The sequence below is a fragment of the Aethalodelphis obliquidens genome, unplaced genomic scaffold (assembly GCF_003676395.1).
Source record: "Aethalodelphis obliquidens isolate GAN/ISIS:26980383/991018 unplaced genomic scaffold, ASM367639v1 scaffold39, whole genome shotgun sequence".
Lineage (NCBI taxonomy): Eukaryota > Metazoa > Chordata > Mammalia > Artiodactyla > Delphinidae > Aethalodelphis > Aethalodelphis obliquidens.
The window spans coordinates 11176633-11248009 of record NW_020837983.1 but is presented as its reverse complement, the minus strand read 5'-3'; the positions used below and the strand labels follow the sequence as shown (position 1 = coordinate 11248009).

General features: G+C 43.3%; 1 protein-coding gene and 2 long non-coding RNA genes across 8 annotated transcripts; all 3 read left to right on the top strand.

The window, feature by feature from the left end:
- Nucleotides 1-9496: 9496 nt before the first annotated feature.
- On the top strand, nt 9497-19122 carry ZNF706 (zinc finger protein 706). 3 transcript variants are annotated; one of them, XM_027131536.1, is made up of 4 exons: nt 9497-9569; nt 12912-13048; nt 15182-15289; nt 16099-19122. In XM_027131536.1, the coding sequence occupies exons 2-3, from the start codon at nt 12914-12916 to the stop codon at nt 15275-15277; spliced, it is 231 nt and encodes a 76-aa protein (XP_026987337.1). In that variant the 5' UTR covers nt 9497-9569; nt 12912-12913; the 3' UTR covers nt 15278-15289; nt 16099-19122. The 3 variants fall into 3 exon arrangements, with proteins under 3 accessions (XP_026987337.1, XP_026987336.1, XP_026987335.1); XM_027131535.1 differs by lacking the exon at nt 9497-9569 and adding an exon at nt 9604-10168; XM_027131534.1 differs by lacking the exon at nt 9497-9569 and adding an exon at nt 9606-9792 and having other exon boundaries at nt 16099-18573.
- A 7015-nt stretch (nt 19123-26137) lies between these two features.
- Nucleotides 26138-38262, top strand: LOC113633390 (uncharacterized). The gene is made up of 2 exons (XR_003438177.1): nt 26138-27532; nt 37456-38262. It is a non-coding gene; the product is annotated as an uncharacterized LOC113633390 (long non-coding RNA).
- Nucleotides 38263-38736: 474 nt separating this feature from the next.
- On the top strand, nt 38737-55610 carry LOC113633389 (uncharacterized). Of its 4 annotated transcripts, none has more exons than XR_003438176.1 (4): nt 38737-42163; nt 46316-46518; nt 51576-51669; nt 53973-55610. It is a non-coding gene; the product is annotated as an uncharacterized LOC113633389 (long non-coding RNA). The 4 variants fall into 4 exon arrangements; XR_003438175.1 differs by having other exon boundaries at nt 53411-55610; XR_003438173.1 differs by having other exon boundaries at nt 51576-54206; nt 55497-55610.
- The last annotated feature ends 15767 nt before the right edge of the window (nt 55611-71377 follow it).

Below are 71377 nucleotides of genomic sequence, written 5' to 3'. Positions count from 1 at the left end.
GAAGCAATGATGCATTAAGAAAATGTCAACAGTTGCCTAAATTCTTTTTTTTTTTGGAAGGAAGAAGAGGATGAATAAGAAAGTAAAAATCAAATTTATGGAGCCAGAATTCTGTTTAGCAAATAGACCAATCATCTTTTTGGATGATGGAAAATGACTCCCTGTTGGTAATTCTGCAGATGAATCATGATACTGGGATGCTCAAGAGATTTTTGGCATAAAGGAGTCAGTGACATGGCCTGTGGAGTATTGAGCTATAAGATGAAAAACGTCAACCAACTGCTCTCAGAAACTAACTGCACTGATAATCCAAAAGTCCACTTTAACATTAAAATCCTAAAGTCTGTTTTATGTTTAGTTGAAAGTACATTGCATGGCAATTTTTTCTTTTTTTTAACCTGACAAATGCTATCCTATGGGAACAGAACGTGAGAACAGTCTCACAATTTCAGGGCTTCGAGTTAGTCTCTGCTCAACTCGTCTAGCAAGTCTACTCATCCCTTTCCTAACTAGGCAGGAACCAGATATATTGGTGTTATTTAGAATCACACCCTGCTTCAAATGCTTATTCAGCTGCATTTCCAATATTTTGGACCTGCTACCGTCAGTCACATTTCAATACGTGTTTATGATCTGTAGTTTTAACTCTGCCACTTCTTGGTCACAATTCAGGCTTAGCCTTTATGTTATGAAAAAAGAAATGCTGTGTCAGCTGAAAAATACACTCTAATTACAATAATAATATAACAGCAAAAGACAGTTTGTCTCACAGTTAAAGAACTCAGAATCATCATGTTATAGCAAATTTTATTGAACAGCAAGAAAAGTCAGGGGTTAGAATATGCAGATTTCCTCAAAAACTTTTGATCCCCAAAATAAAAAATTATCTTCCTATTTCTCTCAATTTCTTTCTCTTTCTTTTCCCCGTATCTTTTCCCCCCAAATTTAAAACATTCTTTAAAAAAAAAAAAAGCCGGGCTTCCCTGGTGGCGCAGTGGTTGAGCGTCCGTCTGCCGATGCAGGGGACTCGGGTTCGTGCCCCGGTCTCGGAGGGTCCCGCATGCCGCGGAGCGGCTGGGCCCGTGGGCCGTGGCCGCTGAGCTTGCGCGTCCGGAGCCTGTGCTCTGCGGCGGGAGAGACCACAGCAGTGGGAGGCCCGCGTACCGCAAAAGAAAAAAAAGAAAAAAAAAAAGCCAATTTTCAACTTAGTTTTAATTAGGTTTTAGTCCATAAAACTGCTTTTAACATTGTACACTATCTTTCCCTCCAGTTAATTGGATGATTTTATAAACCATTCAACTACTTGCAGTGAACATATACCATCAGGCAAAATATTGGCTTCCATTAAGTATCACAGAATATGATTCCTGTGAAAAAATGTAGTAACTAAGGCATAATGAGGTAGCATCACTTGCCCAGCTGATGCATAAAATTCACATCTCCTGAACGGAATGATAGGTAAAGATAGCTGACTGGATTCTAAGGCTAATGGGACTAGGCCCCTGGAGGGTCAGATAATCATGCACTATTATGATCACAGTTTCTAGTGAGCCAAACATCTGACACAAGTAAGCCATAAATCAAAAGATGGATCAGGGAAGAGAAGGTTCCAACCCCACTGACAGAAAGACAGCTGAAAGCACAAGCCCTACTGAGGCCAATCAGTGGTGAAATTACACACTAAGTAAGGTTGACATGAACACACATGTACCTTGGAAATTTTAACTATGCCAAGTATGATGAAGTATCCTGATGACTGTGTTGGACGAACCCACACATCATATTACATTTGTCCCAAATGACACATCATTTGTTTATTAAAGACATCCTTCTCTTATTTGTACTTTAAATTCCGAGGCACTAAAGATAGTTCTCTTTAATGTTAACCAATTCATGTTCCCTGTTGACTTTCTGAAACTATAAGAAAGAAAAAAAGTTAAAATGTCAGCTAAATAAAACTGACACTTGGGTATTTAGGTACTCCAAATCTACTTTGGGAATAAGAAGTGTATAAAATATAAATTTTTTCATACATCATAATTAAAGTTACAATCATATTTTAAAAATCCAAATTGTTATCATAAAAGACACCTGCTCCAAGTCCCTCACTCTTTTTCAGATTAAGAAACAAGAGCCAGAAATGATAAGCAATTTCTCTGTGCAACCCAGATGAGTAGAAGAGCATGGTCGTGACAACAGAAAGAACAATGGTGCCCACGTTAGCCATTGTAAGTCTGGCACCAGCGGTTCTCAGCCAAAAGGAAGAGGAACTCTCCGCACTGGAATTCATTCCTGAGGCTGTGTGGTGTGGGGGAAGGAAGGTCAGGTTTGGAATCAGATAGATTTGGATTCTCAATCCTAGCTCTTTTACTTACTAGTTCTCCTTCTGTGTGATGATAAGAAAATTAATATCTTGGAGTCTTAGTTTCTTCATCAGTAAATTGGGACAATGAGATGTATTGTGAAGGTCCGACGTGAGGATTAGAGTAACACAGCATGGGCCCAAATTATAGCTGTTATTATTATCATTAGGAGGCTTTGAGCAATAATGAATTCAATTTTATATGGGAAGATTATACTGGGGACCCAGCTTCAGTAGGGCATGTTCTATGGCTAACTGTTCCAGAAAAAACAAGTCATAGCTGCAGTGATGATCTGTCATTCTCTTCCCTATCTCCAAATGCCTTTGTCACCCTGTGGGGTGGGAGGGCGGAGCGGGAGAAGTTCTCCACTTCCTGGTAAGTTCATGCCCCAGACAAACCAGATGAAAGATGGTGATTTGGATTAGAATAATGGCAGTGGAGGTGGTGAACAGTGGACAGAGTCAATGTATATTTTAGAGTTGAATCAACATGACTTGGCAATAGATTGGAAGTGCCGGCTCAGGGACTGATAAGTACCAGGACTAACAATGAGGCTTTTGAAATGATTATCCCAGTGGATAGCAGTGCCTTTACTGAGATAGGATAGATTGATGAAAAGGAGATTTGGGCATGGCAATGGAGAGAATATTGGACATTATGCTCTTTATTATTCTAAAGCAAGTGGTTTTTTCAATATGTAACAGTTTACTGAGCTATAATTCACATACAAACCACTCAAAGTGTACAATTCAATGGTTTTCAGTATATTCACAGAGTTGTGCAATCATCACCACAATCAATTTTAAGACATTTTCATCATCCCCAAAAGATAATCCCTACTTGTTTATACCTATTACCAGTCACTTCCATTTTCCCCCCCCGCAATTCTCCCAGCCCTAGGCAACCACTAATCTACTTTGTTTCTATAGACTTACCTACTCTGGGCATTTCATATAAATCCAATCACTCAATATCTAATCTTTTGTGACTGGTTTCTTTCACGTAGCATAATGTTTTCAAGATTCATCCATTTTGTAGCAGGTGTTAGAACTCCGTTCTTTTTTATGGCTGAATAATACTCTTTTACAGATATGCTACATTTTATTCATCAATATGTCAGCTGCTGAACATTTGAGTTATTTCTATGTGGCATCTATTATGAATAGCCAAAATGCTGCTTTGAACATTCATGTACAAGTTTCAGTGTAGATGTATGTCTCATTTCTCTTGGATATAGACCTACTATTGGAATTGCTGCATCATATGGTCACTCTGTGTTTGACTTTCTGAGGAGCTGCCAGAAAGTTTTCCAAAGGACTCGCTATTTTACACTGCCACCAACAGTGTGTGAGGGTTCTGCTTTCTCCATATTCCGTTCACCACTTATTATCTGCTTTTTTATTTTATTTTATTAATTTATTGATTTTGGCCACACCGTGCGGCTTGCAGAATTTTAGTTCCCTGACCAGGGATCGAACCCAGGCCCACGGCAGTAAAAGCACCAAGTCCTAACTGAGGCAGGAGATAGATGGGCCCCAAGCTGAGCAGCTGGAGTCTGTCCCCTGTGGACAGATATTCCAAGATAGAGATAATGGCAAAAGCAAAGAGGAGTTGAGCCTGTCCAGATAAAAGATAGAGACCACATATCCCTAATTCTCGAAGTCGAGGAGACCTTCCCAACTACATACGTGCAGAAAGGCTTCTTGGGGGCCTAAAAGGGAGGCAGCACCACCCCATAGTAAGTGATGTCAACCTACCCATAAGCCTCTTCACTAGAATCCATCTTGGCTAAGAGATGCGTGCGCACACAGGGGAGGACCCTGAGATAAACCAAATACGGACTCAGAACCAGGCAAAGCAAGATGATTGGCCAGAGGAAATGTGGAAGAAATGTCCCATATAAGTGATTCAAACTACCACGAGGGCACGACCCTTTCTCTGAGTCTGCCCACGTGTGCCTATTCACACGTACTCTTTTAGGTCCTAATAAACACTTTACTTGTTTCAGTACTTTCTGTCTCTTTGTGGAAATTCATTTCTACAAAGCTGATGGGCCAGGGCCCTTGTCACTGGCCACTGGCCCTCATGGTCTAGTGGCTAGGATTCAGCACTCTCACTGCCGCAGCCTGACGTCAATCTCTGGCTGGGGAACTGAGATCCTGCCTCAAGTCGCTGCAGGCTGAGGCCACCCTGGACCACCAGGGAATTCGCAATCATAGCCATTTTAGTAGGTGTGAAGTACACTCTCAATGTTTTGATTTTGCTTTTGGCTAATGATGGAGAGCATCTTTTCTTGTACATATTGGCCATTTGTATATCTTCTTTGCAGAAATATCTAATCAGATCTGTTGCCCATTTTTTAACTGGGTTATGTCTTTTGTCATCAATGCTTTAAGTGTCATATCTAAGAAGGTTTTGCTTAACCCAAGATCATGCAGGTTTACTCCTATATTTTCTTCTAAGAATTTTATAGTTTTAGCATATACAGTTAGGTTTGTGATCCATTTTTGATTAATTTTTGTATATGGTGCAAGGTAGGGGTCCAATTTCATTATAGGCATTTGAATATCCAGTGGTCCCAGCACCGTTTATTGAAAGGACTGTCCTTTCTTCATTGAATTTTCTTGGCCCCTATTTTGAAATCAATGTGAAGATTTACTTCCGGATTTTCAATTCTATCCCATTGATCTATATGTGTATTCTTATGCCTGTACCACAGTCTTGATTACTGTAGCTTTGTAGCAGTTTTGAAATTGGAAAGTGTAAGCCCTCCAACTTTGTTCTTCTTTTCAACATTGTTTTGGCTCTTCTGGTGTGAGGAAGAACGCTCCTGTGTGTGTCTCCTCTACTCTCAATACCTACTTCACTACACTACTTCACTGCTGATACCAGATATGTAGGCTGTCCAAACATCAAGAAATTTTGCAGCACCAGGTAGGTGTCCTACAATGTTACTCAACTCTGCCACTATCTACCTACAGATAGCACCCTATCCCACAGGTTAAGGATTTAGTCTTACAAGGTTTTAGTCTTACAAGACTGCCCTCACTTCCACTTCAGATGCCTATTGCATGTCCAGGTTGTTACCTGCACTTCTGACTGATGGGCTATAAATCAGAGGTTCCCACAGTCTACTCTGTAGCTTTGATTTAATTTGCTAGAGCAGCTCACAGAATTCAAAGAAACATTTACTTATGTTTAAACTGTTATTATAAAAGATGTTATATAGGACAGAGGGTGAGGTCTAGAAGGGCTCTAGACACAGGAACCTCTGTCCCCATGGAACTGGGATGTGCTACCCTCCCAGCATGTGAAGGCCCCATTCACCAACCGGAAGGATCATCAAATCTTGTTCAAGAGATTTCATAGAGCTTGATCTCCAGCCCTCTCCCCTTTACCTTCCCTGAGGTCAGTGTGTGGGGCTGAAAGTTCTAATCATTTAATAACTGGGTTTTTCTGGTGACCAGCCCCATCCTGAGGCCATCTATGGCCCCCAACCTAAATCACCTTATTAGCATAAATTCAGGTATGCTCAAAAGGAGCTTCTTATAAATTACAAAAAACACTCCTATCATTCAAACATTCTGGGGGTTTTAGAAACTTTTTAGGAATGGGACAGGAACAAAGACCAAATACGTTTCTTACTATACCACATCTGGGGTCCTTAGAACTTCCAGATGAACTTCAGAATAACCTTGGTGATTTATGCAAAGACATCAGTTGAGATTTTGATAGGGAAGTGTGTTGAATCTGCAGAGCATTTGGGGGACTATTGCCACCTTTATAATAAGTTTTTTGATCCGTGAACACGGAATGCCTTTCCATTTATTTATATCTTCTTTAATATCTTTCAACAATGTTTTTTAGTGTTCGGAATGTAGGTTTTGCACTTCTTTTGGTAAGTTTACTTCTAAGTATTTTGTTCTTCTTGATGCTATTCTAATACATCACATTATTTTTAAACCTACTTTAACATCTCTGAAATTGTGATGTCTTACAATCAAGAGTATTTTAGTATAATGCCTTCAACTGGAAGCAATTTTTTTATCTTGGTGGACATAAATGTGACTTACAATCAATAGCTTCTTAGATTCAATACCATATAGCACCAAATGTGAAATGTCTGTGAAACGTTGAAGTGGAAATGAAAAATAAGCATTTGGGTATATTAATTTGGAATCAGAAGAGAGGTCTGAACTGGCGATAGAAATGTGGGGTCATATGAAGTTCATTATTTAAAGCCACAACTTTTCCCTTTGGGCTAAGCGGGTAGAGAAGACAAGAGAATCCACCTCGCAGCCCTGAGAAATCTCAACAAGTAGAAGTTGAGCAGAGGAAGAAGAGCCAGCAAAGGTAACATTTTTGTTTTGAGTCTATCATTGTCATTATTGCTGTTGTTATTATTTGTCACTAGATGCAAGGACCTATAGGGGCAGGAAATCGCCTCCTTTGCCTCCTTTGTTCTCCAATGAACCCTTGAGCTAAGCACTGCACTACTTTTTTTTTTTTTTTCCACACCGCGTGGCTTGTGGAATCTTAGTGCCCCGACCAAGGACTGAACCCAGGCTGGGCCCTCGGCAGTGAAAGCACCTAAACGCTGGACCACCAGGGAATTCCCAGCACTTCACTACATTTAGATATTAACCTACATGCCACAGATAAATCCATGTTTATCTGAGAAAGAATATATTGACTAACCACCAGCTCTTTCACCCCTGAAAATCTGACATGAATACAAATAAATAAATAAGTCTTTCAGGTCTTCAGAGCAGCATTATAATCTGATTGGGATTGGGATAGAAAATAGGCACAAGCTTACTGCATATTAACCTAGAGTAACTGTCTCAGGCAGAAGAGGAAAAACAGTCAGTAGAAGTACTGTAGCATTCACGATTAAAAACATAACTATGTATAAAAATTTTCCCAAGGAGTTCATATCCCATTCGCTGTCACATTTCTATAACATAAGTAGGACACCAGCTGGTAGTTATGCGAATTCATCTGCCTTTCATTTACTGTTTGTCACTTCACAGGTGTTGAATCTTATTCATTCCTTCTTTCATTTTTTTCCCTTTGTATTTTAAATGCCCTAACCATCATATAAAGTTACCATAATACCATATCCTCTATTGTGGTTCTCTACCAGGGGAGATTTTGACCCAAGAGGACATTGGGCAATGTCTGGAGACATTTTCAGTTGTCACAACTGGAGATGAAGTGCTACTGACATCAAGAGGGTAGAAGGACAGGGATGTTGCTAAACATCTTACAGTCCCTAGGACAGCCCCCATAACAAAGAATTATCCAGCCCAAAATGTGATTAGTACCAAGGTTCAGAAATTTTACCAATGGGGATAAGTTTATATGTACATGAAATTTTTAGGGGCAAAGTCCATAGCATTTACCAATTTCTTGAAAGTGGTATAACTCAAAAATTTAAGAAACACTGGTTTTAATGAATATTTCATCTAGGCCTTGGTATGAATGAATATTTCATCTAGGCCTTGGTAACAAGTGACATATTAACCCTATTTCACAACAGAAATCACCTTTCTAGTTAAAAAGACTTACCTTTGCCAATCAGATTTCCCTACCCCTTTCTGTTGTCCAATCTCATTCATGGCTAGACACAGATTTCCTGTCTTTAGGTTTTCCAAGTACCACATCCACCTCCTATTAGCCAGGTTAATATAGTTATTATGGTTATGGTGACTACTAATAATTAAGCTATGGTTTCATGAAATGTCACTATAAGTCCTGCTTTCTTTTCAATCCCTGCCATGTTTCAATTCCTGCTTTCTTTTCAAGTCCTGCTTTCTTTTCAATTCCTACCATGTTTCATACGCTGCTAAGCACTGGGTATATAGTGGTGAAAATGAGCTTACAATTGAATACTGGAGAGATATTAATAAAATTTGAACATGTAACTTAAAACTGCAATACAGAAGGGAGGGCGTGAAAAGTGAAGGCGAGAGGAACTGAAATGAGGTTGAAAAGGAAGGACTGAACAACCAGATCGTTGTCGTATGCCACCCAAATGCAATAAGCAGTTAACCCCTTCCTGGCTATTTTAAACAATTTGGCGATACACATATACCAGTCCAGAAAACTTGCGATGTACTTACGTTCAACTAACATTTCCTGGGGCACTGACAGGCAAATTTGGGAGAGCGGAGGCTATGGGTCAAGGTGGGACAGTCAAATGCAAGACCCTCCTTTGTTGTTTCATCTGTAGTTCTAATTACAAACCAATGTGTGCTGGGGGGCGGGGGGGGGGGGAAGGTTAAGAAAAAGCCAACGTCTAAACATGCTGCCCTTTCCAGATAAACATTTAATAATCGTTACAATCGCAATCACTCTTGATTCTGATATTGGAAATTAGCTGTCGTGGCCTACGAATCAAGACCAAAAAACCCACAACTTAACCATTTCCCTAAGTATTAACAACTCTATATTGTTGAGTAGTCAGCCTGAAACGGTCAGGGGGCCCTAGGCGGCAATTTTCAGTAAGACAGTCAGGCGTGAATCTTGAACTCACTAAAACCCCCAGAATGGTCAAATAACTGAGGTTTCCATGGGAATGAGGTAAAAGGTAGGTGGTGAGAGAACAAAGGCCGCGCGTCCCAGTTCAGGGCCTCCCGGCCCGCCGGCCGCACTAGGGGCGGAAGCGGCGGTGTGCCAGGGTGTCGGGCTCCGGGGTCGGTGACCCACACCGCCGCGGCGCTGGCGCCCCTCTCCGGGATCCTCCCCAGGCCGGGGCACAGGAGGACGCCGCCGAGACTGGAAGCTCGTGAGAGGGGACGCAGGGGTCGAAGCCTGGCCGCCGCCCCAGTGAGTGAGCAAGCGACTTGTGAATCACACTGCGAGCCGTCACCCGCCAGGACCGAGATCACGCGGCTCCTAGGGCCGGCTGAAGCCGCCCAGATGGAGCACGCAAGAGAACGGGGAGGCGGTGCGCCGGGGACAGAGCGCGACGTCCCCTGCTGTTCCAGTCTCTGAGGGGCCACCGTCCCCGCCAGGCCCCGCCCCCTCTCGCTTATGTAATAGGGGCGCGCTGCCATTGGCCCGCGCGACCGGAAGAGGCGCAGGCGCGCGAGCGGGTGGGGGCGGAGGGAGGCCGCGGCAGGAAGGCCGGTGGGCGGGGGCTGCGCTGAGCAGGCTACGCTGGGGCGACTGGGAGAGCTGTGCGGCGTGCGCGAGCACGAGGTGTAGTGGCCTCCCCCTAGGCTGAGGCGGCGGCGGGCGCGCGCGGCGGCGGGTGCGAGGCGCGGGCTGTTGTGCTCCCGGCTCTCCCCTTTCCCCTCCTTGGCGGGTGGAGGAGGCCGAAGCGGTACTGGGCGCGCTGCGCTCCCCTTCCTCTCCCTCCGGCCACCTCCCCCGGCCCTCTCGCGCTGCGCGGTTTCTCCGACGCAAGACTGTCCCGGCCCGGGTGAGCGGCTGTGGGGCGGTGCTGACGCCGCAGGACTCCTGGGAGCCGGGTGGGGGCCCTGCCGGCGGGGTCGGCGGGGACCGTGGGGGGTCATCGCGGGTCGCGAGGGGCCGCCGGCCTGCCCCGCCTCCCTGGGGGCGGCCGAGCCCGTCCGGTCCCGGCGCGGGCCGCGGAAGGACGGGAAGCTCGGGCGTCTGCCAGGCCCTGCAGGTGGCCGGGTTGCAGGCCGGCCGCGGCGGCGGAGCGGTAACCCGCCGGCGACAGCAGCTGGTCGGTTTCTCGAGGCTGGGGCTCCCTGTGGCCGAAGGGGCCGGGTTTCGGGCAGCCGAGGCCTCCAGGAGGCGCGTCTCGGGCCGGGGTCCGTGAGGAGTGGCGGGTAGGTAGGGGTTGTGTGGCTCTGGGTGGCTGAAGAGAGGAGGGAGCTCTCCCAGGCGGGAGAGGCCGGTTTGGGAAGGAAGGCGCGCTGGGCTGCAGCTGGGCTCAGCGAAGTGCTGGGTGAAATAGACCTCACTGCTGGTGCTTTCATCCTCTCTCCTCTGCAAAAGGGATGTATTTAAAAGGTTAGGGTCAGGATGTTGGTCACTGCTTGGGCCTCTTCGTTTTAGATGCTTGTGGAGAATGATCCTACTTCTTGGATCCAAAATCTATTTCTCTCTTACTCGTTTGTTTTGGTTTTAAGAGGATCTTTGGGACAGTGCTTACTTGTTGCCTCCTGTAAGAGCTCCTCATTTTGGAAGAACTCCTTACTACTCTACTGCTTCCCTCTTTGGAGCCCCCTCAAAAGACCATACAAAATAAGAGTTATATTAAAAGCCAGCTTTTAGGTACTTATAAAGGACTTCTTGCTCCTCCGTTTGTTGCATTTAGTCAAGGAGAAGTTATGCTTGGTTATGCTTAGATCTTGTAGAAAACTCAGCTGGCTTGAGAGTAAGTCCTAAGTCGAGCTGTCCAAAAGCAGGTGGTTTGGTCGTTTGCATTTCTGCTTTCAGAAAGGAAATCAGTGCAGCGTGTTGCTAGAACTTAGGGGCCTACCTCAGGCGTTTAGACTGATTCAGTTTCCCTTACCTGGTGTTTTCTGTTTTAAAAATAAGAACAAGCAACCACAGTCTTCTATTTATTAAAACTTCTATGGCTTTTTGTTACTTTTGTTAGATGACAATGAAAATGGGTTAAATGTATTGTTAATGTTATATTTGAGGAGAAATGGTAACTGCAAAAGTTAAAAATAATGTGTATCTAATGGCATTGCTTTCTACAGATCACTGCATGAAAATGTTATCAAAATAGCTAATAACTTCTAGATATCAAAGAAACCTCTAGAATTAGTAGCTTACCATTTTATAAGTTTTTTTTCAATGTAAAACAATTAAGAGGTTACCCACACAGTGTATTAACATACGTAGCATAGCATACATCGTGTGGAAGAGTTCAGATCTATGAGAGAACTGAAGTATTCTAACATAAGGTATTGATACTAAGGCATTGAGACATTAAGAATGCTATAAACATTAGGATGCATAAAGATTGAATACCTATCATCCAAATAATACAAAAGTATCCAAATCTGTTTCCATGGGAATTGGTTTGTAAGCGTGCCATAAATATACTTTAAAAAAAATCATTTCAGCTTGGAATTAATAAGAATTTGGTTTTTAAAAAATAACAGAAATGATAGTCTTCAAGGGCTAAGACGTCTGGTAATATTTACCTTTATTTGGTGAGAATGGGGTTCTTATATTAGGCTAGCATACTAAACATTTTTGTAATTTGTTAAAATATTCAGCCAGCTTTCTAGAAAAGGATTGATCCTTCTTTATATTTTGACTTCTGGTTCAGTGTTTAATGCTAGTGGGAACTCGTCCAATTGATGTGTTTATTTTTTCAGTTTCCCTTTTTCTTTTTGGGAGAAGCTCAGGTGTTTTAATGAAATGCTTTGACCTCATACCTGTTAACTAGTTAAGGTTCCAGTCAGAAAAAGCTAGCACTGTTTTCTGGTGAAGTTATAGATCCTTTGTGTGTTCATGTCCTGCAATGACTTAAAAGTTTAAAATTTAATTGCAGTGCTAGTCAAAACTATCCATAGGAATTCTCCTTAGATCCTATTTTAAAGTATTTAAAAAGCAGCTGAGACTCATTATAGACCTTTTGTGAACAGATTTAACTTGTGTTGTCTTAAAGGAGTCTTTAATTTTAATGAAAAAATAAAAGTAGTTCTTTTCCCTTAATTTTTAACCCATGTTCATTTCAGATAATCAGTAGTAAAAAGTGGTATCTTTCATTTTTGTAAAGTTCCCCTTAATCTTATTTAATAATTTGTCCAGCAATCCTATGAATACCATTTTTTTTTTTAAGAAAGAATAGCACAGTAGTTTCATGAAACCTGAGTATTTAAGAGAACGGTTTCCATTGCTCATATGAGCTCCTTTAGAGACATTAGATGACAGCTTTTATTTCTCTTAAAGTTGTAAGAATCTCAGGTCGCACAGTGAATACTGGAAGGGGAGAGTACCTTTGGAAAATGATCAGACAAATGATTGAGGAAGGGGCTAAACTGTTTCTGGTAAACTTTTGAAGATTACATATAAGAAAGTGTACAATTCTTAGGTGTATAGCTCAGTGAATTTTTACAAGTGAATCAACCTGTATAACCATTACCTAGATCAAGACACAGAACATTATCAGTACCCAAAAAATCCCCCTCATGCCCTTCCTTCCCAGCGTTACTTCATGGATTAGTTTTGCCTGTTTTGAACTTTATACAACAATATGTTCTTTGTATCTGGCTTCTTTCCTTAATGCTGAGATATAACCATGTTGTTTAACAATAGTTTCTTCTCTTTGAGTGCTGCATAGTATTCCATTGTAGAAATCTGCTACAAGTTATGTATCCATCTTACTATTAGTAGGCATTTGGATTGTTTCCAGTTTTAGAAACAGTATACCTGCACTTCTGTTGAATATATACCAAGAGTGGAATTGTGAGATTATAGAGTAGACGACTAGTTTTCTACAGTGGTTATATCAATTTATCCTCTAGTAGCATTGTATATGAGAGTTTGTAACTCTGAGAGTGTTATCATACTTAGATTTCACTTTAATGCCTCAACTTCTGTTTTTAGATATGGCTCGTGGACAGCAGAAGATTCAGTCTCAGCAGAAAAATGCCAAAAAGCAAGCTGGACAAAAGAAGAAACAAGGACATGACCAAAAGGCTGCTGCCAAAGCTGCCTTAATATATACCTGCACTGTCTGTAGGGTAAGGGGAATTGAAAGACATAGATTTCTCGTGGACAGTTCTTTCATTAGAGATTGGTTTGTATAGGTTAAAATTTTGCAAACATGGCGAGATAAATGCTTTACTTGAAATAGGAGATTTGAGAACTGGTTGTGTTAGGAACCTGTCTTCATTTATCTGTTCAACAATTTTATATATATACGTATATATACATATATACACACACACATATGTATGCTTTTTGTTGTTGTTGTTCACGCCGTGCAGCATGCAGGGTCTTAGTTCCCTGACCAGGGATTGGACCTGTGCCCCCTGCAGTGGAAGTGTGGAGTCCTAACCATTGGACCGCCAGAGGAGTCCCAACAATTACATGTTTTGGATAGCTCCTTTGGCCAGGCACAGTTCTCTTGGTGTTAGTGAAAAGGAGTGAACAAAGCAAAATCCGTTTCCTCATGGAGAATAAAGATGTCTTCTTAAGGGCAACACTTTGAACTTTAAAAAAGGTCAGATTTACATTCTTAATTTAGAGCTATGTAATATACCTCTGGTTATATTAATTGGTTTTTTTTTTTCTTCACTACATTCATAGTTATGATGTCTGCAAAACTAAATAGGGTATATTCACATTGAGGGCTTTTACTAGAATTAATGTGTTTTATTAGATTTGAAGAATAATCATAACAGCTGCTATTGAGTGCTGCCCAGGTGCCAGACACTGATCGAAGTGTTTTACATGCATGAGCCCATTAATTCACATAACAACCCTATGGCATAAAGTACTTTTATTCTCATTTTACGGGAGAGTAAATTGAGTCATGGGGACTGAATAACTTGTGCAGGGTCACCCAGCTAGTATGCAGAAGAGCTAGGATCTAAACCCAGGAGGTCCAGCTCCAGAGCCCACCTTTTAGACCACTATACCACACTGCCTTGAAGTTTTTCTTAAATTCCAAGCCAGGGTCTCTTTTTTGCCTGTTTGTTCAAGCTCACTACCCTTGAAGTTAGTGAATAAAAGTGCCAAAGGAAAAGTGCATAGTGAGATTGATCCAGTTACAAGAAACTTTTTTTGTTCCCCTCAAAGCCCTATGCCTAGGTAGAGTTGGTAGTAGGGATGGGAAGGGATCTTGCTAAGACTTGATTCCTGGACTAAAGTTTATCATTTATTGAAGTCATTACTGATGAAATAGAAGTTCCTAACTACATAAAAGTTCTCATTAATCTCAGAGAGGAAATCTATTACGTTAAATAACCTGTTCATAGTGAGCTTTGATATACTCAAAATAATAAAATTGAGCAGCTTCAGATTCTGTTTGGAAAGAGGCAAGGTAAAAGTAAATTTCGCTAAATTATTAATGAAGAAATACCTTGACCTAAAAGTATTAGAGTAGCTCATATACTTAAAAACTCAAAACAACAAAAAATGTTTATTTCATGTTTTGTCTAATGTAATGTGCTAAAGAATAATTGAAGGTCCTTGCCTAGGTAAGTCAGTATCGTGTAGTATTTGAGATCTGAAGTACCTAGTACTAGGTTAACCATAGGTATTGGACAAATTAATCTCTAGGTTTTAGTTTCCTTAGCACATAAAATGAGGATAGTAGGACCTGATTTAAGATTACTGGAAGGGGGCTTCCCTGGTGGCGCAGTGGTTGAGAGTCCGCCTGCCAATTCAGGGGACACGGGTTTGTGCCCCGGTCCAGGAAGATCCCACATGCCATGGAGCGGCTGGGCCCATGAGCCATGGCCGCTGAGCCTGCGCGTCCAGAGCCTGTGCTCTGCAACGGGAGAGGCCACAACGGTGAGAGACCCGTGTACCACAAAAAAAAAAAAAAAAAAAAGATCACTGGAAGGTTCTATGAGAATTTTGGTAACATGCTTAACATAATGTGTTTGGTAAATGTTACCTATTGTTTACTGTTAATCAGATAAGAATACTTCATTCTGTGTGACCCTTTATATGTGAAATGTGGGAATATGCTAGGAATTTCTTTGTTACAGGGTCCTTTTTCATATGCCAGCCATTAAGTTATAGGAATTTAAAAGTGTTTTGCAATAGTTGTCAACCGTGAGTAGTCTCAGGACTTTAAAAGTTAGCACATTTTTATTTCATGAATCAGGTCTAACTCTTCTTTTTTGCACAATTTTTTAAATTAGACACAAATGCCAGACCCTAAGACCTTCAAGCAGCACTTTGAGAGCAAGCATCCTAAGACTCCACTTCCTCCAGAATTAGCTGATGTTCAGGCATAAAGTTGTTTACAGGTAATTGACCTTTTCTTCTTTTCGTTCGTTAATGGCAGGGCTATATACGAGAGCAGAATTATCTTCTGTAATTGTAAAATTGATTTCTGTCTTCTAGCTGAGACTTCATTACTGAAGTTAATGTTTAACTTTACAATTGTTAAAAGTCCATTTTCCCAGACCATATCCTTTCAGTGCCTTTGAAACATCCACGTTTTTAACCACTGTAGGCAAAAATGGCATGAGGTGATGCTGGCCCACTCTGGTCCAAGAATGGAAGAAAGTTTTCAGTTTAAAGAAAATAACTATTATAAAGGTATTTGAGGGTCTTGCTCCCAGAAAGGATGCAGACCAAAGTTTATGAGTGCTTTTTTGCAGGTATTTTACTTAGAATGCTTAGTAGAGCTTCTGAGTACATTAAAATGTAAGGCAAAATGTAGGCATTCACTGTATAAACTAGGTAGTTGCTTGAAAATAATCAGTTTATACTTTGTGTGGTTGGATTTTTTTTCCTAAATGGTGGTGATGGTATATGCATGAGTATTATTTTTAAAGTAAATCATCAAAGATCTGTTTATAAAAATTTAGCTGACAGATCTATCAGACTAACTTCGTAGCTTAGGCATGTTGTGCTTTTTTTTTTTTGAATTTTATTTATTTTTTTATACAGCAGGTTCTTATTAGTTATCTGTTTTGTACATGTTAGTGTATATATGTCAATTCCAATCTCCCAATTCATCCTGTGCTTTTTTTTAAAGACATTTGAAATGCATATAAATCACATTTGTGTAATGCTTACGTTCACCGAAAATCTTGCTTATGTTTTGTAGGTGAATTCGTGACACCTTTGACTCTTCTCCTGTCTCAGACCTTAGGTAACAAACCTGCAGCTGCTTTTCTAACAAACTGTTGATCAGCAAAAATAAAGGGGCTACAGAAACATTCATTTTTATGCTGTTCCCTTTTGGGCTTCATGCAAAGACAATTCTGTGTAAATGTACAGTTGACTCTGATTTGGAAATCTGAAAATCAGTCCATCCTTGTTATAAAAAATTTTTTTACAATTGTAATTATATTGATGTTCATATTGTATAAAATAACTCATTTAATAAAGTAGTACTTTGATTTTACAACATCACAGGATAAATGGTTCTAGATATTCTGTTCTAACTTTCTACATTATTTGCCTTATAAAAATCTAATGAATTCATCAGCTAGAATTGCAAGCGCAATTCTTATCTCCCTTTCTAAGTTCAGGGGCATGTTCATAGTTAAACTAGAGAAGACTCATTCATGAAATCTGTGCACACGATTTTATTGGCAGCTGCTGGCCTAGGTGAAGAATGACTTACCTGCTGCCTTAGTATATTGCAATCATGTGTCATTTTCCCCTCTGATTGTTTCTTGTGATTGAGGTTGGAATATTTAAACTTGCTGTGTGACCTGGCTATACCTGCCAGCCAGGTCTAGCTTGTAGATAACTGATAAATTCCTTAAAGTGGTTGGATTGTCAGTCAGCCCATCTGAAAAATTAGGTTCTGAAGTATATGCCACAATGAAGTAATTAGCCTACTGTTCAATACAAAATATGATGGAACATATGTGAACTGGTAAAGATCTATCTTTTATAAATTATACTTGACTCTTTGAAAATGGTTCAAGTTCTTTCATTTGAAATTGAAATATAATTTTCAAAGGAGTTTTTGGAAGTTAATAACAATTTGGCCAATTTATGAATGGATTTTGCATTAACAGAAAGATTGGAATGGCTTGTGACTGGGTTAATTCCCAGAACCTTCTCCTTCCTTTCCTTTTTAAGTGAGTAGTTGATTTTTACTTTGTTCTGGTTCCTAAAATCAAAGGCTGTGTACAGTATGACTTCCGTCTGAACTAGAAAAATATTAAAATAGGCCAATATCCACATTTTTTTTGCTCTAAGGATGGGGAAGTGGGTTGGTTCCGATGAATGAGGTAAATGCTACCCAGTTAAAACAGACTAATTTGGGTTTCTTCTAATTTGCTTTTGCCAACTATTAATACAAGTGAAACCGCTGTAACTCAGTTTAAATTTTAAAGTTCATAGACTAGGAAGAACACTCAAATATTTACTGGTAATTGCTTAGAGCCGCAAATCTGATCCTGTGGATTACAAAGTGCATTCCCTCTTTCTGCTGTAACTCATCACTGCATTTGTTTTGTAACTGTACATATTCTGCCCGCCTTGTTTGTCTTCACTGTAAGTTTAAAATAAGATATTTCCAAGGAAAAGCTTCAGTGGTGATAGTTCCTTAGTAACTCCTATTATACTCTTACTTTAAAAATAGTCATTTTTTTCATGTATTTGATTTCCTCAGTTTCAGATTTATTATTTGTTAATTCCCAATATGTTGGTTACCAGAACATTAGAGTTGGCCTAATTGCTTATAGTGGTTATTAACAGAAGTTCTGGTTAAATTACAATTTAAAAGTTTTTAAAAGTGCTTTGAGCATATGTATGTTTATGTTAGTAACAAATCATTTAAAAACCTTTTACAAGTTTTGGATTAATTTTTGTTTTATTTGTTTTACTGACTAATTCAGAATAAAAGCTTTATGTTCTTATATTTAACCCTTTTTTTATAAGCAGCTGAGGACAGCATATTTAACTTTAGATCTCAGTGATAGGGAGATGGCTGCATTGATATAGCATAAGACATTAATTCTTTCATGCGAGAATTATTAGTGCAGTCCCCATTTTTTGTGTTTGGCTTAAATCGGTGTAAGGGGAAGATTACAATTTTTAAACATCCTCATTAATTTGAAGATTCTTTAACAGATCACAGCAAAGTTCATTATAAAACTGTTATGGTGTCTTCAAAGACTTGATAAAATACACAGAATTGCTCCTTTTGTATTCTGTATTGCCATTAGTTGCCAAAAGGAACGGGGTTAAGATTAAACGTTTCCATTCTCCTTCGTATGCATCTACATCCCCATGTTTAACTGACACACTGGGGGCTCAGTTGTGTGCTGTAATGTCTTATTAAAGAAGATATTAAAGAAAACTAAATTAGTCTAATTTCTTCTACATTTTAGGAAATTTTTATATTGCCTTTTCCCATTTTTTTTTCATTTTTCAATTTAGAATTGTCTCTTGAGTGTAGAACTTGGTAGTTCTAAGGGTGGCAAGAGATTTCTTTCATTTCTCAAGGTTTTCCCTTTAGTCTTACCTGTTTGAGGTCTATAGAATACTTCTTAAGAATAAAAGGAAAAACGTTGCTTAGAACCTTGCTATATAAATAAGTGTAAGCTGTTGGAAGGGGGAAGTAATTAGCTACTAATATAAAAATAATACTAAAACAAAAAATGCTTAGATCAGTTAATTGAATTGAATGGATGGATAAGTCCTTAAAGACATTGACTCAGATTTGAGATAACACTTGTGGTTTTATATTAAGATACTGTATAGCTAATTAATCATATCATACTGGGATGTATGTAGCATGAATAAGATAGGCTTTACCAACATTACTATTTTACCCCCCCAAATCTTTGTTTTTCATTTTTTAAATATGTGGAATATACTGTACCTGTTTTAAAATGTGGTTAATGTAGAGGCCTTTTTCTATAATACAGTGATCGATCACAGTCCAAACTATAACTGAAATACATTTAAGCCTATGAATCTGCATTCATTCATTTGTGCTAGAATTTTCGTTTTGGGGGTAGTTTTTGGTCTGGTTTAGTTTTAGTCACAGATAATATACTTTTTAGAGTGTATTGCAATGAAGATCAACACTAGGGGGTTGTGTTTACTGTGACTTTACATTCTGAGATCTTTCAGGCTAGCTTAATTTTATCTGTTAAAGTTTCAGGAAAACCTTAAGTGCTCCCAATGTGAAGATTTAATAAAACATCTGTCTGCTTGGCTGAGAAAATAGATGTTTTATTAATGAAAGTACAACTTGTCTTTATTAATTGTGGATTACCATATGAAACTGAAAATTAAATATCTTCTATTTTAAATGTTCTTTGGCTAAGCTGTTTACTAAGTTACCATATTTTTGGAGTTTTTTTGTTTGTTTTTGTTTTTGAACAGCCATTCTTTAGCTCCAGCTTTTCTGTGTGTAATATGGCTGCAAATTTAAAATCTGCACATATACAAACAGACTTCAGTCATTTATTTATATCCGTATGGGCATATCTATATTGTGAAGTAATTATGTTAAAAATCATATTCCTTTCTAATCATTTTTTAATTTATGAGCATCATTGTTCCTTTACATGATATTAATACTAATGGCTTAGGGTTTTGTAGACATAAGTACCTCACTTTATCACTACCTTCTGCCTTGTAAAATTCAGAATGGGACTTGCATTTTGGATTCTATTTTATTAAAATTTTAATTAGAAAATAAGCCATCATAATATTTCCTCTATAACGGTTTAACAGTGTTTCTCATAATGAGGTCTATAGCTAAGGTGACCATACCCATACGTCCTGGTTTGCCAAAGACCACTTTGGCGTAAATATTGATTTAATACTAATAGATATTTAATATCAAAGTAATGTTATTTATAAGGTATCTCATAAATCTTAATATTGCCTCTTTTTATCACACGTGTCATCAGTTTATAAGGTCACCTGTGTAGAACAGCTGAAGTCATTTTTTTGGCCACACCGCACGGTTTGCGGGATCTTAGTTCCCTGACCAGGGATTGAACCCAGGCCCACTGCAGTGAAAGCACTGAGTGCTAACCACTGGACCGCCAGGGAAATCCCTGAAGTGCTTTTTTTTTTTTATAACAACACCTTTTGTTAATTAATTAATTTATTTTTGCTGTGTTGGGTCTTTGTTTCTGTGTGAGGGCTTTCTCTAGTTGTGGCAAGTGGGGGCCGCTCTTCATCGCGGTGAGCGGGCCTCTCACTATCACGGCCTCTCTTGTTGCGGAACACAGGCTCCAGACGCGCAGGCTCAGTAGTTGTGGCTCACGGGCCCAGTTGCTCCGCGGCATGTGGGATCCTCCCAGACCAGGGCTCGAACCCGTGTCCCCTGCATTAGCAGGCAGATTCTCAACCACTGCGCCACCAGGGAAGCCCCTGAAGTGCTTTTATAAATGTAGGTTTTTTTAAGAAAACTATGATACCCAGAAATCCTTACTCATTAAATGGGAATATAGCGTACTGGCAAGGTTTGTCTTTTAAAGGCCTTGAATCTATTTTATTTAATTTTTAAAAAATATATCCTACCAAGACTTAAGCATCTGGTAAAATTAACTAGATTTTAAAACTATGAAATGCCTTTATTTACAGACATTCATATAAACTTTATGTTGTTGGTACCATGTTGTTCAGACTTTTGTCTCCTGATCATCCTTTCATCCAAAGGACTTGGGGGAAATGCCAGTTGGGATTAGAGGTACTGCCTGTTAGTATAGAACACTTTTACTGAGGAAGAAAGGGAAGTCTGCAGCATTGGCTGCAAGTTAGACATCCGCTAGGCTAACAGTATTGAAAACTTAGGGCAAATCTTTTGATTTGATACAGGATGCTTCTACATATTATTTGACCTGGATCTCTGAAATTTTCTGTCTTATAAACTCTTACAGGCATACAGAGAAGTTGTAAAGATAGTACAAGGGAGTTCTTGTATCCCCTCACCCAATTTCAGTTTACCCTAATGTTATAATCTTACATTATTTTGTTTGTCAAAACTAAGGAACCATCCTTGGTATGTTATCATCAACTCCAGTTTATCTATAATATCCTTTGTGTTCCAAGATCCAGTCCAGAACATCATATTGTATTTAGTTATCGTTTCTTCTTGGTCTCTTGTGGTCTGTGTTTCTCAGTCTTCACTTTCTTCTTTACGACCTTCACAATTTTGAGATGCATGGAAGTATGTTGTAGAATGTCTTTCAATTTGGATTTGTCTGATGTTTTTCTTATGGTTACATTGGGGTAGCGGGTTTTTGGAAAGAAGACCACAAAGGTGAAGTGCCTTTCTTACCATCTTGGGGATGGATGATCCCCACATGACATCACTAGTGATGTTAGCCTCTGTCACTTGGTTAAGGTGCTGTCTATCAGGTTTCTCCAATGGAAAGTTACTATTTTTTTCTTTCCATATGCTATCTTTTCAAAGTAGGTCCAGCGCTTACTCAAGGGGCGTAGGGATTTAGCTCCACCTGCTGGAGGGGATAATTTAGAATTCTTCCATAAGGAAGATTTGTTTCTTCTCTGCATTTATTTATTCAGTCACTTATTTATACCCATATGGACTCATAATCCAATACTCTTATTTATTTTTTTATTTAAAATTCTATCTTTTAATTTATTTTTGGCTACATTGGGTCTTCGTTGCTGCACGCAGGCTTTCTCTAGTTGCCGTGAGCGGGGGCTACTCTTTGTTGCGATACATAGGCTTCTTATTGCAGTGGCTTCTCTTGTTGCGGAGCACGGGCTGTAGCCACGCAGGCTTCAGTAGTTGTGGCATGCAGGCTCAGTAGTTGTGGCGCACAGGCTTAGTTGCTCCGCGGCGTGTGGGATCTTCCCGGACCAGAGCTTGAACCCGTGTCCCCTGCATTGGCAGGTGGATTCTTAACCACTGCGCCACCAGGGAAGTCCAATACTCTTATTTATTTTGTTGTTCAGTTTATTCTGGCTTTGGCCATTGGGCGCTCTTTCAGATTGGCTCACACGTCCCTTTGACATGCCCCATCCCTTTTTGAGCATTTCCTTATTACTACAAGAAGCTCCTGGCTGATCTTTTATGTCCCCTGCCCCAGCTCTGGAATGAACTATTTCTCCAGAGAGACCTGATTGGAGAATGGTATTTTTTTTTATTGGAGAATGGTATTTAGAAACCAAGATCTGGACACTGGGTATGAGGGTTGTTTTGTTTTGTTTTGTTGTTTTTAATTATGAATGTTGAACTTTTTCCCACCATTAGCTAAATATATCTGTGGGTTGTGGGGAAAAAAAGTATCATTCTCCCAGATCTTTAGGTGGTGGACTCTGAGTGAGTACTTTTCTGCCCATCATTATTGAAGTGTTCTCTTTTTAAAAAATCTTTTGTCATTAAAAAAATTTTTTTTGTTTCTGTTTTCTTAAGGCATTCTAAGTTACCAACATATTTGTTGAGAGTAATATATGTGAAGTTGCTTTATAAACTAAAGCATTATATAAAAGCAATTTATTATTATAAAATATATAACAAAGGTCCCTAATCTTTAGAAATTAAAATGCATTTTAGGAGATAACATATTTATTTACGTAATTTTAGGCTATAGGGTTAGGTGCTTTGTGTGTCTTATAGGCAATAACTTCTACAGGAATATACAGGAAGGAGATGATGTGTGGGTTGGAGAGTTTGGTCTGTGCCTGGAAGCATGGGGAGTCACTGGGGGGGGGAGGAGGAGTGAATAGGGGAAGAAAAGTGAGGGTGGCTGAGTGAGCAAAAGCTCAGGCAAGTACATAAAGTTTCTTTGAGAGAAAGTGAGTAGGCCAACCAGAGCATAAGGCTTGTGAATGAGAGCCTTTGAGCCCATGGGGTGAGAGCGGGGAGCAGCATTAGAATGGGACTGGATTGTGCGATGTGCATACCCTGCAGTGAATAGTTCATATTACTGACAACACTGTGGGGATACTTTCAGGGTTTGGGGACAGGGGAGTGACATGTTATTAGGTTATTAGGAGGATTAATATTTAACAGTGAGATACGCTGTCGGTACTGTTTTGATAGAGATCTTTTTTACAACCTCTTGCACTTTCCTTGTCCATAATTTAACTTTGGATCATTCAAGGTCATTAAGAATGCAGATTTACAGGTAGAAGTTTGCTCTGCTGTAGTGCAGTGGTACTGCTAGGACCCAAAGAGCTGTGTTTAGGGCTGTTTGCCTCTGCTCTAAATGGTCCCAGGCTACACACAGTATGTTTCTTTGTGATATTTGTTGTCTACTTCATCATAAAAGTGATACATTTTTATTATGTATTGAATTCTAGAGAATTTATTAAAGTTGAATTTTAAAAATTCACCATGACAGAAACTTTTTGGTGAATATTCTCTCTCTCTCACATACACACACATGTGCATATGCATACATGCAAATATATTTTTTAAGTTAATGCATACTTTCATGTCATTTTTTGCACATTATGTTTTTGTACTTTGCCGTTTCACATTATAACAAGTGGAGGTTTTTTTCATGTTATAAACTTCGTGTAAGTGAATTTTTGTGGCTGTATAATGATCCATTGCATAGATTTGCTATAGGTTTTTGTGTTGTTTAACAATTCCTCTGTTGTTGATCATTTAGGTTTTCTCAAATTTATACAGAAGGCTTTATTTCCGTTTAGAATTAAGCATCATAAACTTTAAAGTTCTTGCAAGGAGATAGGGGATGAGATTCTGAAGAATGTGTAGTAGTTTATTAAAATAGAAGATGAGAGAACCTGAGTTGAAGGCTGGATAGTATAGGGGAGCAGGTTACACTTGACCTTGAATGTTTTTGCATCACCTTCATTTGAATACTAGCACTTTTCCATGAATTTGGTAGCTTAAGCATGGCGTATTTCCTTAATTTCTAGTGGAGCCTGAGCATCTTAATTTGTTAACCGTTTATAGTTCCTATTTTTGTGAATTGTCCATTGCCAGTTTATTTGTTGGGGTCCTCTAACTATATTCAGTCTACTATCCACAGTAAACTAAGAAGAACTGGAACTTGCCAGGGGACAATAGATAGCTAGGGTTGTGAAACCCATAACTTATTTTACACAAAGTACAAAAATTATAGGATCTGTCTACACTATTTGCTGGACATCTTAACAGATAAAGTATAAAACCACAGTTTGCATTTAATGCATATTTTCTATTCAGGGCCGATGAAAGTTGTTTTTGATTTATTGATACCTGCCTGTTAATGAAGAAATAGGACAGTAATTTTTAGTATGTTAAGTTGGTTCGAGTTACAGTAACAAAATTGCCTTTCGTGTTTCTAGATCTCTCTAGATTTCTCATCTGCATTTAAGTTCTGTTATTTCATAATTCCATATATGGATTTTCAGAGTAACAAAATAGACTGTATTTAAGCCTTGCTTTGAATAGCCAGGAGTATTTCTGATAGGAACAGAGTTCCTTCCTAAATAGGAGATTATTTAAAGCTGTAGTTAAATGACCCATAAGAAAAAGGTCAACATCTAGGTTCACATTTAGCTCTTCTTTTCCCTAGCTGAGTGAACTCGGACAGGTTATTTCACCTTTCTGAGCTACGGTATCTTCAGTCCCTTTATAAAATGCAGAAACTAATACTTACCTCAAAGAATTGTTCTGACTTAAGGAGTAAATGACATCCTGAGTATGAGTACCTGCCGAGTCATTGGTGCTCAGTAACTGTTAGCTTTCCTCCCACTCTCTTCCTTTCCCCTGCCCTTCTACGGAAATGTAGTATTCAGTACATAATGTGTCTCACACATACCCTTCTTATTTTTTGCCTGTTTCTGCTTGTGCTTTTTCTAACTGAAATGCTTTCTCTTCTCTCCATCTAAGCCCAGTCTCTTCATGTGGATGTAATACCATCCCTTCTTCAGTACTCAACTCAAATGCTGATTTTTTTTCTTGAAGGTCAGCATTTTTAAAAATGTACTAAATGTGGGAAAGAGGAGTACACAATAAACATGAAACATGACTGCAAACTGTTAAAAATAGTGCCAGGAGAGTAAATTTTAGAAGGGCAAAGTTCCTGAGTTAAACAGCAATAACAAGGAATGGGTGTTGGGTAGCGCTGCCTTAGCAAGTCCTATTTATATGCCATGTATTTTGTAAAAGTCTCACTGTAAAAATGAAACAAACCCGATATGATGAAATACCAAAGGGACACATGGTCTCATTGAGTTTTCACTTGGCCTTGATTAATTACAACTCAGAAAGCTATAAGAATTTGTAGAACTTGACATTGTTGAATCTGAACTACTGTCATTCTAGGAAAGTGATACAGATGAGAAGATACCCAGAAGGCCAGAGATAGGTAATTTGTGTCTTGATTTTCAGAAAGCACAAAAGAGACTATTAAAGGATGTGCAGGATTGTAAATGTGCTCTTAATCTCTAGGTAAATACATACATTATCTTTTTACTGTGAACCTCCCTTTTCCTCACTTGGACTAAATTCATGTGTAGTTCCAGTCAGACCCCTTTCCTCCGAAGCTGTTAGGTGTCTCCCTTGCCCACCAGGTGCACACACAAGCCTTGGCTGTGACTGAGTCCTCCACATCTGGCCCCAGCGCGTGCTTAGCAGCCAGCCTCTTCCACTGCCGTATTTGATCCCATGCTCCTGCTACAGTGAATTGCTTGCTGTTCCTGAGTAACTCTCACTACCCCTTGCTTGCCTCCACACAATTTTTCTGCCTCTTAATTAGAGTGCCACCTTTCTTCTCTTCTGTTCCTTTGAGGCCTGTCTCTAACTTTTCCTGACACTGTCCAATTCTAACTCTCATAGCCACTTGGAGTAGTCTTTTTTCAGCATTATTTGTACCATTCTTTTAGGATCCTTAAGAAGAGGAATTGCCTTATTTTTGTACCTACTTGAATGTTTATGGCAGAGCATGCAACTGTTTTCAAATGGAGCTTTCCCTAAATTGCAAGAAACCATTCTCATTGCTTTTGTGGGTTATTTTTTTATTTTATTTTTTTTGCAGTACGCAGGCCTCTCACTATTGTGGCCTCTCCTGTTGCAGAGCACAGGCTCCGGACGTGCAGGCTCAGCGGCCATGGCTCACGGGCCCAGCCGCTCCGCGGCATGTGGGATCTTCCCGGACCGGGGCACGAACCCGCGTCCCCTGCATCGGCAGGCGGACTCTCAACCACTGCACCACCAGGGAAGCCCTGTGGGTTATTATTTTAAAAAAACTTTTTTGGATTTACTTTTTTAGATAACTTAAGCCATAAAGAGTACTTGTTACAGGCAATGCTGTACATGTAGAATACTTTATAGTTTGCAAAATATTTGTCCTTTTATGAGATGCATTTAAAAGTACACTTGAAGAAATCAAGGGAGAGCTTGATAATATATCTTAATTTCAGCAAGGCAGAGTAATTTATTGTAATCGTGATAGCAAGATTTCATATAGGCAATAGTACATTTGAGTGGACTTTAATTTTGAACTTCTGTTTTGATGTGTTTAGTAGTTATTTGTCAACATGTCAAGTTCCATAAAACTCTGTCCTGTCCAGTTTAAATTGTGTGTGTGTGTGTGTGTGTGTGTGCGCGCGTGCGCGCGTGCGTGCATGCGCATGTGATCAGTTTACGGGGGACACAAAGTATGGAGGGAAGCTAAAAGAGAATTACAATTCAGAAAGATTTTGGGCTGAAACACAAGTAAAACCAACAAGAAACAGTTTAGGTGGGAGAAATGTAAATCTAGTTAGGATTTTTAGAAATTGCATTTGCAAGTCCAAAATATGGACAGGAATCCGTCTTGGCATTTTTTCACGTGAGAGCCAATGTGTTAGTTTATTGCAGGCTTTTTATGGGTCAAGCATGATATCTCTGCCTTAGAAGGTGGGAATGCAACCTTGGTTTAGAACACATTAATTACACAAAGCCATCTTCGTTCATTCATTGCCAGTTCTTATTTGCAACTGGTGTTTGATTTTGGGTGTCTTTTTTGTTTTTAAGTGAAACATTGCTTAGCTAGGTTCCATTCAAAGGAGGAGGAGGCCGAGGATGGTGAATAGACGGTAGCCCGTGTTAGCAGCTTTCCAGGCATCTCCCTTGCAGTGTTTTGCTGTCCTAGGGGGCAGATCTGAAGCCATGAGTGGAGATGACCTCATTGTAAGAAGAATCATTACAATGCCTGCATCTATCCAGTAGCAGAATGGCTTACCTAGTGGAACGAGCATCTGTTCCCCAAAGTTCTTAGCAAAGGTGTTGCTGATCATGTCTGGGACAGTGCATCCGGATTTCCTAGTACTTGGCAGGAGGTAAAGTAGATAGGCTCCAAGATCTCTTCTTACTCCGCAATCCTGTGATATCAAGTAATTCACAGTGCTGGGGGCGCTTGGATTGTTCTGTATTTCAGTCAAGTTTTATCAAAAGGAAAATAGAAAAAGTAGTGGGAAGAACTGCTCTTATTATTGTAACATATAAACTGCTTGATCTTTATTTGTCCTCATCTTTCTCAGTTGCTTATAAATTTTAAATGGGAATATTGAGTGAGGATCGGAGACAGGACGCCTTCATCACATCTGGATTTGAGATGTGCATCTGACAGCAGGGTGTATTTACGGTCAGTATTTTAATAGGCCCTTAGATGTCAAACTTAGTTTAGAGGTGCTTCTTTTTATCACCTGGCAAATGGTATTGTAATAATATAAATATAGTGTGTCAAGACCATTCTTGATGTCAGTGGACTCCATACTTAAATAGCAAATTCTGTCAGTAAAAAAAATTCTATACACTACTAATGTATTTATAAATCATATGCGTGTACTTTTGTTGTAATTATAAAGCCTTCACAAAAAGACATTAAAATAGGATAATATGAAAAAAAATTCTAATATTTTCTTTCCACATACCAGTAGATGGTCTTGCCTTAGCACCTGAAACATACGTACCTCACTTTGGAAACCATTGCTCTTTGGCATAGAACTTGGGATCTTGGTTTCCCTTTTGTTTTTAAGCTGAAGAGTTTCTAGCAACTTACAGGTGCATAGATCTATGTAAATTAATAAAAGGATATGAAATGTAAGAAGGGTCCATGCCGTGTATAAAATGTTTTGCAAAGCATGTGAAGAATGTAAGATGCATGCCCTTGAAAAGTAGACTGGTAAGGGGCGGGTGGCAACTTCTTTTGAGTATTTAGCACACGTAGTTTTGAACATGATGCTGGGACCTAAGAGAAGTCAGGACTGAAGAGAGATTTGCATTAATATGCATCGGGTGATCTTTGAAACCTAGAAATAGATGATATCTGTAAGGCAGTATATAGTCAAAAGAACAAACAGCTGAGTATAAAACTTTGGAAAGCCCTCACTTTTAGAGGATGGGTAGAGAAGGAGCTAGGAACCGTAATTGAAAGAGCAGTCGAAGGGGTAGGAGGGTTACCAGGATATACAGGCCCGCAGAAGCGAAGAGTGAGCAAAAAAAAGCTGGGTAGTCAGGGCTGTGAACTACCATTCATTCAGTGAGTGCCGCTTTGTGCCAGCCTGGATTAAACACACTCTTAACAGCAGGGTTCATCCTCCAGATGTTCCCCTGAGGTCAAGGGAGTGTGGTTTCAGGAAACTAGAAGGGATGGAAGCTGAGTGGCAAGGAAGGAGCAGGTGTAGACCACTGACTGGAAAAGCAAGGCAGTGTCACATGGCAGACGTCTATCCATGCCACCAAGGCCTTTTTCCAAGAGACCTAAAGCCCTGATGGCCGGAGAAACCTATTTGTAGTTGACAGGAAGAAGTGCTGACAGTTTAAAAGGAACTGTGAGGGCATTCATTTTTTAGGCCTAATTTATAATTTTAGGCTTAATTTATAATTAAAATGTTGACATAAAATATTTAGAAATGACTAAATAGGCCATATTTAAATATAGCCTCTGAACCCATGCTCTTGGATGTTTCCAACCTCAGGGATGTATAAAATGTACCAGCCTTCATTGGTAGCATGAAAATAGAGCATACCTCGAGTTACTCATTCGCTGTTGGTTGAACAAGGAGATATGAACCTTGTGATATCCTCTCTGGCCACAGTTTAACCCCTGAGATCCATTTTACTATTTTAAATTGACAAATGTAACAGTGGCTATTTCCTTGAAAAAATTCCTACAAGTGGAATTTCTGAGTTAAAAATACACACACTGGCTGTCATTGGTTACAAGGCTGTGTGTCCAGAACGTTTGCCTGGGGAAGTGGTGGAGGAGCCATTTGGAAGCTCTTGGTAGCGCTGTGAGGAGTTTTTAAAAGTACATTGAAGTGCTTTTGTTCAGGTGTAAAGCCCTTTGAGGGGTGGGTGGTGTGCAGTGTGCTAGTGTGTGGTTTACAGCCGTGAAAAGCTGGATGTTAACTCATGACTGTTTTACGTACCAACGTTTGTAGACTGTGAATTAGGATGGATTCGAGACTATCCCTCACAAGAATACCACTTAGTTGCATTTCAGCATGCTCTCTCCAGAGGGAAAGAAAGAACCCGATTAAAGCCACCAAGTCAGGAATCATATGTATGGCCCTAGATATGCCTGTCTGTATGTCAGACATGCAAATGTCAAATGGCCTGTGTCTTGTAGCAGGAAGAAAATATTTTCGAGTCAGTGATGTAGAGGAAATAGCATTGGCTTCTTTCTCAGCCTATAGGTAAACCTGGGTTCAAAGCCATCTCTGCCATTTAGAATCTAAGTGACTTTGAATAGTAAACTCAAGTCATATCCCTGAATCTCACAGTCCTCCTCTCTAAAATGAGGATAACCACCTGCTTTATTGGGTAATGAGCATTGAGCTCTGTTCCTGTACTTGGTAGAAATTAAAACACAAAAATGTGTTTCTTGTTAGCTGTCCACAAGGTAGCACTCCCTGGAAGAGGCACTTGTGCAAATGCATTGCTGGACCGGGACATCCAGTCTGTATACGTGTAAGTGTTCCAAATATTTGAAGATTGTGATATTTTGAAGGAATAGCAGTGGGAAATACCTTAGCTCTTAAATGCTTTGGAACTTTTCTTCAAAGTTATCTTGTTTTTTATTAGTCTTGTTGAGGGTCATTTTTAGTTCTTCATGATAAGCAGTTCAACCAATACGTACAGATATAAAATAAGTAAAATCCCTTATTTTTTCATTTATACCTTGCAAGTGGTTTTCCTTTTGTTTTGGTTTTGTTGACTGGTGGGTTGATTAGTTTGTGTTTTGATATTTCAAATTCAAAATGCCACTATTTTTTAACGATCGTTTGCACTGTCTACAGCTAGAAAGTCCTATGACCAGTGGTCAACCTATTGACAAAGACTGCTCCTGAACTAAACTGGGTCACTGTGATTTAAAACACCTTGCAAGCTCTAACTACAAAGCTCACCAACTCTATATAAAACCAGATTTTAATTGGCTTGTGTTAGGCTCTAATAAGAAAGCCTGCCACTTTAACAAAATGCCACAGACTGCTGGTATATGCAAAAGCTCCCAGTGTGAGGGAGGCCTGCAGCTTGATGTCATGGCTCAGCTTTCAATGCCATTTCCATAAAGAGTGTCAACATGACCATAGAAAGTGAAGTTTACTAGTATTTTTTGGTTTGGTTCTTGAAAGTCTAACTACAAGCCTAAGAGAATAAATCTACTTGTTGTGGGCTGTTGTGCCTACCATCAGATTCCTGGGAGAAGACAGATTAAAAGGAAAAGTGCATTTCGAAGAAAATACTTTTAATGCATCAAGACAATGAAGTGACCTTTAAGTCCAAACATAGAGGTTTGGCTCTCTCATATTCTAAGCTGGTTCTTTATTAAAATAATTATAATAAAATAAGGAAAAAGTCCAGTGTCAAACATTTCCACTTAAAGGGTTGAAACCAGTTGGTGCCCAGTTAACCTGTGTCCAGAGCTGATTTTTAGCCATACCAACCTGTATGGCCCTGCCAGTTACCATATTAAAATACTTCTGTCTAGTTAGGAATAACCACTGGCCTGACTACCCCAAGTGATGCCTACTGCTTCAGCCATCCTGTCCCTCAGCCCCCCACCAGCCTCCTCATGATGCAGCAGTTAGAGGGGTGACACCTGGCAGAGAAGGGGCTTGTTGGACCACATACCAGCACTGGTCCAGGATCTGGTCTGATTAGCCCATGCCCTACTAGTTGTTAAATACCATATTTTGAATGTTCATCCCTGTCTTTTTCAAGGATGGCTGAATGGCACAGCAGTGGATAATCCAAAAACCTACATTTGGCAAATTTTTTCTTAGTACTGAGTATAGGAATGTGATGTATGATTAAAATGGTCAAATGCCAAACTGCTGGGAACACCAAACCTCAGGCAGAACATCACATGGTTGCTTAGCTCTCTGAACTCTTCTGTACTGTTGTACCTTCTCTTTTTTTCATATACACAATTTTTTTTTCCACTGCAGCCTGAGAGGACATTGCCCGTTTTGTTTTGTCCTTTTATCATTAGATCTTGACGTGGGTACCTTAAGTCATGTAGTGTCAGTGTCAACAGAATACTGCCAATGACAAGATCGCTGTCAAACCTGATCTCCCCGAGCTACTGTTTTAACACTGAGATCCATTTACTTTTCTTTTAGGGAAAGGTAAAATGTAATTCTGCCCTGTGGTTTACTGCTTCTACCAGACCTTTTGTTAGTCTCCCAAAGATGTAGCTATCTGTTCTTTTAAAGTCTGGGGGGCAGTGATTGTTTCTTGTCATTTGGAATGAAGCAGTGTGGTGTGAGAATTTAGAACATGGGCTCTGAACTCACCTGTGTTTGAGTTTCAACCCTGCCCCTTACCTATGTGACCTTAGGCAAGTCATTCAATGTAGCCATAAAATAAGGATGATAAAAAGTTAATTACCTCTTAAATGTGATAAAAGTATTATTAAGTGCTTGGAGCAGAGTATTCAATAAATGTAAGCCAAACACAATAAGCAACTTAATTATCTGACCCCATATAAGCTGTTTGAATGTTCGGTGTCTGAATTGTTGGAGAGTGCCAGGGAACGTTGGGAAAGTCACTTGATCCTTCTGAGTTTTAGTAAAATGAACATAATACCTACGTCCCAGTGTTGTTTTGAGGCTTAAATGAGATCGTGTGAAATAACCTATAGGACAGTTTACTCAACAAATAATTACTGAGTGCCTTTATGGGGTACAGCAATGAAGCAGATACACAGTTTTGGTATTCATGGAGTTTACACGGAGCAGGACTAAATAAATACTGATTTTCAATCAGAGAAGGCAAAGAGATGCCACATATATATATATACATACAAGTTATAAAATCGCATATGGTTCTCTGTCCTGAAGAGAGCAGGTTTTATCCTCCACAAAATTACTGAAGCTTTCTAGTCACTAGCTGCTGCAAACATTATGTCACTAGTACCAAAACAAGGGGCAGGAGTTGGTGACTGAGGGATTTATAGATGCCTGAGCATGAATTTAAGGCTGCCTTTCTGGAGCATGGACCTGAGTTGTGCCAGAATTGATCAGGTCTGCCAGTGGTTACCCATTCTCCTGTGGGAACAAATGTGAAATGAAATCTGGACTGGATCACTACCTGTAGTGATCTGGAGCCCTGGGGGGTAAACCAGGGCTCCAGGGCATAGGTGGTATTTTTTAATCTCTCTTAGTTGAAGGTCATGCCTGGAAAAGGGGTGTGGGAAGTGAACAGATGGTTTTATACATAGTGTCAAATAGGAGACTTTGTTGTTCTGGACCCTGGTTTATAGTCTCAAATCTTTCAAGGTTCTGAAGGGGCCTCTGGGAAGCCGATGTCAAAACAGGATTGGAATTTTTAACAGATTAGGGGGAGAGCCTATGAAGGATAAAAGGGGGAGAGCGGGAATAGCCTATAAAAGCCTTTGGACCATGGTGCAGTTCTCAAACCTGTGAAGGGAGAAAGGCGAGAAGAAGGGAAGAATGGGGTAGCAAAACCCTCAGATTGCAGTGCAGTTCTGAGCAAGCTTCTGCCAGACCCATGGGGTGCCCTCAGAAGCTGCCCAGGAGAGAAACCCCGTGTGGGGCAGGGATGGGCCAGCACTCTCCCCTCGCTCAGCCGTCAGTGGCCGGGGGCAGCCTGGGGAGGGGGTGGAGAGCATAGCCTAGCATGAAGACAGTAGTGGGTCCAAACAGGCAACCGCAGGGGCTATCAGTCAACTAGACTTCCCACAGCTGGTTGGTTGTCTTGAAGGAGATTTTAGCAGTACACTTTCAGGGGTGCTGCAGACCCTAAACTGCATACCTTTTTTGGGGAACTGTGGCATATGAAGATAGGCCCTTAAGAATCCTATAGGTGAAAGGACCCATATCTAGATCACTGTTAAGTTTTGATCATCTATGTATCAGGCACTGGGGCTGCAACCCGGAGCATGATAGAAGGGTCCCTGCCTTCAGGCAGCTTGTAGTCTGCTGGGCAGACAGGTAGCCCGGTGCCATGAGAGTATCACAGGTGTATGTTCCTCCACATAGGGTGGTCATCAGGTCCCTCTCTGGAGGCCAGGTAACCTGGGCTTTGCAGGCTGAGGAAATAGCAAGTACAGAGGGCCGGAGGCAGGAAAGAACTTAGCCTATTCTAAGAATGGGAAGAGGGCTTATATATGCTGGAGAGAAGCAGACACTCCAGGGATAGAGTGGCATGGGCTGAGGTTTAGAGGTGAGCAGGAGACAAGGCTTTGGTGGCTGTGGTGAGGTTTAGAGGTGAGCAGGAGACAAGGCTTTGGTGGCTGTGGTGAGGCTTTGGGGCTTTATTTTAAATGCAATGGGAAGAACTGAAGATGTTCAGAGCAGGAGAGTGACATGCTATGACTTACATCTTGTCAAGAGCATTCTTCCTGCCATGTGGACAGTCACTTGGAAGGCGATGAGTGTGGTAGTGGAGACAGATTAGGAGAGTATAACTAACTCAAGCAAAAGACGTTGGAGACTTGGACCTGAGTGGGGGCAGTAGAGAAGTGGGCTGATGTAGAACGTATTTTAGAGGTAGAACCACCTGGGCCTACTGATGGCTTCTCTGTGGACGAAAGAAAAGGAGGAATCAAAGATGACTCAGATTCCTGGCTTAATCAGCTGAGTGGAGGGTGATGCCATATACTGAGATGGTGGAGAATATGAGAGAAGGAACAGATTTGGGAGGAGTTTGCCAAGAAAATTAGTAACTCACCTTTGGACATGTTTGGGATGTGTGTTAGCCAAGCGGTAATGTCCAGTACATTGTACTTGAAGCAAGTATGTCTCGGTGGACATATGCTCGGTGGACATATTCTGGGGGCTGCAGGTATAAATTCCAGAACTGTCAACCTGTGGAAGGTATTGAAAGCTGTAGGACTGGGTGAAATCACTTAGAAAAGAGAAGAGGTAGTAGGCCCAAGCCCTGAGGAACCCAACATCCAGAAGTTAGAGGGCGGCTAGGAGGCAGGAAAGGAGAGAAGAACTGGCATTGGGGATGAGGTCAGGCAACACAGAGAGGGGGTTCCTTCAGGGAGGGAACACTCGCTGTCCAGTGCCGCAGAGACCAGGGCCAGCGAGATGGAACGAGAAACGTCCTGGCAACACCAGGACACACTGGTGATCTTAACACGATCATCTTCAAGTGTGTCATGAGGACAGAAGGCAGATTAATGGGAGATGAGAAAGTAGAAACAGCCTGTTTAGACCTCCTGATTCAAGAGTTTTGTTGTGACAGGGGACAGAGAGGAGGAGGACGTGGGGTCTGGGGAGTCTTAAATTCTCATTTAGGTAGAAGTTGTGAAAAGAACATTGCAACTCATACTCTTCACCCCACTTCGCTGGGATTAGATTCTCAAACAAAAAGAGAACGCAAGCCGCCCCCAGCTACTACTGGGTGGGCAGTGCCCGTGTCAGCAGGGCTGCCGCTGCTCAGGACCGTCAGGGTGGCCGGGCCCTGAGGGACTGGGAGGCAGGTCCCCGTCAGCAGGAAACCAGTGTCCAAGAGCCCTTGGACGTTGGGTCTGAGTGGTGTCCTTGAGGCGTCTGACCAGCTGTGAGGTGGTGGATCCGAGGCTCCTCTAAGAATGCTGACTGGTAAGTAAGGCTGCCTCCGAGGACTCGAATAAAGGCACTGTAACAGGAGGGGCAAGAGGCCTTCTCCCACCTCAGCAAATACGAGCAGCAGCTACAGGCAGGACAAAGGTCAGCACTGGGGACTTACGAACGTTAAGACTGACACTGGACAAGTAATGAGGTCTGGCTCTGAGATCCAGCTGCGCCGTGACCCGCCATCGAGGGCTTCCTGGCCGTGGGGCAGAAAGCACCACCACGTGTCAGCAACACGGTCGGTCACGAGCCCAAGCCATCTCTTGTCAATTCCTTTGTAAGGGTTTCCGAAACTCCTGATTGCCTTTGGCAGGCGGATGACCTAGGGAACGACTGTCATGGCAGGGGCCACAACTCACCCTGTGAAGGTCAGGGAAGATGTGCTTGTCAGAGTTGCAGTAACTTCACCAAGACTTGAGCTAGAATTCGCGAAGGTGGGAAAGCCACTCAGGTGAAACTATAGCCCTTGGCTATTCGTTCATCAGAGAACGTGGGACATAGTGAGCGATTGAAGAATCCCTTAATTTGCATGGAAAAAAAAGGGAAAATCTGATTTCAAGTTAGGAGGTTGTGAGTATTAAGCAAAGGGAACTTGAGATGTTAACGCCTGGAAGAAATCAGTATTTCCCAGATACCCCTGAAACAGAGGGCTCAGACTGGAATATGGAAGCCCTGAAATAAGTGGTGGCAGAGGGGCAGTAAGTGTCCAAAAATGATAAAAGTACACAGAAAGCCGGAACCCTGCATGAAGAAGTGTGATGGAGAGTATCTGGGTGGAGGTGAAGGGAGAGAGTATCAGAAGTGATCTCACCATGGGGGCTCCATAAAACTTAGGGACCGCAGGCCATTACCAGCGTCTGTAGGCCATGGCTTCCGCATCCCGAATCCAAAGAGGGGCAAGATGTGGTAAAAAATAAGAATGTATTTCAGCTCTTTGAACCCTTACTAGAACGTTCACTCTGCCAAAAGAGTGCATTTGTTAGATTTTTGACATGTCGGTTTCGTCTTTGAGAAGATGAAGGAAAGATGAGGGTCAAGCATCTAGATATACTTCTCACCAAGAAGGAAAAATGCCTCATTGCCAAGATCACAGCGATGCGTAGAAAGGTATTGAGACCAAAGTGGAAAAGTGTGAAAACTCAAACAAAAAAGAGCACAAGCTGTGCCCAGCTTCTAGCCAGGGAGGGCCTGGATAAGCAGAGATATCGCTCCAAGACAGGGCAGAGTCCAGCTCTGCGGTCTAGAAGGCTCGCCTTTCATGAGGTGTAGATTACAGAGTTTAGAAAACTATAGGTAGGATTTCATGGCCAGAAACGAAAAAGGGACTATGGTGCAAAAGAGATGGAGTCCTAAAGAAGGCCCTTCTGTCACACGAGCACGATTGACCTGAGGAGGAGGTGGCTCAGGTGCCTCGAAGACCCTGAGCGTGATGGAGCTCTCCAGTGGACGGTGGGAACCGGCAGGAAGGCCTAGGCCAGTGAGGCTGAGGCTTTCCAACCAGGGCTAGTCAGTACTTAGAAATTGTGTGCAAAGGTTAAGGGAGGAGGAGAGTGAGAAGAAATAGCAGAACCCTGTGTTGGGGAGGGATAGGTAAAGACAGACCCCAGAAATGATGGGCACCACCCAGAAAACATGGCTTGGTCAGTGTGTTTCTCTGGTCCAGAATCAGGCTTTTTTCCTGTTGGGTCTGCAGGTCAAGGGGCAGACCTGAACTCTAAGCCAACTCTGGTCGGTCAGGCTCACACCTGATACTGAAAAGCTCTACTTTGAATACCCTAAACTGTGCTCAATGTGTGTAGTTCACGTGTGTTACGAGGCCACGTGCCACTGTCTAAGTCTGTGAGATGGCAACATCAGAATTGCTTGGCCCTTGTGTTACCAATGCAGATTCCTGGTCGCCCTTACCTTCCTTCTCTCCCCAACCAATTCAGAACACCTAGGCGTGGAGGGAGCTCCAGGAATCTGCATTTCAAACATGGTCCTCAGAAGGTTCTATCCAGAGAGAATTTCAGAACCACTGGACTGAGTCAAGCCTGCCAGCACCTTGTTGCCCAGGGCCCTCATGAGTGTGTGGGCTTACAGCCTGAAAATGCCTTTTTATCTGCCAAAGCATGGCTGCAACCTAACTTGTGGGCCCTCTAGATTACCTATAGAATAAGGCCTTTAAAAAAAAGTTATACTTTCTAATGGTTAGATTTGCAGTGATTCTTGCAATCCTGCACATTAGAAAAATACAGATACCCAGGCCACACCTCAGACCAGTTAAGTCAGGATATCTGGAGTGGGGCCCCAGGCACGGTATTTTTGTGTTTTGTGGGGTTTTCCTCGTGTTTTTTTTTTTTGTTTTAAGCTTTCTAAGCAGTTCTGATGTGCAGCCAGGGTGGAGAACCACTGCTGTTTAAATGTTAGAAAAATGTAACACTTTTTTAAAGGCTCTATTCTACATGATAGCTGTTTCTTTTCAAATCAACAGATAACTCCTCTCCATTTCTTCTCCATCAAAAATAGTGCTCTCAGAATTAGAAAGGATGAAACAAACATGGTTAAAAGAGAACAACACTCCATATAAGTGGCTGTACAAAATATATTGGTCTCTAGGTCCTAAAAACTTGCTTTCAGGGCACTGAAAAGATTTGCAGATATAACTGAGTAGCCGTAAGCTCTCACCGCTCGTGAGAAATGAGTGACCCAAAGACAGGACCCAAGAACACAGCAACCCGGTTGTCCAAAAGGTGACTCATGGACGATACAAGCCAATGAGTTTGAATCTGTGTTCCTTGAAAAAAATGTAGAATGCTTAATTAAAAAGACAATTTATGAAACTTCATTAAAAAAGGAATCAGTAAGGAAGGGTAGACCATTCCTATTTGGGTAAATTAGGGGGGCGTGCTGGTGATGGAGGTTATCCCTACATCTGACAAGATTACTCAGAATATCCTCACTCTATGGTGGTGGAATGAAGACTGAGTTATTATGCAGTTTGTGTGAATTTACAGCTGCTTGAACAACCATATCCCAAGGGGTCTTCTTTCTACTTCTAAGATTCTTTGAAAGCTATAGTTGTTAAATTCTTTATTATGGAAATGAATTTTTACGTTAAGAATATTGTCCAAAGTGATGTTATCCTCTAACCCTGGAATACTGTATGTATACACATATACACATATATACACACACATATCTGGGGGGCTTAGCCCAACGCAGATTCTTCCACATTGCTCCTTTCCAAAACCTCTCCCTTTCCCTGTAACACTGTAAAATAATATATGACAGACTTGGCTTTGGCTCCTTGGTCTCTTAGTCCAGCCTCAGCTGTTGTTTTTCATCTTTAACTTTGGTGACTCACTTGTGCTCAGTTCTTATCCAGATATTGTGGAGAACCATTTTAGCACAGCCGAGCTGATTTCTGTTCCCCTGTAGGTGTCCAGGGCCCAGCCTGCTGTCATGCGTGTGCGTCCACATTCTCTGTCTCTGCGCAGGCTCACCAGCTCGTAATTGAGCAGACAGGCCCTAATAGCATTCTGCAGATGTAGCCGAGGACTATATTTTGGATACGCTCGCTCTCCCAAACGATCTCCTGTGAAAACCCCCGTTTTTATCCCTACTTAGTAGACTAATTTCCCAATCACATGAATTTGCTGGAATAGTGTTGGAAAAAACTATATTTATTGAAGAGCTGCTGGGTCCTTCAAAAATGTCTTTACCCCAGATGTAGACAAAGTTAAAAATACTCTGAATATAAATCATCAGAGTAAGAAGGTAAAACTGAGTCAAGAAGATGCATTTGTTAGACTATTGGTTCCGCTGCCTCTAACAGACACCTACAGTATCAGTGGCTTAAACAATATCGAGGTTTATTGCTCTCTTACTAATAGGCTGAAGGTTGGCCATCTAGGACTTACACAGTGGCTCCATGATGTCAGAGACTGAAGCTCCCCTTGTCTTACTGCTTCATCATTCCTAGGGGATGGCCCTCATCGGCATGGTCGAGATGTCCACATCCTCGGCCCAGGCAGGAGAGAGAGGCAGAGCATGCTGCCTCCCCAGAAGATGCTCCCAGCGCTTAACCAACCACAGGAAAAGCTGGGAAATGTTGTCTTTATTTTGGGCAACCAGTAAAAGCAGATTCTCTTAAGAGGGAGGAAGGGAACAGACTTTGGGGAACAACAAGTAGTCTCTCCAGCATATTCCTGGAAAATAGAACATTTCAGAGGGGGAGTGGGCGGGCCAGGGAGGGAGGAATCATTACCTCATCCGAAGAACGACATCTGGCTTAAAAAGTGTCTAAGTCACCATCAAAAAGGCTGTGCTCCCCCTGGTTTTCCTTTAGAGGGGGAACACTCCCTGTCGCAGGAGCTCTTCCTCCTGGGACTCTGGGCCCAGTGTGTGAAGTGGCCGTGCAGTTACTGACCCGCCCCCAATCAGAGCCGGCCCACAGCACCCTTAGGATACGTGAGGACGGCAAACAAGATTCTGGGCTGGGAGAATGGTCAGGAACTGGAAGGAGGAGATTCTTCCAGCAGCAAAGCTAATTAAAAGGAAAAGCCTGTTTTCCAAGGGCGCCTCTTCAATATGCGAGCATCCTGCCTTCTCACCATTACCTGCCTCACTTGTCACCAAAATGCAATCCATTCCTGGTCGCTTCCACCTTTAGACTTTGCACATCCTTTCCTCAGTGCTCCTTCCTTTATTCCTCCAGCTGCTTAAACCATTTTCTCAAGCCTTTGAACAACACACATACACTCTCCTTCCCCCACATTCTTTTTTAAACAAAGAGAATTCTGCTTTCTGTTACCAAAAAAAAAAAAAAAAAAAAAAACCCCCAAAGCCGGAGACAATTCTGTCCTTTCGGTCCACATGGTGAATCTTTCTACCTGCATGGAACTTAGCTTGAGTGGCAGGTCTACGCCAAGAAGCAGCACCCTGTCGCTGTCACGACGGGCAGAGCAGAGTTTTTCCCCTTAATAATGCTATTTCTAACTGAATGCCCATTGCAGTTTTGATACCAGCAGCGTGTGTTACTAGACAACAGTTCCTAGTTCTTTCCAGGCCGTTAGCATGGCCGTGAGCAGGCGGGTTCCACCCACACCAGAACAGCCCTGGTGTGAAGTGAAGTGCTGTATGGTTTACAGAGCGTTTCACATGCATGGTCTCGTTTCAGCCTCACGCTCACCCTGGCAGTAAATAAATAGCAATAACATCACCCCCATTTTGGTGATGAAAAAAACTGAGGCTGGGAGCAGTTAAGTGACTGCGAATGAACTAAAACTGGGTCCAGTCTGTCTGTGTTGCTAATGTAAGATGTTGCAGAACTGTCTGTGGTTAAAAGAGAAGGAATATTTATTTTTAACAGTGTTCTTTTCTTCTTGCCACAGTTCAAGATTGTCCTAAAATTTGATTTGATAGAAGTATTTTCCCTAGTCCTCTAAGTCAGTCTTTGAAATGCTTTTCTGCCTCTGGGTCTTGTTTTGCTTTGAGGCGTGGATGGCAAACACGGATCTCTCTTATATAATCTCTAGGTCTTACATTTTAGTTCTCTACCTGAACATTTGTAATGCCACTTTGATTCTACCACAGTAAAGGAAAGCAATCTCTCATTTCTGCCGTTGAAACTTAGATATCTAAGATTAAAGGAACTATATGTAAGTATTGCTTATCCAGAAGCCTTCTGAATATTTCCTTGCTAATGGAAATGCTGGATGTTTTTAAGCAACATTATTTCTTACAAAACAATTTGAAAAGGAAAAAAAAAATCACACAAGGATAACAGACTGTTTTTTATAAGAAGAAGCTAGTTTTCACAAAAAGTATTGTTATCAGTTTATAAGGCTGCTAGAGAATGGATTTTGTATTGAAAATAGCTAAGAGCATAGTCATTGTTTTAAAGATGCTTTAGGATGGGGATAAATGTTCAGTATTTTTTTTAACATGTACTGGCATGTATCTGGATGAGGTTTTTTAAAGAAAAATCACAAGTTTTATAAAATCTAAGAAACTTTAAAACTGTGTCATTTATAATGTAAAATTAATGCAGTTGAAATTCAGTGGTTGACTCATAGCTCCCACATTCATCTTCAGTTCTCTTTAGCTCATATGGTTTTCTTTAAAAATTAGTGATATCAGCTAAATGGGACTCTTTCCCACTCCTACCCACAGAGAAAAGTGCTTTTGTGAACATGTCAGCTCTTTTCCATCATTACATGCCATCGTGGAGTGCAACAGAAGCAAGCTGGCTGTTCGTACCCATCACCAGTATTAGTACAAGTTCAGGAGCAAAATCCAAATAAGATAACCTTAAAATTTCCATTTGTTTATTTTATGCACATAAGCCACATTTTTGGTACCAAGGAATTTTATATCTACACTGGATCTTTCGAGTCTTCCAATCTAGCCTCTTTATTTTGGATCTGGGGAAACTAAGGCACAGAGAGGCTCAGCAACTTGCCCAAAGTCACACAGCTCACAGCTGAGCCTAGAACCCAGGTCTGTGTGACTGCAAAGCCTTTGCTCCTGCTACAATGCTTCACAGAGAGGAGATTATTTACCCCGATCATTTGGCCCGTGCCCTGCAGCACCCTCCGCTGGTGCCATGCTAATTAGGAGGCAGTTTCACGAATGTTCTGTAAAATGTTAAGATGTGAAGCCAGCTACCATATCTCTCCAGAAATCTTCTCAACTCTGCTTCTAGCAATCAATTTAGGTTTCTCCAGACTAAGCAGTTCTGTCACACCTTCCTGTGATTTGCTTTCTAGTTACCATCTTCTGGACATATTCCTTTGACACATTCCAGTTTTATTAAGATGGGACCCACCCAAAACGGGACTCCTCCAACTTGTTCCTCATCCTTATGTTTCCAGTGTCCATGAGTCCCACTGCCGTCCTTTGTGTGTCCCAGCCCTAAAAACGCAGTCGCTTTGCCTCTCCTTCTCTCCCAACCCCCAGCATCCACGCAATTTCTCCCACAGCTTACTCTCTTCTTACTTCTACTACTCATATTTTTCCTTGACTGTGGAAATAGTCCCTTAACTGCTTTTCTTGCCTCAAGTCTCTCCAGAAATGCTTTCTTAAACTTCAATTGCTATGCAAGGTCTAATTGCTGTTGGTTTGTCTCCCCCAGGACCAAGAAGCCCCCAGTTCTGGATTCTGGTTCTGCTGTGCGTCTGCCAGCTCTTTGGCTTTAGGTACATGACTTATATCTTCGGCCTCCGTTTCTCCACTTATAAAATGAAGATGTTGAACAAGACAGTCTCTAAAGAGATGCCTCCATTTCTAATCTTCTATGTGTCTCCCCACTCCAATCTGCTGAACAGACTGCTTCCAAAGAAATCTTCCTAAAATACTGATCTTTTTTTTTTTTTTTCTGCAAAATCCTTCAGTTGCCCCCTCCTTTCACATAAATCCCAATCTCCTTAGCCTGGCACTGCGGAAACACTGCAGATTGGTATCCAACTCTCCTCCCTTAGCGCTCCGTGCTCTTCACGAGCCCACACTCAAGCTAAACTCAGCTACTCCCTTTTCATCGTACTTGTGCCAAGCTCCCACCTCTTTGCTCCTGCAGCACCAAATGCTTTCTTTCTACCTGGCACTGTGGGTGGGACATGTGCCATGTCTTTGTAAGCGCCTCGCAAATGGGTCACCCCTTCCTCATCCTCGTCTCCCACACAACACCTCGTGCTTAGGAGGCACTCAATAAGTAGTTGTTGACTAAATTTGTTCAGCCCAGAATTGCACTAACATTTTTTGGCCGTCACATCGTATTCTTGATATTCAGAAACTTCACCTGTTAGAGTTTAATCTTCATCCCTCGTTCTTGTCTGTACAGATCTTTCTGATTCTTGGTTCTTTTATCTAGTTTAGTGGCGTCCCATTGTGTTACCCACAGGTGTGATGGGTATGCTGACTGTTTCACTGCAGTTGTTGATACAAATGTTGAACAGGAGAAAGACCAGTAGCTTGCCAGCTTGGCATCTCACTCTCTAGCTTGACAGTGGCATTTAAAAAAATAAAATAAAATAATTATTTATTTATTTTCCTTACTTTTGGGCTGCATTTGGTCTTAGTTGTGGCACACGGGATCTTTGTTGCGGCCTGCGGGATCTTTCGTTACAGCGTGAGGTCTCTTCGTTGTGGCGCTCGGGCTCCTCTCTAGTTGTGGCGTGCGGGTTTTCCCTCTCTAGTTGTGATGTGCAGGCTCCAGGGAGCGTGGGTTCAGTAGTTGTGGCGTGTGGGCTTAGTTGCTCCGTGGCATGTGGGACCTTAGTTCCCTGATCAGGGATCAAACCCACATCCGCTGCATTGGAAGGCAGATTCTTTACCATTGGACCACCAAGGAAGTCCCTTGACAGTGACATCTTATCTTGCAGTCTTTGGATATGGTTATTTAAGCACATATGCCTATATTTTGTTATAATTCATTGCGTACATAGACATTGAAGTGTAATCTCTGCATTCGTTTGATTCGTTCGTTGACAACCATTCAAGTGTAAGGCAGCATACTAGGCTTTGTGTAATATAAAGTGTTGATTAGGATTTGGCCCCTTGTCCCGTTTGAACTTCAGGGAGCAAATAAGACTCATGTACAAGGTAAAGTATGAGGCCTAACACGAGAGGTAGGTCAAAAGGAGTCAGAGGATGGAGAGGTACATTTCTGGTTGAGTGAAGCCTTACAGAGTAGGACTGTCTTAAATGGACATGAGGAGATTAAGGTACAGGCTAAGCTGCTGTAACAAAGAGAGTCCAGAATACAGAGGCTTTACCGCAGTGACAGTTCATTTCTCTCTCAGTGCTTGAGGTGGCAGGTGGTCCAACCGAGTTGCACTGTCCTCAGGATGAGGCTTCCACTAGCGGGTTCAAGGTGACTGCCCCCGTCCTCACCATTCCCAGCCAGAAAGGTGATAGAGACCAAGATGTACCACTCAGTCACTTTGAGGACATAACAGGAAGTTGCTTATATGGCTTCTATTCATATCACACTGGCCTGCACTTAGTCATGTGACCACACCCAGCCTAAAGGAAGTCGAAATGTAGTCCTTCCCTGGTAGCCTCATGCCCAGCTAAAACTATTACTTTTGAAGGAGAAAATAGATATTGGGAAGACAATTAACAATCAGCTACAGGAGAAAAAGAATTCCATGTGAGAAGAAAAACTGTAAAAGAGGAAGTCAATGGATTAATTCTATCTCAGCTGCGTGGAACTTATCAGAAGCATAGATTTGAATTTAGAAGAAAAAACTAGAACTCTTAAAGGAGGAATGGGCTGTCTTGAGAGACTTCTCCACCTCTGAAAATGGTCAGAAGAATACAGTCAGAGGGACGATGGGCAAAAGGTCAGCCTTTAAGACTCTAGCTGTGTGATTATAGTGGGATGGAGAGGAAAGGTTCCCATAAACTGTCTGGAAACTACAACACTAGCCCCGATGTGCGAAAATAAGGGTGGGAGCAGTGAGAATGGGTTGGAAGGAACAGATGTAAGAGAGAGTAAACAGAGCTTGGCTGAAGGCTGCTGGGGAGGGGAAGGGCAGATCTGGGGAGCACATTAGCTTAGCCACCTTAGGGATTCAGAAAAGTGGGCTCCAGGAAGCCTTTGCCGTGCCAGGCATGGGTGTTGCTGCCTCTTCCCAAGCCCAGGAAATACTGATAGAACCGAGTTCTTCCTGCATAAAACAATGAGCATCACAGTAAGCTCTGCTCCTGAGAAGGCATTTTGTTCACGAACAAGTGTTTTTTTCTCACTCTGTCCTAATTTTCATTTCTGTTTAAATTCAGTAAAAGCATTACCAAATTTTAAAATAATGTACTTAGGGCTTCCCTGGTGGCGCAGTGGTTGAGAGTCCGCCTGCCGATGCAGGGGACGCGGGTTCGTGCCCCGGTCCGGGAAGATCCCACATGCCGCGGAGCGGCTGGGCCCGTTTTGCCGTGACCGCTGAGCCTGCACGTCCGGAGCCTGTGCTCCGCGGCGGGAGAGGCCACAACAGTGAGAGGCCCGCGTACCGCAAAAAAAAAAAAAAAAAAAAAAAAAAATCATGTGCTTCGTTTTCCCCTGTCTCCCAGTCCCCACCCCACTCAATTCATCAAAGATATCTAATCTGTTTGTTTTGAAAATGCAGCTGTTCTCTGGATTTATATGTGCTCCGATAGGAAATGTTTTGTGTAATAATAAAAGTCGTTCTCTTTGGTGGATACCGTTGTTGCTTTGTGTTCTGTCCAAGAACGGTATTTCTTCACATTTGTTAAATACTAGCATTTTCCCCACTAAGCAGATTCCATTGGTGGCCAGTTTGTATTGCAAATCAAGGAATTCGTAACTTGTAACTCCTCCTGGTCATTCAGGGCCATGTCTAAAGGATCAGAGCCACAGATGAACATTCTCAAGCAGCCTCTGCAGATCCCTGATAGAAGAGAGGGAGGCATAAATGGAAAGGCCTCCAGTAAATGTCCCCCCTCCTCTGTGTGTCTAAAGCACTTCTGTTTGGAATGTGGGAGCGTCTATAATGTTGGCAGAATCACAGAAGCTTCCCTGTACTAAGCATTGGCCCCTCATAATGGTCCTATGAGGCAGGTTCCCTCATATCTCCCACTTTATAGAAGCGGAAACTGAGCACAGAGAGGTCAAGTGACTTGTGCAAGGTCACACAGGATTCAAACTTCACTCTGCTGGACTCCAGAGCCCAAGCTCTTAATCACTACATCGAACTCCTTAGATGGAGTAGGTACTCTGATGCTGCAAAAACTGTGTCTCTCCCTCTTGGGCATTGTGAGCCAGGACAGTGAAGCCACGGGGGAGAATTTACAGGAGGACAGGGCAAGGCCTGAACCTGGGTCCTGAGGGGCAGTGGATGGGACAGAGGAGACCTCAGCTGAGGGATTACCTGAGTCAGGTGGGCAGGCTCATTCCCACGGAAATTGGGTAGCTTGGGGGTGAAGAACACAGCTTCCAGAGGCAGGTTGCCTGAGTTCATCCTAGCTGTGTGACCTTGGCCAAGGTAGTTTTCCTCTGTATGCTTCAGTTGCCCCATCTGTAAAGTGAACATAAGAATAGTATCTATCTCATAAGATTGTCCTGAGGATTGAATGAGTGAATATATCTGAGACAGAGGCTGCTAGTTACCCCACAATACCCTTTTTCCTCTTTTTCCATAGTAATGGCTTCCAATGTTTAGCTGGGCATATAGCCTCCCAGAATAAAAACTGTACTTTCTAGCCTCCCTTGTAGCTGTGCCTGGCCATGTAACTATGGCCAGTGAGATATAAGCAGATGCTACTTGGCTTCTACCTGGAAAGGCCAGCTAGCATGTACTCTTTGCTCCCTTTGTCTTCTTTGTCCCTTCTTCCAGCCTGCTGCCTGGAATGTGGATGTGATATCTGGCATCCTAGCTGCCCTTTCAGACCTGAGGATAAGGGCAACACCGTAAGGATGGTGGAGCTGTGAGCCGGAAGAAGCCTTTGTCCCTGAAGACTTCACAAGCAAATCTACTATAGCAGCCCCTGGCTACCTACTTCTGTGCTTTTATACGAGAGAGAGAAACGACTATCTTATGTAAGCCTTTGTGATTTGGGGCCTTTATTACCTGGTTGAACCTAATCTTAACCTATACAATGTGAAAGACAAAGTGATGTCTGGCACATAGTAAGCAATTCAATGTGCTGGATAAGTATGATTATTATTTTGTTTTAAATAATGGATGAAGTGAGGCCAAATTATAGCAGGGCTTGGAAAATCAAGGAGAGAAATTTGACCTTAATGTGAAGAGAACTTTATATTTGTTACTTCTAAAAAAATGACTTGAGGAGAATTAAACTAAAATGACCCACAATCCCTAGGACCATCCCATAAAGATAAAAGATAAGACCTATGGAAAGCAGGGGAAAGAATTGTACCAGAACCCTAGGCTAAGCCTGGTTATTAAAACTGCACAAAGTTTAGCTCTGAGTTGCTGGGCTGCTTCAGCTCTGAAAAAACAGAAGCCTTTGCAGGAAGTCAAGTATAAAGTGATGAAGGGGGAGGACAGTGGAGTGGGAATCATCTGGAAGATGGTTCAAAGGAGCTTACAAGTGCTTGACAAAGAATAGCTATGAGGATAAAGGAAATGCAAATGTCAGAGATGACTAAAGTTGCACATCTGAGCCATTATAGTAGTCAGGTGTCTGCTACTCAAGTGCTGTGTAACAAACGGCCCCATAATCTCAGTGCATTACAACAATAAGCATTTATTTATTGCTTATGGGTGTGCAGATTGGCTGTGATGGCTGGAACCAGATAGGTTCAGCTGAAGCTGCCAGTTGTGTTCAGGTCTATTCCAAGTGTCTCCTCATTCAGGGACCAGAGGCTAGATAGGCAAATTCATCTTGTGGCAGATGGCAGAAGTGCTGGAGACCAAGCCATGAAAGCATATTTAGGGACTTCCCTGGTGGTCCAGTGGTTAGGACTTTGCCTTCCAGTGTAGGGAGTGCGGGTTCAATGCTTGGTTGGGGAGCTAAGATTCCACATGCCTTGCAGCTAAAAAACCAAAACATTAAACAGAAGCAATATTGTAACAAATTCAATAAAGACATTTAAGAAATGGTCCACGTTAAAAAAAAAAATTCTTCAAAAAAAAAAAAAAAGAAAGCATATTTAAAGCCCCTGCTCCCATCACCCACGCTAATGTTTCTGTTAGCCCAAGCAAGTCACGTGGCCAAGTCCAAAGACAATGGGGCAGGGAAGTAGGCCAGCTGTACCAGGAGGCACCACAAGGTCACACGATGGGAGGAGGAGAGACTAGAGAATAAGAATCCAACCTGCCACAGCAACCGAAATACAAGTGATACCCCAGACGTCAGGTTTCTTAAAGCAAGGCATACCTGGAACATGAGAGCCATCTGTCTGGTGCAAAGGGTTCTGACACTGCAGTCAGGAGATCTGGGTTCCAGATCTATCTCTGGGGCATACTCAGCCTTTCTCTTGTTGCTATTTTCTGCCATAGATGTTAGCACTAGACCATTCTTTCCCTGCACCTATCATCCTTTTCCCTTCCCCTCACACACCGTGGGTAGGATCCTGGCGTACAGTCGCTCCGGAAATGGCCTTGCAACGGACATTAGTGGATCGGCCATAAAAACAGCTCTCAAAAATTGGCCCTGCCCCTAGATACAAAGACTAGAAAGAAGTATTCCAAGATGGTCCTCCTGGGGGTGGGACTTCAGCTTATCTTAGGTCTTTGTGTATCTTCCAAACTTCCTCCAACGAGCATATAGAAGTTTTATAATATCAAGGAATTTTAAAATGATTTTTTAAAACTCTTGTCATTGACTCAACTCTATTTCATCCATCCTTTGCCAATAAATATCTAAAGTAAAAGTCTAGGGCTTCCCTGGTGGCGCAGTGGTTGAGAGTCTGCCTGCCGGTGCAGGGGACACGGGTTCGTGCCCCGGTCTGGGAGAATCCCGCATGCCGCGGAGCGCCTGGGCCCGTGAGCCATGGCCGCTGGGCCTGCGCCTACGGAGCCTGTGCTCCGCGGCGGGAGGGGCCACAGCAGTGAGAGGCCCGCGTACCGCAAAAAAAAAAAAAAAAAAAAAAAAAAGAAAAAAAAAAGTCTATCTGAAGCATTAGCACAGTGGACCTGCCAAGCCATGTCTTCCTTGAAGGAACAAACTCCCCGAACAACACAGGGCAGTTACTGTCCTTCTAATACGAATTCATTTCCCAGGAATGGTTTGAGGTTTTGTTTTGTTTGTTTTTTTTGTTTTCTTCCCCCTGAATTTGGTGTTGGGGGGGAGGGGCAGAGGGGCTTATAATTTGAATATAAAAGAGCAAATCAAGTTTTCCTCTTTTTCTTGTTGTTTTGGTTTGGGGCCTATATGGAACCAAGTCAGGCCAGAAATAGGCGCAGGAAATCCACCTGCTTTTGTCCTTTTGTCAGCTTTCCAAATGCTCCTCAGCCCCTCCCACACTCAGATATGAAGCCCCAAAGGGTCATCTGACAGCAGACAAAACCACCAACCTGAAAAGAATACTCTTTGTGCCGGGGCTCTTTTCACCAGTCAACCCCCCCTTCTCTCCAGGCACAGGAAAGCAGATTTTGAATGGAAGGAGCACAGGCTTTTTTTTTTTTTTTAATATTTATTTATTTATTTGGCTGCGCCGGGTCTTAGGTGAGGCATGTGGGATCTTTTAATTGTGGCATGTGGGCTCTATTTCCCGGACCAGGGATCGAACCCCGGGCTGCCTGCATTAGGAGCATGGAGCCTTAACCACTGGACCACCAGGGAAGTCCCAGGAGCTTGGGCTTTGAGTCAGCTAATCCTGATTGGAGCTCCTAAAAACACCCCTCCCTTGACCTTGCCCCCTCCCCATCACTATCTAGTTTCTCAGATCTAGTCTCTCATGTAAAACTCGCCAGAGCACTACCCCTTCTCCCTAACGTCCCATATGCTTTGCATCCTCACACAGTCTGGCTTCCGTCCTACTCCTCCCTCCATGCTACCCCCTGGATCATCAACAAGCTACTTGTCAAGTCAAAGTTCAGCCCCTTGTTTACTTTGGCCCCTTGCCTATATGTGAAACCTTCAATTATTCATTCTTTAAACTCTTATTCCTTTGGTCTCTATGAAATCACGCTCTCCTGGTTCTTCTGGGCTCTCTCTGAACATTTAAGTTCCTGTTTCTTCCTCTCCCGGCCTTTACTTCTTGTTGTCCTGGGTGCCGCCCTCTGCCCACCCATATTCTCACACACACCCCTCTCTCAGTGGTCTGATTCATTCTTAGTTTCAACCATGATTCGTATGTGGATAACTCCAGCCCAGACCTTTCCCCTGATTCGTATTCCCTGGAGGTGCTGGTCTTCCCGTGGCGGCTGTCACATGGGCCTGAAACCCACCATGTCCAGAGCTGAATTCATCTCTCATTAGTGCTCTTTGGTTGTAAGCAACAGGGACTGATGCTGACTAGCCTATGCATAGAAGAGAGTAGTCGGAAGGATTGCAAGGTAGTTCCTAGAGTCAAAGCAATCACTGAACAGCCCAGTGTTTGGAGGCGAGAACCAGGTCACTGCATAGATTCAAGTTTCCAGGAGTGAACTTGACACGGCCAGCTTAGGTCATGGCTCTACTTCTTGGGTCTGTTATAGCAATAACATGGGACAAGAGGTGCAACGGGTCCAGACAATAGCCATCATGCCTCTGCCTCCCAAATCTGTTTTTTCTTCTACATTCTCCATTTCAATTGGTAACCCTGACATCCATCCGTCTACCACCTAGACTGGGAAGAAGCTTCTCTCTCTCTCCCTCTCATCACAAAGCCAGTCCAATCATTACATTCTGACACTACCTTTATTATTATTATTTTTTCAATTTCCATACAATGCTTACCCAGCACCTGATTTGTGTGGGATGGTGGCTTAGAAGTTATGGAACCCTGTTATCTTTTTTATTTTTTTAAATAAATTTATTTATTTATTTACTTTTGGCTGCATTGGGTCTTTGTTGCTGCACGTGGGCTTTCTCTAGTTGCGGCGAGCAGGGGCTACTCTTCGTTGTGGTGCGCGGGCTTCTCATTGCTGTGACTTCTCTTGTTGCGGAGCATGGGCTTTAGGCACCCGGGCTTCAGTAGTTGTGGCACATGGGCTCAGTAGTTGTGGCTTGTGGGCTCTAGAGCACAGGCTCAGTAGTTGTGGCACACGGGCTTCTTATTATGGTGGTTTCTCTTGTTGCGGAGCACAGGCTCTAGGCGTGCAGGCTTCAGTAGTTGTGGCACATGGGCTCAGTAGTTGTGGCCTTCAGGCTCTAGAGCATAGGCTCAGTAGTTGTGGCGCACGGGCTTAGTTGCTCCACAGCATTTGGGATCTTCCTGGACCAGGGATCGAACCCATGTCCCCTTCATTGGCAGGTGTATTTTTAACCACTGCACCACCAGGGAAGTCCCTGACACTACCTTTTAAAGTAGTTCTCCAAACAGTTGCCTCCTCTCCACCACTTGGACCTCTGACCTCCATTGGGGTCTTACTATCTCTTGCCTTGATGACAATTAAGCTTCTTGAAGTCTCTCTCTCTGCTCCCATTCGTGTCCACCTCAAATTTGTCCTCCACATAACAGCCAGAGTGATGTATCTAAAACCCAAAACTGACCATGTTACTCCTCTGTTTGAACTCTTTACCTGGAAGGTAAGGTATAGGATTTTCAGTCCACGTTTCTTGCTATAAAATAAGATTCCGCCAGAGCCTTGCCCTTGCCTACAGCTCCCCGTCCACACTCCCTGCTCTGCAGCCTGTTTTTGTTTATGGAACCCCTTCTGTCCAAGAGACCCCTGCTCTCTCTTACCTCCAACTTGGCTATTATCAACTCTAGAACTCAGTTGAGACCTTCCCTTCCCTAAGTCTTTCCTGACATCTCACGTGAGGCTAAGAATCCCCCCGACCCCCCCAGCGCTCCCTTTATGCCCTGAACACATCACTATCACCACACATAACCAAGCGTTTGATAAATATCTGTTTGCATACCTATCTCTCCTACCACATGTAAATTCTTGAAAAGCAGGGACAGAGCAAGGCAGGTGCTCTATAAATGTTTTTTGAATGGTCCTTGACCTTGGTAAATCAGATAAACTCTCTGGGTTTCAGCTTCCTCATCGCAGAAAAAGGATGACTCTACCCTATGTTGTGGAATTAAATGAGATGATACAAATGAAATGCCTTACCCAGTACCTGGCACATAGTAAGTACTGAACTGACAGTCACTTCCCTCACCACCATTCCAACTTCTGCAACACATTTTTTTTTTTTTTTTTTTGGCTGTGCCGTGCAGCATGCAGGATCTTAGTTCCCCAACCAGGGATCGAACCCGTGCCCCCTGAAGTGGAAGCACGGGGCCCTAACCATTGGACCACCAGGGAATTCCCCACAATTTTAATTAAATGGGAAAAGATTTCTCAGTATCCTTTATTTAGCTGTATGTCTCCCCTACTGGAGTGCAAGCTCTGTGAGAAAATGGGGCCAGGTCTGTATTATTCATTGCTCCATCTTTTGCATATGGCAGGTGCTCAATAAATATTTTTAGGATAAATGAATAACTGCTATATGCACTTATTTGATTTTTCATTTTCACCTTCAATGAGCTTAATGTTCTTGTTTCCTTTTTCACATCGTATAAATCATCGACTTCTATTTATTCAGTGTGCACTGTTTTCCTACTGCAAACCAGCCAACGCCTGAGGAAGAATGGAGGCTGGGCTCCTGGACAAGCCAGGCTGCCGGGCAGTCGGTGAGGTTGCCGGCCACTCTCTCCCCTGGAGAGGATGATGCCCACAGAGGCACTGGGGGAGGCAATCATCCCACTTTCACCTTCTGGCCCCTATGGAGCACACAGCTCTCTCACTTACACTCACGGGCTCCTTTCATTCCCATAATAGTCCTAGGAGGGAGAAGTTGTTTTACTGTGTCAGGCAGGGGCCCAGAAGGGGACAGATTAGCTCACCCAAGCTGGGGAACTGAGGAATGTTTAATAAAGGGATTTTATAAAAGTTTGAGCAGGGTTTAAGGAACCCTGCAAGGAATAGTGTAGTCCCTGGGGCTGGTGACAGCTGGAGTCCTTATCCCTCCTGCGGCAGCCACCCAGGAGGGAGGGAGCTGGAAGAACAAACTCCCTGGCCTCACTCTTCTCCTGCCAGGGCTCCACAGTGGCCAAAGGCAACCGCAACCACGTGGTCCAGAGGGGTGGGCCTTCAGGCCATGAGCAGGGTGAGAAAAGTCAAGAATGACTCTGGAAGAGCAAACAGGGCAAGGCCTGACGGTTCAACAGTACCAGGAGGGGGAACCCAGGCAGTCCAGCTGTTAGCTACTGGAGTTTTCCATGAGGAACCAAGAGACGGTCATGTCTGCATGGGATGAATGGGTACCGCCCAGATGGGGAAGGAAGACAGCCCCCTCTTTATAAACGCATACACACCCCCATGCCGCTCTGTGAACTGACAGGAAACCACCTGCTGACGTAACTCCAGCAGTGTGGAAATGTTGCAGTGAATTTCCCCCAGCACAAGGCCCCAGCAGCAGTTAAGACCCTAGACTCGGGAATCAGACTGGCCAGGACGTGAATCCCAACTCTCTCACCAGCTATGTGAATTTGGGCCTCATCCGTAAAATGGAAACTGTCATACCAGCGGGGGTGTTAGGGTTACAGGCAGTGTGCGATTTGCTTTGCATTCATTAAACATTAGCTAAAAACACTATCTTGGTAACAGCTATGGCTTTGCACTATGATAGTTTTTTGACCTAATTTACTTACTCATTCCAACTTTCAGAATCCTTTAAGAATGGATATTTCTGTAACTGAGAAGAAGGATAATGGTACCACATAGAGATTTATAGTTTTAAACTCCTTTCCCTTAGATTATCAAATGGGATTGTTACAAAAACCCAGTGAGAAAGTCTACAGAAATATTACTCTGCCTCTTTTAAAGATGGAGAAGCTGACAGCCAAAGAGTCTCAGTGGCTCGTTCAAGGTCACCGAGGCAATAAACGTGATGACATCCCACTGAAAAGGCAACGCCCACTATGTGGTCTCCTAAAGGCAGATGGAAGCTGCAGCTCAGAGGGGGCACCTTGTGTGTGCCCATCACTCTGCAGCCGTCTTTTGGCTGCATCATTTAACAATGTGCGTTTCCCCAAATTATAATTTTGTCCTTTGCTTGCAACAGAGAATATCAGAGCCACTTCCTCCCGGTAAACCTGCGAGCAGGGGAGTGGTGAGTGCCCACGGTCAGGTTGGCGGCACCCCACTCACTGCTGTTTAGGCTTCCTCAGTACAGACCACTCCTCCGGCCTCTCCTGGCAGAGAGCAGTGCGTTCACTCCCTCAGCTTCACTAGTGCTTTCTCTGTGGCCAGGGAAGAAAGCAGAGTTTGCCCCCAGGCTTCACTTACTGGAGGTGCATGCTTTACAAAGAGAAGCCCATCTCTGAAAGCACAGCATGCATTAGCATCCTCTCCTTCGGAGAGAGCTATTTTTGTCTTTCGTCTTCAGAGACTGTTCCAAAGTAGGGGATGCAAGGATCAGGAGGAGAACCAAAAAAACCCAAGGTCTCCAGCTCAGAAGAGAGCAAATCACTGTCATATCCTCAAACAATTGCCGCAGCAGTGACGGAGAACAAACTGTGCTGGAGTCGGGCTGCCCTTGGGTACAGGGCAACATCCAGAAAGAGACAGATCTCTTTCTGTGGGATTTCTCTCCGTACACTTCGCCACTTCGCGGAACAAGGTTCGTTGCCATGGTTACCAGCAAATCACATGATAGCCTCGCTCCCTAGAAGTGTAGGAGAACAGCCGGCTCAGACTGTGATGGAGAGAGAAGATGCTTTCCTCCCCAGCATGTTTGCTTTTCCTGAGCAAACCTACGCAGCACTTTCCCGTTCTGACCTGCCCACTTAGGGGGTAAGGGCCAGCCGCTCTTTGGGGCACCAGTTCATTGCTTTCATAATGAGAGCAGCACAAGTTTCCCTCAAGAACTTTTCCTTCTGGTTTCAGGAGCCCCTCTCCCCCACTCCAGCCCCTTCCTTCTCTGGTCCCTCTGTCCCACATGCGCGGGCGCGCGTGTGTGTTTGTGTGTGTGTGTGTGTGTGTGCGCACACACACACACGAGTGCTGTACTGAACTCCTGAGCTGAGTGGAGGGTGGAGCACGCTGCCTACACCACTTGAATAAGCTCTTTTAAAATCCGAGGATGGCATGAGTCAGGGAATTTTGAAGCTGTGGAACCATCAGGGCACTGATGCCTCAAGGGGGTGAAGAGAGGGAGAATGGACTCACCCAGACCCTAAAGAGACCGGGCAGGGTCAGCTTCCCCCGGCCCAGCCTCAATGTCTTAGAATTGGGTCCACTCTGACCATGTCTGATGTGGTGAGGTGGGTGTGGGCCCACGGTTGTCGCCTTCCTGGGAAGAGAAAACCGTGGCCTCGGAGAAAGCTCTAGAATGACAAAGCTCTTTGCCTCTTCCCTTCCCCCTCTCCTTCCCTACAGAACCAGGCCAATTAGCTCAAGTTCTGGGCTGCAACAGCAAGGCTAGAGAGGCAGGTCTTTTCCCCTGACAATTATGGATTGCCTACTTCTCTGGGTTCAGATCATATCTCATCTTATCGATTCCGTCACATTTTCTGGTCTGCTTTCCCCATTGCAAAAGCAAAATCTGGATGATAGAAACAGACACAGAGTCAGCAGGCAGCAAAGGCAAGGCCAGGGAGGGACTCTGCTGCAGCTGGGCTAGGCGATCCAGAGGCCTCACTTCAGGGTCACTGCCTCAAAGAGCAAAGCGCATTCAGAGACAGGAGGCAAACGGCCTCACAAATGCAACTAACCCCACGGGGCGCCACAGGGCCAGAGCCAAGGAGACCAGAGGGCTCTAAAATGAAGGGGGGAAGGTATGCACCCCAGGGGTATGTGAACCTCCAGCTGGTGGGGTTCAAGAAATATTAGAACTTCCATTTAGAGTTATCTCTTCTTGTTATATGTATTTTGGTACATGTATTATAACGTATAAAATTTTATCACGTAGGATCAGATTTGACTGAGATTAAGAAAGAAGAGAAGGGGCTTCCCTGGTGGCAGAGTGGTTGAGAATCCGCCTGCCAATGCAGGGGACACGGATTCGAGCCCTGGTCCGGGAAGATCCCACATGCTGCGGAGCAGCTAAGCCCGTGCGCCACAACTACTGAGCCTGCGCTCTAGAGCCTGTGAGCCACAACTACTGAAGGCCGCACGCCTGGAGCACGCGCTCTGCAACAAGAGAAGCCACCGCAATGAGAAGCCCATGCACTACAACGCTCACCGCAACCAGAGAAAACCTGCGCGCAGCAACAAAGACCCAACACAGCCAAAAATAAATAAATAAATTTATAAAACAAAAAAAAAAAAGAAAGAAGAAAAAGAAGAGAAGAGAACAACAAAGGCTTAAACAAGAGAGAAGTTTATTTCTCTCTCATGCAAATGGAGTCTGGCGGTGGGGCGCCCAGAACTGGTGAAGTGTCCTTTCTGGTTCTTCCACATCCTCAACATGTGGCTTCCACTCCGTTGTCCAAGGCTGTTGCTCACGGTCAAGCCATCCTGTTCACATTCGAGGCAGCAGGAAGGAGAAAGAAGGGAAGAACTGCATGTTCCTCCCATTGAGGACACTTCCTGGAAATTGCACCTTACACTTCTGACAATTCACTGGCTAGAATTTAGTCATGTGACCACATCTAGCTGCAAAGCGTCCTGGGAAATTGTAGGATGTCATGCGCCCATTAGGAAATGCTACACTAAGGAAGCGGGGAAGGATGGACGTGGGATGCCACTAGCAGTTTCTACCATAGTAATATGTTAGTAGTAGAATAGCACATATGTATACTTACAAAGAAATAAGTGTACGAGTTGGGTGCATAATCAAGATTGGGGCTTTTGGGGTGAAGTTTAAAGACCACTGCTGTGGATTATAGTACTCTAGAAGTGCATATAATTAATGGAAAGAAGGAATAGAGGCTTTTTCTTTTCTCAACCAAGTAAATTTGAAGCTCAATTGCCTTCATTCAACGACTCATGAATCAGGCAGCATCCCGTTTAGCAACTAGAAAGGCATCCCGAGGGATTTTTTTTTTTTTCTTTTTAACCGTCTGGCATACATTCATCCTTCTCCTGGTAAAACAGTATGGAGAGTTTTATGTAGGGACTCATCCTTCCCCCACTCTAAGCGATGCCGTTGTGAGGGAGCCCTAATTAGTCTTAGCTAATCAACTCCTCTCATCCACTTGACCACTGGGATTAGTGTAGGTTACCGATTCGACTCTTAGAAAGGAGACACTGGACAGAACGTTAAGAGCACATGAAGTTGGAAGCTGCCCAAATCCTCCTGCAACCAGGATGGGAGAGCTTATGTGAGACTGCAGCCAATGTCCAGAGGAGAAGGAAGCCACGCTGAGGGAGGATGGGGTCCTGGTGATACCATTTAAGGTCCTGTGTCAAGCTGCACCTGAACACAGCATGCATCGTGATAAGGAGCCATTTTGGACCAGGTAGATGAGGTCAAACCCCTAGACCTGGCAGAGCGCCTAGGTGGAAAGAGCCTGAGACGGAATGACTTCCTAGAACAGAGCCTGGCTGAATGTGTACATGAAAGAGAAGACAATTCACTTTCCATCTTGGATAAGTGACTGTCTTTTTAAATCTTTGTTTTAGCAGCCAGCCTACAGCCTAACTAGTACACATGTGTTATTTCATTTCCTTTATTTTTAACGATCTCATTTAATTACCCAAGGTGGCAGAGCAAGGGGGTGCAGAGCAAGGATCTGAACCCAAGACTGCCTGACTCAGGATCCCACACTGTCACTCACCACTTCAGCACTCTGCTCATGCGTCCCCGGGGCTAAAACTCTTTCCTACATGCTGAGTGGAGTCACAGCACTTTACACTGTGCCCTCGTTGCATCTTCGCACTTAAGTGCTTTGGGGCCAGAGGCTGTACTCTTCCCCCTTGCACTGCCCGGGTCTGGATGGGGCGTGGCCCTCTGTAAATGTTGACCAAATAAATGAATAATAAATGGTCTCGCTGAGCCTCAGAATATCTAGCAGGCTATTGGAGGATCAAATGAGATCATGTTTGAGAAGATGTTTTGAAAACTACAAGCCAATATATGCACTTGGGTTATAGTCAGCTCTCTCGTTAGGAAATTCTCTATATTTAGGGCAGGAATATGGCTGTTTCCATGCTGTACTGTCTTTTGGTACTTTCCTCTGAGAAACAGTGCTCCCTGTCATGTCACTCTTAGGGTTGGAGGACACCGAGAGGCCACTCAGACCTACCTCCTGGTGCCCTCCCACCCCTACCCCTGGCAGGATTCCCCTCCGTGACATTTCCACTGAAAGGTCAGTTGGTCAGTAGCCCTTCTAACAACTGGGCACTGTGATCAAAATGTGATGCAACAGTGCAGGACAGGAGACAGGCTCCATGCTGTCCCCAGATGTACCATGAGTTCTCCTCCACAGTTCAGAGTCCTCTTTCAAGGTCAGGTTCAAAGTCACCTTCTCTGCAGAAGTCTTCCGAGTCCAGCAGGGGCACCAAGGTCCCTTTCTTTCCTGCTGTGTCATTTTGTACTTTATTCTAAACCATATCGCATCATACTTTTATTTGTGCTTTTTTATAAACCTCACTTAATCACTCCTCCAAGCTACTACCTCCACCCCTCATAGGTGAGATTTTTCAAGGACAGAGACTCTATCTTACTCTTTTGATTCTTATCACCTACCTCAGTTCCTGGCACTTGTTGATAAACTTAATAAATGCTTGTTGAAAGGATGAGTGAGTAAATGCATGAGCAGAGGGGCTAAAGCTTTGTCTCTGTCATTAGACAAACTCATGTCCAAATCCCATTGACTATACTCATTCATTTATTCATGTACTCATTCATTCAGTCAAATTTTTATTGAGTACTTAATATATTCCAGACACCCTGCTAGACACTAGTATTGGACAATCAGGAGGACAGAGTCCCTACCCTCAGTTTATATCTGAATAGTAGAGACAAAATAAAGAAGCACATCAGTAAGTAAACAAGCTATCTACAGATTCTAATATGTCCTGTGAATGAAATGAACAGGGGGCGTGTGACGGAGGACGTGAGGTTGGCAGTGGGCAACCGTAGATGATGGAGAGGGGGCAGGGAAAGCCTCACTGGGAACCTTTGAGCTGAGTCCTGAAGAATGAGTCTTTTAAAGGAGGAAAAACAGGGGATAGCCACAACCAGAAAAAAATTGCTTCTTTCTCTAAGGCTTAGTTCCCTCATCTGTAAATTGAAATAATCATAGCACCCACTTCATGATTTTTTGTGAAGCTTAAATGCATTGAAACACTTAGCATAGTGCAGGGGACCTAGAAAGCACTCAATACATCTTAGCTCTTATTATGGGGTAATGCTATCGAAAGGAAATGAGGGTGCAGTCCAGTGGTCCTCTGTAATTGCCACTTCCTTTCCAAGTTCTAAGCCATCTGTTAAACAACACGGTTAAGAATGTGCCTGGGAGGGAATTCCTGGTGTTCTAGTGGTTAGGATTCCACGTTTCCACTGCAGGGGGCGCGGGTTCGATCCCTGGTTGGGAAACTTAAGATCCCACAAGCTGCGCAGTGTGGCCAAAAAAGAAGAAAGAAAAGAATGTGCCTGGGGCACCAGCCTTAATATCTCTGACCTACGATCTCTAGAATCTCTTTAAAATGAGTGTAAATACCTTATAAGGTTGATAGAGGGAACAAATCAAATAATGTATGTAGAAGCCCTGTGCAATGGTACTTATTTCTATTGTCATATCTTCAGAGTTTCTCCATAGTTTCTGGACGTCTCATGTTATAGCTGCAAGCACACCACTGAGTTTGCCAGCCAAGAACCTTCTTAAAACAAGGCCCCTGAAACTGAACATGGAACTTCAAGCAAGCTCTGGCAGAGCAGGGAGAGCACCCAGAATCCAACACGGCCTTACAACCAGGTAACAAGTTAGTAGCGGAAGCAAGAGTAGAACCCAAGTCTACTGCCCCCAGACCAACCAGATACACCCTCAGCATCCTGTGGTCCAGCAGGTGAGAAAAAGTTTGCCATGTTACTCCAGAACAAAAGGCCCCTGTGTTTTCTTCTTCTTTTTTTCTTTTCTTTCTTTTTTTTTCTTTAATTGAAGTAGAGTTGATTTACAATATCATGTTAGTTTCAGGTGTACTTTTGAAGGAGTTGCAAGACACTTAACAAGGCTAGTCTTATCTACTGGTCAGATGGGAAGATCTTGCATTTGTAACAGGAGCAAAGAGAAAGATTCTAACCATCTCAGAGACAAAAGCCTTTCTGCAGTTCAAAGTCCTCTGAACCTGTGGTTTCTCTGATGTGTGTATTTGCGTACACACATACGTGTGCATGCAAGAGAGGAGAAATAGCACTGACTCCATACTTTAAGCCACTGACTCTTGCAGATAGGATTATTTTATGTATTCTCATTTTCAAGTCTGGCCTTAAATGGCAACATAAGCAGAAAGATGCCAAGGAGAGTGGTGGAACAAGGGCTTAATTACAGGGACCTTCGTACAACTAACATGCCAATAATTTGCCTAGCTGAGTGATTCAGCAGTAATCCTGCCAGGTTCCCAAAGAAAACCCATATCTGGGATGATGTAATGTCTCTCCACCCCAATACAGCCGTCTCTCTACACCCACCGTCACAAGTTTACTGTCTCCTCTGGAGAGCCACAATTCCATCTGTGGAATTTTCAGTTGCCATCTGCACGGTGACAAATTTGTGTTTTATTATTTAAATGGTATTACAATGTACAACGCTGCTAGTCTAGCCCTCATGCTTAAAATTTCAATAGAAAAATTAAGACAAAAAATCCTAGCCTCTGGTGAGTTATATATTGGCAAATCATGTCTGCAGAATGCCTCCAGTATCTCAAATTAGATATTTGATCTATGTAGCCCATGAATATTTATACTTTGAGGCAAAGTGATTGATTTAATTTATCACTGGAAAATGAGGTGACTATCTAGACTTACTACATGGTAAGCCTTGCAGAGAATATGAAGAGAAAGGGACCCTAGTCCTACCCCTGTCCGAGGTAACTTGTGCGGGGCTGGCAAATACTTTTGCTTGCCTACCTCAGATTCATTAGTCTTCCCCATATTTCTGATCAGACAGATACTCAGGGAAGGTGCTCTTATCCTCATGTAAGTTAATTTTGGTTTTCCTTGCCACACTTGGCTAAGCATATCGTTCATTTTATTTCAATTTATTTTGAAGAGAAATGGAAGGAGATCTACCAGGGGCTTGGGGGGAGTTCTGGGGAAAAAAATTTTCTGATAAAAAGAGATCCGAAGAATAAGCTCCTTTTTTTCTGCCGTTGGATGTTGTTGTGATACAAGGAACCCCTGCAGCCATCTTGCAAACATAAGGATAGGTAGCTGGAAAGATTACAGAGATGACAAAAATCTGGGTCCTTGATGTTGATAAGTTACTGATAAACTAACCTAGAGCTGTCCCTACCTCCAGACTTCTCATTATAGAAAATAATAAATCCTTTGTTATTTAAACTGTTTGGATGGAGGCTTTCTGTACATAGAAGCTGAAAACATTACAAAGTAAGGCAGTGATTTTCAAGCTTTTTGACCATAAACCAAAGTGAGAAATATGTTTACCTGTGATGCACTCTAAAATCTTCTGTTTGACTCTATTTCATTTTCTAAAATTCAAGTCATGACTCACTGAAGTGATTTCAAAACTCACTGGTGGTTCCTGACCCACATTTTGGAGAACATTAAAGTCATAGGGTACATAAGCTACTGTGATATAATGAAAAGCATAATGTGGTAAGAATCATGAAAGACAAAGCACTGTCATAGGAGAGAATGATCACTTTGAGTTTGGGGAAACAGGGAAGCTTTCATGGAAGAGCTGGACCTTGAAAAAATAGCTACATTTTCAGCAAGAGAAGGGAGTTTAAGCAATGATCAGAGGAAAGGCAAGATGGTGGGAAGTCAGATAAATGCCAAAACCAGTTGGTAGACCTGGGCAGATGTTGACGTGTGTGGTTTAGAGAGTAGTGAGAAGTGAGGTCTGACTTGGGTTAGGTCACGCGCAGCCTTGATGGCAGGCAGATGGGAGGCCATATGAAGGCCTTCGGGAAGGGCTGGGTGTGAGGAAGTCTAAATAGGTGGCAGTTGCAAGTTGGGTTGAGTCTGAGTCATATCAGAAGCTCAAACTGGAACTTGAGGCAAATGAGAAGGGCCTCTGCTCTAGGAGCTCAGCTTCTGCTCCATCACATCTTTCTGCCTACAGTCACTGCAAACCCATTTTACGCAGGGGCGTCCTCTATCTGTGAGCTGCTTTTTAGTGGTGACCAAAGAGTGAACTGGTCTTTCTAAAAATTCTGCCTGGCAGCCCCCAATGTAAACCAACAGTGCTGATGTGGTGTTTCTGCTCAATGAAACCAACAGAGTAGGCAAGAGTGGCCAATCTGCAATTTCAGAAAGGCCAGCAACCCCCAACTTCTCATTGTTCCTCTTGCACCCACCTGCCTGCCTTCTGATGAGTTAACATGTTGTTAGATCCAGCCCTAAAAGGTGGGCTGAGCCTTGCTACTTGGCACCTCTAATGAAAAAAAAAAATTCAGTGGAGGAGGCTTTGGAATTGCTGGTTAAATTGGGTGTCTGTGCAATCTGTGGATTTTCATCACCCATGTCATTCCTCCCCTACTCTCTCCCTGAAAACCAAGACCTGACCCTCATGATGGAAATTAATCAAAACTAATCTGTGACTTCTCTTTTATTATACCTGTAGACATGAGGGATTGGCAAATCAGAGTAGACTTTTACTGGGAACCCAAATACTGGAGAATAGAACCAGATTTTGATCAATCTTAAATGGGGTCAAGTTTACCCTTACCCTCGCCCCTCAAATTAGTGATAGTTTCTTAATATGTAAGACTGAACGATCAAATTTCTGGAGCACTGTTTCTGTCCTGACAGTTGATACTCTTCGTGGTTTGAGCAGAGGGCCCTACATTTCTGCCCCCCCACCCCGGCTCCATATGGAAAATTACAACCAACAGTCTGCCCTTTGGGAGCACAAAGAAAGTTAATTCCTTGGTTTAAGGTGGGGGACATTGTCTTGATGGAAGCACCAGCTAGCTGCATTTGACCCCAAAGCATATGAAATCAAGCCATACGTCTGCATGGTTACAGCAGTTCTGCCTTGATATCTTCAAGTGGTTTATTTGGGCTTTTCTTTGTAGAAAGTGAATGAGTGAAACCTTACCAGCCTAACTAACAGCAAAGGTTCTTCTCCTAAGATTTCTTTGACAATAACAGCTCAGAATCAACTCCCCTAGAACCACCTGCTGTTGATTTTCTAACCACAGCTCCTAAGGCCTCCTCAGGGTCCAAAGTCTACTGTTCTTGCAGATGTTTTAATTAGCTGGTATTTCCTTTTTACATTTTGATTTCCTTCGTGGACATTTATTCAAAAACTCTTTCTAATAACTTACTTTAATAACATTTTCCCTAATTTTAAAAGTAACATAAGCCCATTTGTGTACAGAAAAGCATAAAGAAAATAGTATCACGCCTGTAAGAGGTACTTGCTGAGCTCCATCCTGTCCACTTTGATGACAGGGATGCCTGTCTCAAGCACGCAAACAGTGGCTCTCATCCTGTTGGAGCCAGCACCCTCTTTTTATGACAAGTATTTTTATAACTTCACCTTTATTACACTGAAATGGATTTTATAGATAATGTAATATGTACACATCTTTTTTAAAAATTCAATAGTCATATTACAAAGTGTTATTGACTGAATGTTTGTATCCCCCCAAAATTCGTATGTTGAAATTCTAACCTCCAAAGTGTTAGGAGGTGGAAGCCTTTGGGAGTTGCTTAGGTCCTAAGGGTGGAGCCCTCATGGATAGGATTAGTGTCCTTATAACAGAGACTGCCAGGGAGCTCTCTTTCCCTCTACACCAAGCGAAGATACAAAGAGAAAATGGCCATCCACCCTCGTAAGAATCTGATCATTCTGGCACCCTGACCTTGGATTTCCAGCCTCTAGAATTGTGAGAAATAAATTTCTCTTGTTGATAAGCCAACTGCCTGAACTGACTAAAGCACAAAGTAGAATTAAAAGGAAAATAATTTACAGTAAAAGAGCGAGTCTGTCAACTGTGCAAATGCTCAGCAGGACTACCCTAGAAGAAATGAATAACAATGTTGTAGGTGCTGGATACCCAGAATCCCTGTGAATGTGGCAGCTAGCAGTGCAGGCCCATACAGGTCTGTTGTAGTGGAGAGGCAGACTCCATGAGTGGTGCTGACATTGCTAATGTGATTTTCCAAAATGGGGAACAAACTCTTGGAAAAGTTCTAAATAAAACAAAGCTCAGTGTTCCCTTGATGTGTGCAGTAATTGCTTGCCTGGAAAATACAGTGCATTTAAAAAATGCGTTGGTTTTACAGATAAAAAGAGTTAGGTTTAGCTCCAATATTTTGAACAGTTTCTTTACCTTCGTGAATGTTCAAAATTCATGAAGGTCACAAGAATGGGTGTTCCATGCATTGTGGGTCGTTAACCATCTTCTGTCTTTACATCTCTAGCTACTAATTCAAGGCCACGAATAGCCTTGAATCATTGAAACAATAAACAACGCCCTTCTCCACATTTGTCCAATGTCCCAGTTGAGAAGGACAGATCCAGGTGAACCCCGGTGCTCCCATACCCCGTCCTGTGATGAAACACCAGGGGAATGCTACTGACGGCCTTTGGCTCAAGGTGTTTCTACCCGATAATAAGAAACACAAGGTACGTAAATGGTACCTTTCTCTGCCTGCGGTTGTTCTATGACGATATGAGGCCTGGCGACCGCTATCATCTCGCTGTCATCCAGAGAGCCAGCCCAAGGAAGAGGCCAGTGCGGGGCGCAGGCAGAGGAGAACGGTGGGAAGAAGTGGGGTACCCGCTGACTTAAAATGAGCCACTGAATGAGCCAACCCCAGAACTGCCCCCCTTCCTTTCCTGTCGATGGGTTAAATAATTGCACAAGCCGCTGGGGTTGGGGTTTTCTGTTTTACAGACAAAAGTTTCTTCCTGATAAAAGCACTCATGTTCTCACTGGAGACCCCCTTTCGGAGCTTCCTGCAGAGAAATGGCCTCCTTTCTCGGTTCTACCTTGAGAGGAGGTGGTTAAGGAAGTGTCTAGGTTCCCGTTCCAGCTTTGCTTTTACAAGCTGTGTAAATATTGGCAAGTCCCTTCATCTTTCGACGTCTCATTTCCTCATCTGTAAAATGGGAACAATAATAGTTCCCACAACAACAACATCCAGCGATGTTGTAATGATTAAGCTAAATGAGTTAGTGTAAGGAAAGCACTTGGAACAGTGCCTAGCCCATCACTCGTGCTGAATCAGTGGTAGCTAGGATTACAGAGTCTCTTTCAGCTTTTTGGTTAGATTTCTTTTGACCGCAAATAACAGAAATGCCATTCAAACTAAATTAAGCAAGACAAGGAAAGTCACTGGCGGCTGAGGGCACCGAGGTGGGTTACGAGATCAGAAAGAGCTGCCGGGATCAAGGCCTTGGGGATCGGATGCGGTCCTTCTAGACAAAGAGTTCATATCCTTGACCGCCCGTAAGAATCATCCACAGGGCTTTTTAGAGTCCCAAGGCCCAGGCTGAGTCCCTGACCAATCAAATAAAAATTCCAGTTTCTAAAGCTCCCCAGGCAAGTCCAACGTGCAGCCCCAGCTGAGAACTCCTGCCTAGATCTCAGGTCATCGGCCTCTGGTCTTTGCTGTTCTCTGTTTGTTTCATTCTATAGAAATCCATTCCATGGCTTCCATGTCTGTCCTCCCATAACAATCTCAACAGAAAAAAAAATATTTTAAATAACAAAGTTCTTTCTCCCCGCATCCACATAGCAATGGATCTGTCTTGCTTGGGTCTCCTTATCCTTTTTATTCCGATCACTGTTGCTAAGGGCTGGGGTACAAACCCACCCCTGTGGTCAGGAATCTTGATTGACAACTTACCAGAAACACTTGGCCTGGAGACAGAGCAAGTGCCTCAGAGATCTAAAAAGACTGAGCAGGAAAAGTCTGTACACATCATCTAATTAAATAAGACTAGTTACACTTCATCTTTTTTCTTTTTTTTTCTTGGTGTAATTTATGGTCAGCGTGATTTGCTTCAGCCATTTTTTCGTAACCAATAAGATTTAGGCTTGATGGGGTCTTGTCTCGAAGTCTTTTAACCACTGCAAGCGAGGAGATTATCGCTTGGCTGGGACGATGCCTGGTCTGTCCCTTGGTCTGTCTCCCGGCTGCCTGAATGGATTTGCAGTTCTTCATTCCCTGGAGCCGCTTATTCACTGATTCCTTGTCACACCCACAGATGACTGATCTCGTAAGTTTCCCTTTTGATTTCACTCTGGGATCATTTTCTAACAATACTGTCCCTCTTGCTACTGACTACACAGTATTTCAATTCAAACTGAAACCCAAGTTTCCATTTCCTTGAAATTTTGAACTTTCATCTCCTTTTCTTTTTCTTTTTTTTATAAATTTATTTATGTATTTATGATTTTTAGCTGTGTTGGGCCTTTGTTGCTGCGCGCGGGCTTTCTCTAGTTGTGGTGAGCGGGGGCCACTCTTCGTTTGCGGTGCACGGGCTTCTCATTGCGGTGGCTTCTCTTGTTGAGGAGCACGGGCTCTAGGCGCGCGGGCTTCAGTAGTTCTGGCACGTGGGCTCAGTAGTTGTGGCTCGCGGGCTCTAGAGCGTAGGCTCAGTAGTTGCGGCGCACGGGCTTCGTTGCTCCGTGGCATGTGGGAGCTTCCCGGACCAGGGCTCGAACCCGTGTCCTCTGCATTGGCAGGCAGATTCTTAACCCCTGTGCCACCAGGGAAGTCCCTCTCATCTCCTTTACTTGCTTATCTTCAGGTTGGAGGAGCTCTTTTAGGAATGCATTTTTTTTTTTTAAACCAAAAGATGATTGGAATTACACATGGTATTAAAATCCTAGCATATGCTCAGCCACATGTGGTGAATAGCACTCACCAGATTCCCTTTTTTAAACTGGACACTATCAAGAACAATAAAACACATTCCCAACCTTCCAGAAAGTAAAGAATTTTTAAGCCAGCTGGAGCAAAGTGTGTTTGAGGAGGCAAACCACAGTAAATACCTGTGTGTAATTGACAGAATAAGCAGCATAATCAAAGAGCTGCTCCCCTGCATATCTGCACCCCCCAAGGATCTCATTCTCTGGGGTTTATTTCTGGGGCTCTGTCACGGCATGTTTTCTGAATTCAGCTTACTTTAGGTTTCATAAGTTTCTGGTGACACACTGAGCAGCTAATTTTGATCTCAGAGTTTCCCAACCCGCCGAAGCCATTGCGGCAACGTGACAGATGAATGATGGGGGGAAACGGCTGCAAGGTGGATGCTGGGGGAGGGATGGACAGAGGGCCCTTGTCATTGTGTGTGCTGCCTCTGGGGGGTTTTATTACAAAGGAAGTCTCCATCTCTTGGTTATTAAGTAGATGCCTTGCAGGCCTCTTCCTGTTTTGCTCACACTTTGCATAGTTTCAGTTGAAGTGAAAAGGGCCCCCAAAGGGGCTTTGCTCCACCACTAGATGGAGGAATACCTTCTCTCGTGCAGCCCCGGAGACAAGGGCCAGGAAAAGGATCTACCGCCACCCAACCCAACCTTTGTCAGCCCCCCTCGTCCCTCCCCCACGCCGAGCAGGAAGCCACCTGCCGCAGCAACGGTCACTGCCGAGGTCACCCTCATCGTGTGCTTTACATTTTGAGATCTGATTCCTGCGTGAAGCCGCAGCATCCTCTTTGGTGTTCTTTGAAAGTTCTGTGTTTTTCCAGCTGTTCCACAAACCTTTGTTGGCCAGGGCGGCCTTGCACATAGCTTTCCAAAATTACTGTCAGCATTCTTTCCACCCACAGGATCCGCAATGACCCTCCACCTTCGTGAATGCAAATCCTTCCCCCCTTCTTACTGAGTTTGTCTCACTTCCTCCTCCCAAAAAAAGCTGCCTGCGTCACTCTGGCCCGTGAGCGGCGCTGGAAACGGGTCACCAGGCACAGCCAGGAATAGTTTCCTCTATTCTTGAATTTCATATAAATAGAATCACACAGTGTGTCCTTTTTGTGTGTGGCTTCTTTTGGTCAGCGCTTCGTCTAGGAGATTCATCCTAGATGAAGGATGTTAAGCCCTTCTTATTCCCTTGTGTGACCACAATTTGTCAGTTCCCTTATTGATGGACATTCAGCTTACTTCCAGTTCTGACTATTGTGAATCAGGCTGCTGTGAACATTCTTGTACAAGGCGTTTTCTGGATGTATGTGCTCATTTCTCTGGTGTATATACTGCGCGGTCGAAGCACTGATCCTTGTAAGTGTAACCTTAGCTTTATTAGAAATGGCCAGTTTTTCAACATGGTTGTTTTAATATACATTTAATCATCACAACAACCTTAAGTGTTCATCAGTCAGTTTGCAGTTGAGCACCTACTACGTGCTAAGCACTGATCTAGGTGTTGGGATAGAGCAGTGAATAGACAGACAAGGTCACCGTCGTTGAGACACATTCTCGTGGGTGGGACAGGCAATGAAACCTAAATAAACAGAGAAGATCATTTCAGATGCTGACACAGGTTATGCAGAATAGAGTGTGTAATGGGATGGAGCTCTATGGAGGAGGGTGCTGCTTTGCGCAGAGCTCCTGGGAGGTGTCTTTTCTTTTTAGCAGCATGTGAATTTATTTATTTATTTTATTTAAAAAGAATTTTTTACTTCCCCTCCTGCCTCCTGGGATCTCACCTTGGTGAACAAGTTAAGGAGCCAAGATGGAATTTGGCCACCAGGATTATCGAAGTAATACATGAAAACTAGAGAGGAAAAAAAGGACAATTCAGAAGGAGGAAAAAATACAGCAACAACCCTGCAACATTCCAGGTTTATATTCAGGCCCAGAAATTAAGGAGGGAGGTAACACAGAATTCAAGTGTACAGCATGTGAGTTTAATTAGGATGTTTTTATTTTTTTAATTAATTAATTAATTTATTTTTGGCTGCATTGGGTCTTCGTTGCTGCACGTGGGCTTTCTCTAGTTGCGGCGAGCTGGGGCTACTCTTCATTGCTGCACGCGGGCTTCTCATGGCAGTGGCTTCTCTTGTTGCGAAGCACGGGCTCTAGGTGCGCGGGCTCCAGTAGTTGTGGCACCTGGGCTCAGTAGTTGTGGTGCACGGGCTTAGTTGCTCCGCGGCATGTGGGATCTTCCCGGACCAGGGCTCGAACACGTGTCGCCTGCATTGGTAGGCGGATTCTCAACCACTGCGCCACCAGGGAAGTTCCCCGGGAGGTGTCTTTGAGAAGCTGAATCTGAGTCACCATGTGAAAGCTGGGGAGGACATGGCCACGCAGGGCATGGGGAAGAGTGTGAGAAGCAGAGGGACAGCAAGTGCAGCTGCCCTGGGGCAGGAAAAAGCATGGTGGGTTTGGGGAGAGACGGGGTCTGTGAGGCCGACACACAGTCATTCATTCATCCATTCAACAGGGAAATATAGACTGAGCTTCTGCTATTCTAGGTTCTGGGGATCCAGCAGGGGACAAAAGAGACGACCAGCCTGCTGTCACAGAACAAGAAGGAAAGAGCAGGTGGGAGGATTTGGAGGAGGAACCAGAGGCAGGTTAAGTAGAATCGTGTGTAGACCATAGAAAGGAGCTTGGATTTTATCCTGGAGCAGTGGGAAAACACAGAAGGGGTTTAAGCAGAGATGTGAAAATGATCTGATTTACGGGGATGGAGCAAGGATGCAGTAAGGGAGACTCATTAGAAGGCCAGGTAGTGATCTGGGCTGGAGACTCTGGGCTGGGACTACAGCTGTGGCCGTGGAAACAGTGAACATGACCAGCATTCAGGAGATATGCTGGAGCTTGAGCCAATAGGACTTAGTGGAAGATTGGTTACGGGGTGAGCAGCATGAAGAATGCAATTCAGATTCCAGGGCCTTAGCCTTAGCAGCTGGGTGGGTGGAGGGTACCATGCCCTGAGGTCAGGAGGACGGGGGCGAGGAAGGAATTCGGTGAGGAAAAGCACGTTCCATTTTGCTGTGTTTGAGATGCTAAGGAACCTTCAAGTGCGAATGTTCAAGAGGCAGGAGTTCTAGGGAGAGAGCCAGCCCGAAGATCTGACCTTGAGAATCCCCGGCAGGTAGACGGCTTTTAAAGCTCCCAGCCTGGATGGGATGACCTAGAAGGAGTCTTGGAATAGACTGAGAATTTCCATGTGCCATTGCACAGATGACGAGAGCGAGGCTCAGAGAAGCTGAGCCGAGCAAATTGCCCGAGGTCACACGGTAGGACAGTCAGTCTTACTTCAGGGTCTGCCTCCTTCACGCTTCCCGTGAATGCCTTAAGACTTCTCAGCTCTGCCGCTTAGATGCCACGTGACCTCAGGTGAGTGACTTAACTCCCTGGTGCCTCAATTTCCTCCACGATAAAGTAGGGACTACAACAGTTAAACACCCTGCATAGGGCAGTGTGTGTATGAACCAGATGAATATAATTAAAGCGCTTGGAACAGTGCTTGGCGTACTGTGGTGTTAGCTGTGAGTCACCCTGGCTCTGAAGAGGCTAAGTCTGTCTCAGGAAGGAGCTCTTTGACACTTGTTCCGATAACCAGTCCCAGGGTGTGGAGGAACCCCAAATGTCCCCCTCGGGTAGGTGGACTTGGCACTTTGGGATCAGGTCAGTAACTGGGTAAGAACAGGACTGCAGGCAGAGGGCCAGACTAGGAGCAAAGCCAGCCCGGGATGGCTTTAACCCCGGAAGCGTACACAGGAGCCCTGCCTAATGCCTTCTATTCTGCTCTTGTGGGCATTTACTGTTTAACCGTGCATGGTATCATAAGACATATATTTGGTCCTTGTCCCCAGTTCCTGGTACAAAGATCTTAAAACCCTTGGAATTTCCTGAGCCACAGCAGTGTCTTTTGTTATCATAAGGAGCCCCTTTGGAGTACAACAGAGTTCATGCAGATGAGGGGACTTAGAGTGGGACCCTATGTAGCCTCAGGATGGGGCTAGCCACCAGAAAGACCAAGAGGTTAGAAGGCTGGAATTCAGCCCCACCCACTGACCTCTGGGGAGAAGTGGAGGTGGTGGCTGCAGATCAGGCTCTATAAAAACTCCTGAACAATATTTTTGATGAGCTTCTGGGTTGGTGGATACATCCAAGTGCTGGGAGGATGGCGCACCCCACTTCCATGGGGTCAGAAGCCCCTGTGCTCCAGACCCTTCCAGACCTCACCCTATATACCTCTTCATCTGGCTGTTTATCCGTATCCTTTATAATAAATTTTGAAGCATTAGTAAATGTTTCTCTGAGTTCTGTGAGCTGCTCTCCCAAATTACTCAAATCCAAGGACGGGGTTGTGGGAACCTCTGACTTACAGCCATTTGGTCAGGAGCACAGGTGACAGCCTGCATTTATAATTGGCGTCTGAAGTGGGGGCTGGTCTTGTGGGACTGAGCCCTTAACCTGTGCGATCTGATGCGATCTCCAGAGTTGAGGTGAATTGTAGGACACCAGTCAGTGTCCGCTGAGAACTGGAGAATTGGTTGATAGTGTTGGAAAACACACATCAGACCATGACGCAGAATCCCTTCAGTTAGCTCCTAGGCTATGAAAACTGAATCTGAAGGCAAGAAAAGGGAAAGATCTAGTAAATGTTGAAGGTAACATATGAACATGGGGCACACAGTGTCCCTTGTCCCCTGTTTCGGTAATGGCATCCCCTCCGTTCTTTGGAGTCACTGCCCCTAACCCCACCCCGTGCCATTCACAGACCCATGCCCATGTCCTTAGTGTTTGCCC

Coding starts and splice junctions, on each gene's coding strand:
- ZNF706 (XM_027131536.1), top strand. CDS start 12,914: ATGGCTCGTGGACAGCAGAAGATTCAGTCTCAGCAGAAAAATGCCAAA. Junction 13,049..15,181: donor ATACCTGCACTGTCTGTAGG/GTAAGGGGAATT, acceptor TTTTTAAATTAG/ACACAAATGCCAGACCCTAA.